This window comes from Stegodyphus dumicola, chromosome 9 (assembly GCF_044657685.1).
Source record: "Stegodyphus dumicola isolate Sdum_Otavi_A_Nest chromosome 9, ASM4465768v1".
NCBI classification, from domain to species: Eukaryota; Metazoa; Arthropoda; class Arachnida; order Araneae; family Eresidae; genus Stegodyphus; species Stegodyphus dumicola.
Window position 1 is genome coordinate 39,190,715 of NC_140776.1, and position 72,089 is coordinate 39,262,803.

Genomic DNA, 72,089 nt, shown 5'->3' on the forward strand with positions numbered 1-72,089 from the left:
TTATAAATTATTCTAAGAATATGTAGTTTAAATTATCATTAGATTTATATATTCTTTGCAATCAAGTCCCCTTTCAACCTTAAAGGGAAAGGTAATTAAAATATGGCAAAGCCCACAAGATATCTGACAAAGGGGAGAGACACCTTAAGAGAATACTTTCTGAGAAAAACTGGTTTTTCATTTTTTATTAGGATAAACTATAAAAAAACCAAGCCCGCAGCTAACTCATTTACCTGGGATCAAATTCTCCCCATTCAGTGATTTTAATCACTCAGCCATTGATGGAGTACCTTAAAGTGAACATTTATTTCAAAATGTTAAAAACAGAAAGAGGAGATAAATAGAATGTACAAGCATATTAGCAACATCCAAAAATGATTATATAGGAATAAATCTTTTCTAATTTACTTCTATACAGTATAACGAGGGATTCAATATGAAACATTCTTTATTTTAATCCTAAATAAAGGAATCTACAGACTTTAATCAGTTCTAATGAAATGATCAAGCAAGAGTTACAATGCTCTCAACCTTCATTGAAATAGCTTATATTGCCACAAATTCCCCATTATGTAAATAAAAATTTTGTTATTAAAATTACAGAAGTAATATTTTCTGTGTACTAAATCTCACATACAAAAACATTTCACAAACATTTAAAATGATAATGAAATTTTGATAAATATTTTGTAGGCACTAATAATTATTGCAAAATGGAGAAAAGACTATTTGTCTTAGATAACAGAAATTGACTTATATTTATGTTACACCCGATAAAAAATCACTATAATACTAATGCAATTGGCAAATTCTATGGCAGACATGGAACTTTAGATAAAACTAGGTTAGGTTATCTGAACACAGCAAAGCTGATGGCAAAGCCTGAGGAGAGAGATGCTTTCTTAGACTTTCTAAAGGAAACCAACTTATATTCACATTACATATGATGAACATCAATCATGCAACCAGATTATTTGCCTGAGATTGAATCCAAGTTGAATTCCCAGTCAGCATTCAGCAGTCTTAACCACTTACTGAATGGTGAAGCTTAGGTAGAACTAACAGCATTCTGTACTTTCAGCCATTCATATGCTCCTTTGAAGAAATAAATAAATAGACTAAAGGTGGTTAAATTACATACTTCAAATATTTACACTAAAAAGGAAAATTATTAAATAATCTGCAGTGTAACATAATAAATACAATGACAAAAAGCTCATTCTTCAGCAAACATAATCTCCAACATTTAATCACTCTGTTTTTAATGCATTAATACAAAAATGAATAAATAAGATATAGATTTCCCCGAGAGTATTTCCAAAAGTAATATACAGATATATAATAAGTTTATCATTTGATGAATAGTCACTTAGATTAACTTACCTGCTTGATAAAGGAATTATTGGACTTGTTACAATATGTGGAAAATCCCATAGTTTGTACAGCCTAAAAAAATTACTGCTCCTATTAATTGTTAGTGTTCAGACCTTACCATATATAAAATCCTCAAAGCATTACTATTATAACTATAATAGGAGTTGTTTTCTCCACTGAATGTTGAGATTAGAATCTGCTCAATCTAGATTTAAAATATGTCTTTTTTTGCAGACATTTTGCAGCTAAATGAAAGAAAGAAATCTATTTAATGATACTTTAAAATAAATTCAGGTATTTTATATTTATTTAGCAGCATACGTAAGCAAAAAATATGTGCATTAAATTTTGTGATGGTACGTCATCATACTGCTAAAATCAGTTTCAGGAGTATGCCAGAGAAAACTGCCTGAAGTTTGAAAGTATTAACTATTAATAAATAAACTTAGACGGAAGAAGCCCCATTAAATGATACAAATAACATTAAAATAAATTATTTAAAAGATTAAAAATGGAATTGCAATGATCAATGATATTTTGGCGAATATAATTATATTAAATGGTCAGCCTAGATGACTAATTACTATTTTTTTTATTTTACTGCAAAATGAAAAGAAAAGAAAAAAAAAAAAAAAGTTTAAAAGAATTTGTGGTAAAGTTCTAGTATTATGGTACAGCCTTGACACGATTTTGAAAATTGTCGCCAACACCAAAATGACCCGTTTATTGCTCATCGTAATATTGCCAAATCCCGTGTGTACCGTACACTAGGATTAAACTGATTTTGTTTTATACGAGAATGGGAAGATATTTTCTTTCGTTCAACATACACTGCACATGTATATGTGAATCTCTTGATTCTTGAGGTTACTGGAAGCCAAAGTTGATGGAAACTTGCTTTGTCATTCTAATTAATAATCTGATTGGAGTTGCGAAAATTGGCTCTATGCCTGCTGACAGAATGGCGCTTATGCAATATATAATTCACAAAGAAAGTAATCGCTTCCAATGCTGACATAATAATCGCTTTCTTTTTTCGGATTGTCATATGAAATTCCCTGACTTTTAAGATTTTGACTAAAATATTTAAATTCCCTGACCTTTTCCCAAATAGCGTGGCAACCCTGCTAATGTCGATGATTCTGCTATTTTTCCAGACCCTAGCTTATCAAATACATTGCCCCACACTGACAACTAATCTTTAAAGATTAATATATATAAATCTTTCACTGCTTTCAACTGTTCAGCTAGGCACAAAAAATTCGCATAACACATTATGATCACTTGGAAGCATCTTTTATATTATTTGAGTTATGAATGTGCAAAGCTTTAATTTCTTGTGGAAGATACTGTAAACTGTTAATTTTCAGATGGATAGTTCTCAGCTCAAATTATGAATGGATTTCCGTTTGGCTTTTGATGGATCAGGTAACACACATGATCAGCCATATCACTATTCATGAATGCAAGAGACTGCTGGTTTCTTTAAATTGTTTCATTCCCTGCTTAGCTAAATTCCTTAGTGGAGAATCAGAATTATATTCGATATGGAGACATCTTATGATTTTAATTCTGCAACGTAAGTCTTCTGCTATACAAACACTATGGCTATGGAATGCAATTTTCTCATATTGTTTTTATCATGCCATACATAATGCCAGTTTTAAATTTCTGGATAGAAGAAACAATACAATTTGGAATAAAATAGTTAGTGCTTATAATTCTTTTTTTTTTTTTTTTTCCATTACTTTGAAATGAGTCCACTATTTTTTTTACACTTATATTGTATACTCGAAAACACTTATGTTATTATTATTAATTTCTCACATTGTATTGGTACTCATATACTATCAGTAATGTAATTTAAATCTGAACGTTCTTATTACCGCTGAAAGATCAATAGTAAATCTTAATAAGATGTAAAGCAGAAAATAGGAGCCTACTTTCCAAATTCAAGGAGTAAATAACAAATTATGTGAACAAACTTAGAAGGGAATATGCACAGAGAAAGAATATGGAAAAAAATAACTCCCAATTTAAATTATACATAATATTCCAGTTCATTAACATTACAAAAAGAAAGAAAACATGGGAAGATATGCAGAAATTATAAAAAGTGTTAATGCATTCTATAAATTAAAGAGAACGGAAAATTACTAGACAGAAATTAACTAGAACATAATGAAATTGTGCATACAGTTTTACGTCATGTCTTCATTTAGATATAAAAAAAGAGCATGCCCAAGTTTATTTCCTCTTTTGTCATTCACAATTTTAGTAATAAATTGAAAATCAACTACAGAAATTAAAATTTATTACAATAATTTATAATTCTCTACTGTGTCAAACTCCAAATTGACATTCCAATTGTATGACAGCTACAGTTTGCAGCTCATATATGAAGAACAAGGTTGGATATTTCTCTTTCTGATGAACAATATGAGTCCATTTTACAAGATACCTACTCATGATTAATTTATTCTTGGTACATTCTTAATACAATAGCATAAAAGCAGCCAGTAGGTGCCATTGTTTCTGAAAGTACCAACTCTACCACTCACTAATTGTTAGGAATAAATTGGCAATTTTTTCAAATTATTAGCAAATGTTTACAACACTTAAACTATCAGTTATGTTCCCAATTATTTCTTCCCACTAACAAGTTTTTTATTACAAATATTTATAAAATTTTAAAGTCATGTTTTCTCATTAGTAAAAAATGTCTGTTTATGCACATACGATAAATTCACAGAATGTAAAAATAATATGTGACATTAATGTAACAGTATTTCTATTACTCTGAATTTATTTATTTTTTGTCACAGTTTACTTCCATGTATTTCTAACAAAGAACATACAATAAAATGACTATCAGTTAAAATGTACATCTTTATGCACTGAAGTTCCTCCCTTCCCACAAAGTTCTATAAATTACATACATAAATGCTGTATACAGCAAATGTAGCAATTAAATAATTCTGTAATTAACAACAGATTTCTGATAATCTACAAATATTTGTAAATCTAAGTTAATTTTTGGATGCAAACAAAATTTCTATTTAAAACCTTCAGAGTGGTAAATTTAATGGTATATTTTCCAGTATCTATAGAAACTTTTCACCAAAAATAATGCTTATAACATATTTTTATTGAAAAGAATTAATTTTAGTAATAAAATAAAGTAGTAAAATATAACTAGTAAAGTAATTTTAGTTATAAAATAACGTTTTCTGAGCAAGCTCTGGCACTCTTTTTTTTACAGTAAGCATGAAAAATCTATTCAAATTTTTCTTTTAGATAAATTCTTACTTTCCCTACTTTTACATTTTCCACTGCTTTCAAATTAATTTTAAGTATACATGGTTAACATAGGTAAAAAATTTATTTATCACACACTTTTTCAAAAGTTAACATGAAAAACCTACACAAACTTTTGTTTTAGATATATTATTACTTTCCCTACTTTTACATTTCAAATTGCTTACAAATTAATTTTAAGTATATATGGTAAACAAATGTAAAAAATTTATTTATCTCTGACTTTTTCAAAGCTGAGTTTTACTACACATGTATAGCATAGACAGCTTATGTAAATCAAGGAAAAATACAGAAAGCTTCTAGGAAATGGCTGCAGAACTTTTTTGGCTTCAAAAATAGGAAACATTACTATGTTACTATGTTTCCTAAGAGGGAATTTTTTTAATAAATCCAAAATTTCGATTACAACACTTTTCATTGTTACTCAATCTAAATGCATATGCATAGAATATAATAGTGAACATAAGAATTCAATTTAGAGAAAATTTTACTGTTTGGGACTTTATATGTAGATATACAGCTTGTTGTTTTAAATTTTTCATGCATTTTTATAAAAGAGTTTACTTTCTCAAAAAAGTAATTTTTCGTTTATTCCTTTATCTCTTCATATTTCTTCCCTAGTATCACCATTACTTCCCCTGCAGGTGATTTTATATAAAAATAAATTTTATTTGTACTCAGTACTACTTTAATAAATAACTCTTTATGGAATAAATGCATAGTAAACTTATTTACATGGAGCAAATCAAAATGTAATGTAAAAATCAAAATGGAAAATTTGAAAAAAAAAACTCTTTCATGACTTAAATCTTCAAAATTTTCTAATAATGCAACCCTTGGTCCAAGGTATGTGAATTGTTGTAACCCCATTGTAATACTTATATGACACTGTTAAAATTATTGTATACTAAATATGTATCCCTACACTCATTAAAAATGAAATTGTCATTTTTATGCAAAGATACAGTATTCTTTGCAACAGTTAATAAACAAATGTTACAGAAAGAGGAAGATGCAATGTTTATTATAGTAAAGATGAATTTCTACGCAATCAAGCAATCAAGTGTTGCAAATGATGTTGCCATTTTTACGTTTTCTTCAATCAACTCAAACACTTCTAAAAACAAACACACAACAATCGTTCAGTAAAGAATTTTTTTATTGAAACAGACAATCTTGCATAATTACAAGCCATTGACTCAAGACAACATGCAGCAAATAATCATTATCAATCACATCCAATACATACACATAGGTATTCATATACCAGTTATCCGTCAAAATACATTTTAAATCCAACTTGCATACATTTTATAATCTATACTCACACGCAAGCTATATACCACAGGAAATAGAAGTATTTGAAATATGAATAAAGTATTAACACTGCAGTACAAGATTAAAAAGTTACTCAGAAAAAAATGAACTAGTCATATCAATCTAATATTTAAGAAACAAGTTTTTAAAAAGAAATAGATAGCCATACAGAAGATAAAAATAAAAACAAGTAAAATTACAAAGTACATATATTTGCCAACAGAAGTTATACTACTGTCTTATTAAACTTTCAGACATTGTAAGTGGAAATAGAACATATTAAATATAAATGAAAATGAGCTATTGATAGGTTAGCACAAAGAGTAACAGAATATTGTTGAGATAAATTCATATTTAGAATTGATGATGACACAGTTCATTTAATTCACCTAATCACAGAGAAGGAAGTTACATATCCAAATTCATTCAATGCAAAGTTCAAATTTTTGTTAAGTTATTTTAATGAAATGGAACACATTCTTTCAAAACCAGTTAACCCATCAATACTCTCAACTTCTATGAATTATTTTACAATGCAGAATATACTCACATTAATTACTGCAGTATGTAAACTCCACCCTTACAAATAAAAATAATTCAGAACTATACTATACAACAGACTTCTACAGAAGGTCAAGTGTGGCAGGTCTCTAAGTCATCAAAATTTGAAACTACTATATAAGCACATATGTTCAATACCAACCTAATTTTTGTCTGTTTTTATGCAAGTACTGCAATAAACAGTCAATTTTCAAATTTTCTAGTACAACCCTCCTTTGGAAAAAGTGTTCATGTCACATTATATTTAAAACCACTTGGTGCACTGAAGAAGTGTCTAACAATGAGAGATTTTAATCACAAAGTGAAATTTACTCACACAATGGCTGATATATGGTGAGAAAATTTAAATATTTTCCGACACCAGCCAAAAATGCACACGTAACAGTAGAACTTTAATCAGTTATTTCTCTGAAAAAGCTTTTACTATACCTATGCTGGTACTGTTCTGTTATCAGAACCAGATCCAGAAAAGTATGTATGCTTGTATGCATAGATGTACTGGTTCTGCTTTGTCATACTGCAACAGAAATTCGGTTTGGATTTACAGGGGCGTTAACCTTTTCTTGAATGCATGTATATATGTAAGCACGAATGTATGTATACATATACACACAGATGCACATACATACATACACAACAAGCACATACATTCATATATTTCTGAATCCGGTCCTGATAACAGAACAGTAGCTTTAAGTTTAAAATACTTATTTAATTTCATTACAACGGTTATTGTTTCTAGTTTTATAGCTAACTTCAGTTAAAGGCACAAAATATGTTTTTGATACCTTATTGAAATTATTGGTTAATTGCTTTGATGGAAGTTTTTGTATAAAAACCAACAAGGTACATAGCCAAATCAAATTACTTTTATGATTACTATGTATTGAAAAGGGAACTCAGATCAATAAAACAAATTCAATAATTAACAATTTAAAATAAAGATGAATTAGATGAAATATGAAAATGAACATACAGAATTTATTATCAACATGCAAAATGAAGTTTCATATCCGAAATAAATATAATTCTAATTATGAAAAATGATATGATTAGATGAAACTTCCTATTTATTTGGATATGAAACAAATGACTCATTAGTCAAAGCAACTTCTAGATTAATATACAAAGAGATCTGTTTAAAAAAATTTCTTTGCCTTAAACATTGAAATTTTAATTACATACAATATCCACAATCTCAAGCAGAGATACAAAAAGAAATGGGAAGGAGGAGAGGGTCAGAATACGAGAATAAAACGAAGTATATATGCTTTAAAATATATAGTTCTTTTTCACGGTGCTATGATAGCTTTAAAACACTAAATTTAAAGTAAAAAAAAAAAAAAAAATACAACTTAGTAATATATCGTATGTCAAGTATTTATAAAGAAAATGCAATACATTTTTTTCTTTCTTTCCCTTTTTTTTAAACACTTAGAATTTAACAGACATAAGTAAAAAAAAAAAAGGTAAATTTCTACCAATTTATTTCATAACTTGTTAGATGATTAAATTATGGCATATTAAAAAATTTTATTATTATGAAATGTATCTCTGATTTTTAAACACTTGTTATGCTTCTTAAAAAATAACAATAAAGGTTCTACTGTACATATCATACTAACAAGCATCTGCTTCTAACAACTTTGAATATTTCTTCAGCAGAAATCAAGAATAATAATTCTTTTGCGATAGAATGCAAACAAGTATGATGTGAGTAAATACAGCATATAACATTTAAATAAATGCAACACACACTGAAGACAAACTTCAAAGATTATACATGTATTGACTTCATAATTACACATTCATACACCTAATTACAAATTACATAAACACCATAATTCACAACAAAGAAGGCCATAATACTTCAGCTGGTTAGTATTCAGTGGAGAACGGAGGAAAATACAATTACCTTTTTTTTTTTTTTTTCCTTTGCATAGCTTCAGAATACTGATCTATTAATGACAAATAATATATATTTTTATAGCTTATATGATTTGGCTTTAAAATCTTTTAACAGTCTAAAGTTTAGCTCAAAGAGCCAAATACACACTCTCTCAGCAAGGCACTTTTCAAAAATATACAATGCTATATCACTGAAGTGTAACACACTATGTCAATTTTAAATGGTGAATTTTATAAATCTGTCTAGAACAAATATGGAAATCATATTAAATACATATTTTAAAATATTTGCTAATTTTAAGTATTGGAAAAAACAACAAATGGCAGGTTTACGTTTTTTACAAATTTTGTTCAAATATGAATAAGTTAATGTGTGCTGGCATCTAAAGCAATTTATATGAAGATAAAATGCAACCTTCTAGAAAATCTAAAATAAACTTTTTTTAAGAAACCAATTAATCCATTCCATAAACAAATTAATATAATATAAACTAACAATATAATAAATGGCTATGTCAAATATACATATTTCAAATTCAACCAAAATGCAAGTGATGATAAGTATTTAACAATGAATGAGAACTGAAAATACAGAGTAATTTTTAATTCAAAACCGGCATACCATAACCTTTGGAATCTCTTGGACTCCATGGTACAGGCCCTTCATTACTGCCTGACGTCTGATTCATCCATGTAGGACAGCCACCCCCACCCATACTATTGGCATTAGGTCCAGCACCTGATGTATTTACATTAGGATTAGGACAATCATCTGAATTTCCTTGATTTGTAATACCTCCCAATATCCCAAGACCAGCTTGACCTAATGCTGCAGCTACTACTGCTGAACTCAAAGGTAAAGCCGCTCCCAAGTTCAGTGCCCCCATACTGAGAGTGGGAGGGGTTGTATTCATGCCCTTTCCAGCCCCTTGGTTAGGATTAGGATTTCCAAGGCCTAAAGTGGTGCTCAACTGAGCTAAATTAGGAATGTTGTCCCCACCCCTAGGCATGTTATATGGAGATTGATTCCAAATACTTGCATTCCCACCATGGTGACTAGGCCCAAATCCTGGATTGTGTGGAAAATTTGGATTTGGTGTGCGACCATCTCCTTTTCGATTGTGATAGTTCGCATTTGCACTTTTTGGTACAGCACTACTTACAAGCAGACTTGCACCTTTCACAATATGATCTTCACCACAGAGACTTTGTGCAACTTCTGGATGCAGAAACGTTACAAACGCAAATGCTCTGAAGGGTTTGGGGATAAAAACATCTGTTACCTCACCAAATTTAGAGAAGTATTCTTCCAAATCATCTGCAGTGATATCCTCTGTGCAACGGCCGATAAAAACCTTTCTGTTTAATTCAGCAACTTGACCATCCTTTTGAAAAAATAAAAATGACAAATTATAGCACACAGTTTTAAAATAAACACTCATATATATTACAAAAAATAGAAAAGAAATTTAATAAAAATTAATCATAGAATCAAATTTGACAGGAATGGCATTCTATTTAAATACAGAAAGTTAGGGAAAAAAACTATCTAGGGAGCAATTTAGCACTTACTTTCGCTAAAGTACAATTAAGTATCAATTATCTTTGATTTACAAGTTGATTTTGGCAATCATCTTTAAAAAAATTTAATTAGAAATTAATAAATTTTTGATAAAAAATGGCAATATATAACCATGATATATTACAAAAAAATAAAATAAAAAATAATTTTTATATTTTATTTTATTTTTTTGTAATATATCATGGTTATATATTGCCATTTTTTATTAAATTATTTTTTATCAACCATTTTCCTAATAATATCCTTATTATGAAATAAAAATAATCTAATCAATATTTTTAATGTTGCAAATGAAGTGAATTGCTTTTCTGTCTCATTTGGTGTTATGAAAAAAAAATTCAGCATAGAATAAATATTAACATTTTTTAAATAAAGGTTTTAAGACATATTTTTTTAATTTCCTTGTACATTTATTTTTGCCATCATTTGTCATAGTTACATATTAGAAGCAGTCAATAAATAACAAGTCAGAGGCAATTTCATAGTAATTATTTAATAAAACTCAAAAGTATTGTCCGTAGGCATTTATATCCCATTGTCCCACTAGAAATCATTTGTCTTCAAAGTTTAATGTTTTGTACTTTCAATGGGTAGACATACTGATGTTTTACACATTCATGCCACACACTGAGGAAGACAAACTAGAGCATATAAATTTGTCTGCACAGTGAGCATAACTGATGCAGCTCTCCAGAAACTAAAGACTGGTTTTTCTGAAATTCTAAAAAAAGAAAACTGCTAACAAATAATTCCCTCCCTACCCTAACCATTCATAAAGGGTTCTGAATGAATCCAAAACAGGTTAGGCCATGGAGCATTGTCTGTTATGCATTGATAAGAGGTGGACAGCAAGACAACAGCCAGTAATGTTTAGCGGAAATGCAATAGTATAGGAATAAAGGCATGTGCCTCTTTACACAGAAAAGAAATACAGATGATTTTGACACACACACAATAAATAAATAAATAAATAAATAAATAAAAATATTTTTCTCCCTTAAAGAAAAAGAAATTAATTTTGTCAAATTTTTGGTTTGAATTAACTGAAGTGATAAAAATTTAGTTTTGTAACAGAACTATTTAAGTGTAACTAAACTACTTTATTAAACGCCATGAACTGTAACCGAACTATTTTATTGAAACGCCATCTAGTGGCAAAGTGGAAAAACGTCAGTCGACCTCCAGCCGCCATGATGATAGTTTACTATGTCTCTGTTATTCTAATGTTTGATGTTCCATTAGGATATGTTTCATTTTTATGTATATTTCTTTTGTTTGTAACCGTTCCTGTGTGCTCTGTTAATAAATCCTTTTAAAGCTAGCTAGCCAGCATGAGTGTCTATATCACAGTTTGAATTAATGAGATATTTTTAACATTAATTCCAATATAAGTTTTTTTGGGGGGAGGGGCTTTGGATTAGTTCGAATTAACCGAAGGTTCAAAGTAACCAAATTTGAATTAACGAGCCTCTTTGACTCCTACATGACAATAATCGACTGAGATGCTTAACTTCAAAATTTGAATTTTTTACGTCATTTTCAACTTGCCTTGAGAAATAAGTTAATTAAGTTAGAACAATCCAAGGAAATATGTTTAAATGAAGTGCACAAAAAATTATTGCATTCTCATTAACAGGTGCATAAATTTGAAAGGCAGGACATCCAATTTAATAGGACAAGGAAGTCGTGTCCAGGTCAGATATTTTAAAAAAGGAATTAAATCTTTGCTCCTGTATAGATTATGTTACACAGGAAAATAAATTGAAGTAATAATTTGTGTTTTATTTTAAATTTTTACTTTTCTTCCACCTACCAAAACTCTAGAAGGTAACGGAATAACAAAAGAATGTATCAAATTTTGTCAGTAATACATATATTTCTTTAAGAGTAGTTAGTTATATTAGACTATCTATATAATGCTAAAAATGAAGCTAAAATTATGCAACTGATAATAATTTTCAGCATTCATATTTCTCAAACAGAAAAATTTCTATAAATATGATATAAATATATACATATTACCTTCGAATTTGGAATTCTTACATCACACCATCTTCCATCAATCAGATGACGTTTTGATAATGCTCGTGCTTGAGATTCATAATTACTAAACCTTATGAAACCGAAACCTTTAGACTGACCAGTCTTAGGATCCTTTTTAACCTGCAGAAGCACATTATTTCATAAAACATACTAAATCAATATCTTCTCATTAATATACATAAATTAAAATATTTAAAGAAAATATTACAAAAATTATTACACACACGCATTTAATATGGGTCTGTATATGAATGCTCATCATTGTCAAACATCTATATTTTGAATTTTAAAGATAAAATTTATATAAATAAAGGCCACCTTTCAACTTACTTATTAACAGTATTTATACTTGATGCTCATTTTTCCCCCCTTGTACAACTTAAAGTTACATCAAAAGCTTTTGTCTCATAAATGGGATGGTTTCTATAAAATGCATTATCAGAAATTCCGTACACTATATTTTTTACACATCTTCTTCAATAAATTTCACTGTTGATGTGATATTATCATCTAATAATCTATCAAGTAATTTAGCGCATGATAAGATGCATGTTAATGTTCAGTTAGCAAGTTAGTCGTTTACTGGTGAGTTTTCATATACCTACCCTGGCAACAACTGTGTCCATGTCCATAATATTAGTAAAAGATTTTAATAAATATAAATACAGTCAAAAGTCGTTAATTCGGACACCCATAATCCAGAATGATCTATAATCCGGACCTCAAAGCTATAAACTTTCTGCACATGCGCCGCGTTGACACATGCGCTGCGACATGCAATGAATTGGAAGTTGATCTGTCAGCACTGTCCTTATCTTCAGGGCAGATGTTTTTATTTTATTTGGCTTATAATTCCTTACTAAATGTAGTATTTCATCTCGATGTCCTCCGTCTTTGATATGATTTAAATCAAATTCCTCGTCTTTACAACTCGCTTCCGATAGTGAAGAAAGTAACACAGAGGTTATTGAAAACGAAAAAATTTCGACTGACAAATTAGTTGGTATTCTCGACACAGCAATTATAGGACTTGAACAGCGGAACTTTGTAACGAAACAAGATATTATGTCTGTTTAATAGAATTAAAGAAGAAGTATTATCACATGAAACGAAGTAACTTAAACAACTTACGTTGAAAGAAATGTTTAATAAAGTAAACAAATAAATATTAAGCTTTCCTTTTTGTAAATTTTGATACCCTTTAGATCATAATTGTTCTTTATTTCACAAATTACGATTCCATATTTTTAATTTTGTAATTTCTGCATGCCATCTTACCAGATTTAAACTGATGATCTATAATCCGAAATTGCCGAAGTCCCGACGAGTCCGAATTAATGACTTTTGACTGTATAATAATTTAATTAAATGTATTTAATACGCCTTATTTATTTTGCACTTTTAGTCCGAATATTATGCTTTATCTTTTCTGTCCTGAAATCCTAAAATTCGCACAAGCTCTGGTCCCAAGCATTGTGGATTTCTGGACTTCTATTCGCAACAACATTGAAAATTCTCACACTTTGCAGTACTATGAGGAACTACCAGAATGGGCATGGGACTTCTATTTGCAACAACATTGAAAATTCTCACACTTTGCAGTAGTATGAGGAACTACCAGAATGGGCATGATTGTTAGACAGTTCACTATACTTTAAAATTCTATCAGCACCTTTCAGTTTTCCAATGAAACAACACTGGATGTCAATCCTAGCAGGGTCAATCTGAGTGGGTTTCATTGGTCAAAAATAATAGATAAACACAAGCTCTGGTCCCAAGCATTGTGGATTTCTGGACTTCTATTCACAACAACATTGAAAATTCTCACACTTTGCAGTACTATGAGGAACTACCAGAAACGGCATGGGACTTCTATTTGCAAGAACATTGAAAATTCTCACACTTTGCAGTACTATGAGGAACTACCAGAATGGGCATGATTGATATAAGATTTAAATTGATGATCTATAATCCCGAATCGCCGAAGTCCCGACAAGTCCGGATTAAAGACGTTTGACTGTACTATAGCTCTATATTTTACTCATATTATAGGACTGTTAGATAACCAATTTAAATATTTTCATTTTTTATAATTAACCTCGTTAAGCTTTCAATAATGCCCCCCTTTTTAATGCAATGTTATTGCAAGCATTTTTGTTAACGATATGAATTGAAATTCAATTTTATGTTGACCTTAATTCTCAGATATTAAAGTAGATTTCACAGTAAATACACAGATGTATACAAACATTCCCCAATTTACAGCCATTTAGAGATATGACCAAATCTAGAGTAAAATTTGCTCATAGTCACAGAGAAAATAAACAAATGGAAACTTCATTTTCTTTCCAAAAACCAACACAAAAATTCTGAGAGATTTGCTGAATAAAGTCTTCTGCTCATATAGTGTTATTGTCTTATTTACAATAGGGACGGGGAATGTTTCAGACTATGTTTAGATAATTATTTTAAGGCACTTCAGAAATCAGCATTGCAGGTCCATCTAATATGGCAACTTCTCCAGTCTCCTCATCATAAATGTCCTTTTATTTATCAACGAATCATCGGACACAGACTCGGACATTAATGCACCAAAATCCATGTAAAGATCTTCCGCCTTAAAAATGACAATCCGACAAAAATATATTTACGGGTGCTCCTTGACAATAACAACCGATTTTTGACAGTACATGGACACCGAGTTTGTGCAATTCTTCGACTTATTATTTTGGCTTTGTGTAGAGGCGATTTTTGGCCAAAAATCGCAGCTACATAAATCAAAAATAAAAAGTCAAAGAATTGCACAAACTTGGTATCCATGTACACACTGACTTATTTTCATTTAAAAAAAAATCAGAGAATTGCACAAAATAGGCATTGCGCACTCCCTTGAATTTGTCCATGTACACATCGATCTATATTTACTTAAAAAGTCAAAGGAATAGCCCACAAAAATATAGAATCTCAATAAATTACATTTTTAATCAAACAATGAAATAACATAAAAAAGGAAATTCATTTTAGCACTACACAAATATCCACTTACCTTATTTACAAATTTCCCCATCTTCAGTCAAACAACATTCCTTAACAGCACCCAAAAACTACCTAAAATTATTTGAACCAGAATCTGTATACTGGCATCGTCACATAAATTCACAAAAGTAAGAGTAAAAAATATCCTCCGTAGCGCAAGTATCCTACGACGTTCGACCGTACACATTTCCTTCCTACAAACAGGACACTAATAACAGTAACTAGGTAAACCTTCATTTACACACCAGTCAATTAATGCTTTTTTTCCCTTTTGTTCTGTACAGAAACTTCAAATTAATCTTACAACATTCAGTCATTTTACCATGTAAACCACAAAACAACAATGTACTTCTTATCCAAAATTCATCCCATCATTCAAATTCACCGCAATCACACAACCAATTACATCATAATAGGGTTTTCATTACATTCAAATACTCAGGTTACCATAAATGAAACAACAAGATGGCGATAAATGAAACAAGAACTTAGCCAAGGGGCACCTTCAATCTACTCTAACCAACAATCCAAGACACGTACAGTAAAATAATTATTTAATTATACAGTATTTAAAATTTTAAATGCATTATTTGTTTTTTAACTGTTTATTTGATAATATTTATAGCTCTTATCTTATGAACACCATTGTGGAATATGCCAACCTAGTAAAATTTTATAAACAAAATTCACGATACAAACAATCTGTGGGTATATAAGTATGTAAGCTGGCAAGTGTCCATATAGAGAGAGACATACAAACCTATACAGTCAAAAGTCGTTAATTCGGACACCCATAATCCAGACCTCAAAGCTACAAACTTTTTACGTGTTGACGCATGCGCGTAAGACCTTTACGGCTGCGAATATGCATGTGCGCATGCGCAAAATACGTTTACGAATGCGCGTTTAATGTATAACGGACGGTATAAGCTAAGCTAAAATTATCTAATTCAGTTAAAGTTGCAGATTGCATTGTTTCTTAATCTTCGCATTGGATTCGGCTTATTATTTTTTGCAGACTGTTAGAACAATTTTGTAAAAGTAAGCTTGAACTTTCAATTATGTCAAATAGAATTTCTGATATATATTTACTAATATGTAAGGGATCTACAAAGCAAAAGTATGTTTCAAAGTCCATTAAACAAAAAGTGGAATTGCTGCAAAAAAAATGGATAAAGACATATTCTTTGTTTATCTAACCATTCCGAAATCTGTTTATCAATTTCACGCTGCTCTGCGGCGGGGGGGACGCCGCGGCACACTATGAATTGGAAGGTGATCTGTCAGCACTATCCTTATCTTCAGGGTAGATGTTTTTATTTTATTTGCATTACAATTCCTTACTAAATGTAGTATTTCATCTCGATGTACTAAGTCTTTGACATGATTTAAATCAAATTCCTCGTCATTATAATTCGCTTCCGATAGCCAAGAAAGTGACACAGAGGTTACTGAAAACGAAAAAATTTCGATTGACAAATTAGTCGGTATTCTCGACACAGCAATTATAGGACTTGAACAGCGGAACTTTGTAACTGAACAAGAAATTATGTCTGTTTATAGAATTAAAGAGAAAGTATTATCACATAAAAAACGAGCAACTTAAACAACTTACGTTGAAAGAAATGTTTAATAAAGTAAACAAATAAATATTAAGCTTTTTTTTTGTAAAATTTGATACTTTTTAGGTCATAATTGTTCTTTATTTCATAAATTACAATTTCATATTTTTAATTTTATAATTTCTGCATGCCATCTGACCAGATTTAAACTGATGATCTATAATCCGGAATCGCCGAAGTCCCGACGAGTCCGGATAAACGACTTTTGACTGTATATGCATGCATATACACAATAGAATAAATAGAACATGAAACTGAATTCAAAAAGAAAATAAAAAATTGAATCTACACTCATGTCCATAAATTAAGGATAATTCGGAGTCACGCGGAAATCAAACTCTAAAATAAATATATCACCTGTAAAATCACTACACACATCTTCAAGAATCATATGCAAATTTCAGGAAGTAACCAAATTACACCAATGACAAGAGTGTAAGAGACTGATATATAAGGAATACAGGCAAAGAAGTAAAATTGTTCGCAGGCGCTTTATAAGCATTTCAGTGCTATAACCAAATAGTTATGACACAAAGGATGCATTTGGATGATTTTTTACGTGGTATGGTAGAATTATCGGCCGTCTGGAATGTGGGCATACCCAACTGGAAGTATCGGACGAACTTGGAATTGCCCAGTGTCATTTCCAGGCTTTGGCAATGATTCCAAGATGATGGTAATGTGAGTAGACATTACAGCAAAGGTCGCCCCAGCATTACAACGGCGAATCAGGACCGGTATTTGGCAGTTACTGCCAAAAGAAACTGGTGGAGCGCAGCCTCACACCTGTCTCGTCAGCTCTCTTCAGCCACTGGTGCGACAATTTCAAGGCAGACCGTGTACAGACGCTTAGGGCAGATTGGTCTATATGCTCATAGACCTGTCAGATGCGTTCCACTTACAGCAACTCACTGTCGCCTGCGGTTATCCTGGAGTAGAGAGCATGCATTGTGGACACCGCAACAGTGGGCTTATGTGATGTTTTCCGACGAGTCCAGGTTTAGCTTGCAGTCCGATTCTTGCCGGACTTTCATATGGAGAGCTCCAGGTACCCGTTACTCCCAAGAAAACATCATTGAATGACATTGTTACGGTGATGCAGGAGTGCTCGTTTGGGGTGGAATTATTCTGCATTCTAGAACTGACTTGCATGTTCAAATTGGAACCATAACAAGCCAAATCTATCGGGACGTCATTCTGGAACAACATGTACATTTGTTTCGGGGCACCATGGGAGCACAATTTGTGTTTATGGATGACAACGCCCGTCCTCACAGTGCAAACGTCATCAGCGAATACCTTCAATCGGAGGATATCACCCGTATGGACTGGACAGCATTCTCACCGGGACATGCTTGGCCGACGAGTTGCAGCCCGTCTACCGGAACTTCGGAGAGCATTGCTTTTTGAGTGGTGTAATATCCCCCACGATCAGATCGACAATTTGATACTCAGCATGCCTAGGCGTTGTACGAACTGTATTGCATCGTCTGGGAGACATACAATGTATTAACAATGATACCAACAATGTAATATTGGTTTTTTGTAAATAGGTTTTTTTTTTTTTTTTTAGTCCAAAGAGATTTGAATCCCGAAGGACTATTAGTTTCGTTTTGGCATTTTGCGTCAGACTCATAAATGTCGGTTCACTTTTCAAACTGTTGCCACAAAATGTTAGAGTCCTGCATTATATTTGAAGAAATTAAATAATGAAAAATCTGCATAAATGTATGTATATTTCTCGTATTGTGATAAAACAACGGTACATAGAGTCATCGAATTTTGAATAACGTAATCCTCCAACGAACATGGGCATGTGGAAGACCAAATTTGAAATTTGAAATTTGTTTTATGATCGATTTCCTATTTTTTAAAACTTTGACGAATTTTTGATTAACAAACTCAAGGATTTCAAAGCGAGCAATGGCAACATTGTGCAGAAAAAACATTTTTATCTCCTGCGCGTGAGTCTCTGTATCGGAAATTCTAAAGATATGCTCGTTTTAAAACTATTTTGCGATATTGCTGTTGCACTGGATCTTATGGTTTAAGTGCGAGGAACATGATATTTAATAAAGAAAGGTAACACACAAAATGTTAAAAAACGCCCCTTTGGACGTAATTTAAAATCTGAAACATTTCAGATTTTTTTTATTATATATATATATATATATATATATTTTGTAATTTGCTCCAGGGAGAAAAATACGCTATTTTTTTTAATAATATCAAACATATAGCGTCTTTTTTTTGCTCTTTACCTTTTGTTTAATAAATAAGCTTTACAATTAAGTCAAATTTGTTTTGCTTCTAACTCTTTGTCTGCGTGATTTTGCATTATCCTTAATTTATGGACATGAGTGCATATTATTGTAATTTTTTTTTTTAACTGTTGCATATATTTTTTTCTATAAATAAATTTAAGAGATTTCTATAAATAAATTTAAGTATTTAATTTTTTCTATAAATAAATTTTCTATAAATAAATTTAAGAGATGAGAAAATCTGCTCTAATCCTGCTAAATTTTAATCCAAACTACATTACTCAATCCATTCGAAATTCCAAAATGATACATTCTTTTTACAACATCACAGTAAAGTAAAATTTTGAGAAGTGCATTCTCAGCATAATTAACAAGTTTCCTAAATTCAGACAGAAGAATTTTTTTCCTTATTTCGTATTTATATTTCATACATATATAAATATTAGTATACAAGGTGATTCTAAATTGCTTTTACAAATTAAGATGGGTGATAGTACTCATCCAGATGAGCAATAATTACCATAGAACAGAGGGTCGCATTCCACTCTGAAGACTCTGAGACAGAAAAGAGGACTATTTGAATTCCAACCTGAACTTACAACAGTGTTTGGAAAGCGAATGAACGAGACCAAAAGCTGCACAATCAATTTAATGAAAAACTCACAGAGAGTGCACAAAACGAATAAAACCGAAAAACTACCATTCGAGCGTTAATTCCAGCCCAGATTTTGATGGCAAACACTCAAACATCTTTGGTTCTCAAAGTCTCAACCTCGCAAACGATTGCAACCAGTTAAGTATCTAAACAAGGGCTGAATATTATCAACTCCAACTTTCGGTGTATGCCGAGATTAGAATGAAATGTTCTTACTGTGTTCTGGCTATCAGAACTTCTTGTCCCATAGAAGGGCGCTTCAAGTAGTATGAGAGCAGCAAAACTGCTACTTTGATAGTATCAAACCTGCCTTGAGTTGAAGTTAGTTGATAATATTCAGCCCTTGATTAGATAATTAATTTATTGCAATGGGTTGCGAGGTTGAGACCTTGCGATCATATAACGTCATTTGCATGCCTGCAATAATCTTTAATAATAAGGTGCCAACACTTAGATACATGTATGCTATCTCCCTTACTCCAGTCAACGAAACCAATAAATTAATTTCATTATACACTTACTGGATAACTGATTCAGAGTATTAATTCATCATATCAAAGATAAAAATATCCACATTCACATATTACCTCATATGAACCAACCGTAATGCAGATTTACAACATAAATAACATTTTAATCATAATTAAGTCAATTTTCCTACACCATTTCGCAATTTTTTCTTCTCTTTTCATTTTATATACTTAGAACTCTTATTCAAAACACATTACTCCAAACTAGGAACAATATTCATTATAATTTTATTATTATACTTTCAATATCTATATTAACACTCTATTTCCCCATTCACATACTAACATTACAAATTTTACTGACATTTTTGATATTTTACAGACTTTTTAAATGCTTATATCGGTTGATCTTTGGATTACGGTAACTTGGCAATTTTTTGGCGAAAATTTGGCGACCAACTCTGCTACAGCAACCCTCTACTTTTTTTTTTTTCGCCGCCATTTTGTCTTCACGAAGTAAAGACATGTTTCTTTTCTTTTTATTTACTCAACACTTTTTCCAACAATCTCCTAGCCGAATTACACTTATGGTAGAAATTTTACGTAACAAAACTGCTTAATCATGACAAACATTAACTGCAAAATTGGGAAAAAGTGCACAATCGCAAACTACTTGCGCGTTTTTCAGAATAGCACATACACATAAACCATTTACACGTCGTCTTATTTTTACTTAAAAAAACATCCCAGAATTGCACAAAAATGGCATTGCACACACTCTTAACTTTATCCATCTACACTGCTATTTTCTCATAAATTACAAAAATTTGCACGAAAATGCAGAAAAATTTTGTGAATCTTTAAACTTGGTAAAAAGCACATATATGAAATTACCTGATCACGAAAAAGTATATACCCTTTCCAAGGATGAACATTTCCAGGTATAAAATAAATATTTCCATACATGTTTACTTCAACTGAAACGTATACCAAATTCCTACAAACATAAAATTCACAAAATAACTATCATTTAATTAAAATATCACTAAACCATGTACACTTCGACTTATTTTTACTTAAAAAAACATCCCAGAATTGCACAAAAATGGCATTGCGCACACTCTTCACTATATCCATGTACACTGCTTTTTTCTCATATATTAGAAAAATTTCACGAAAATGCATGAAAATTTTGTGAATCTTTAAATCTGGTAAAAAGAACATATATGAAATTACCTGATGGCAAAAAAGTATATACCCTTTCCAAAGATGAACATTTCCACATATAAAATAAATAAAAGATCCAAAACCTTTTACCTCTAAATTATCTATTATATTATAAACGTCACCAACGAATTCATACCGCAAACATTAAAAATGGTTACAAATACTTAGTGTCAACTATTTAAATTATTTCCATGCACGTTTACTTCCACTGAAACGTATACCAAATACATATAATTCACAAAATAACTATCATTTAATTAAAATATAATTAAATTCAAAAACACTACTTAAAATATAAATAAGCACATACATTAAATTAATAAAAATTAGCTTACAATCCTAATTACTTTAAACTAAATCATTGCTAATAACAATTTTCCAATAATACCATATTACTTTATTTACTCCTTACATTTAGAACAATGCATAAAAATAATATCCTCAAATAATTAAAAATACTAAGTTACCTAATCTTCTTCAGAATCTTGATTACGTGGCGGATACACTTTTCTAATTGATTCAATAAAATTATTGAAAGATTTTTTTCAGCGAATTTTTCCTCCATACTTCCTCCGCTAAATAAAAAGCAAAATTCTCTTTATCACAATGCCTCGGAATGGCGCTTTTTATAGCACTCCACGTGCCCTCTATTGTATTCATATGTGCACCTGTTTCAGGATCTTTAAAATGATATTTATGGTTCACAGCAAGATGTTGAAAACCTTCATCCTCCAAACATGCATATGATTTCCAGCAATCAGATATGATTATTGTACCAGGTAGAATATACTGTTTAATAAAACTTAATAAGCAATCTTTACTTCTATCTCGCATACCCTTTCTATCACCAAGCATACCCATATCATTCTCGCAAAATTCCACGCACACTTCCCTACAGAAAGAATTCCAATCAGCTGCAGTACTACTGCTAATTTCTAAATCCGAAATCCAGTAGTCAACTGGCAGTCTATTCACCCAATAATAAGAAATTAATAAAATTTCACCCATACTCAAACGACTTTCAGCAAACCGCGTACCCTTCTTTACACTCTGTTTCACAAAATGTTCATTTACACCAGATTTCTTGCACCGCCATTCAAACTTATGTGTAATATCCTTCCTTTCACACAATCTCATTTCATTCCCACATTTTGGACATTCATACTTATCCGCAATTAAACCTACACTCATACACTATTCAACCAATTATTTGAATTATCAGATAAACGCATTAAAAATTTAGAATTCACTTTAGACAGCGCCATGCAATCCAAAAATTAATCAACACTAATAAAAATATAGGTTTGATCTTTACATTATGGTAACTTGGCGATTTTTTGGCGAAAATTTGGCAACCAACTCTCCTATAGCAACCCTCTATTTTTTTTTCCCCGCCGCCATTTTGTCTTCACGAAGTAAAGACATGTTTCTTTTCTATTTATCTACTGAACACTTCTTCCAACAATCTACTAGCCGAATTACACTTATGCTAGAAATTTTATCAAACAAAACTGCTTAATCATGACAAATATTCACTGCAAAATTGGGAAAAAGTGCACAATACCATACTCCTTACGCGTTTTTCAAAATAACACATATACATAAACCATGTACACGCCAACTTATTTTTACTTAAAAAAACATCCCAGAATTGCACAAAAATGGCATTGCGCACACTCTTCACTATATCCATGTACACTGCTTTTTTCTCATAAATTAGAAAAATTTCACGAAAATACATGACAATTTTCTCAATCTTTAAACCCGGTAAAAAGAACATATATGAAATTACCTGATCGCGAAAAAGTATTTACCCTTTACAAATATGAACATTTCCACATATAAAATAAATAAAATATCCAAAAACTTTTACCTCTAAATCATCTATTACATTATACACGTCACCAACGAATTCATACCGCAAGCATTACAAATACTTAGTATCAAATATTTAAATTATTTCCATGCACGTTTACTTCAACTTAAACGTACCAAATTCCTACAAACATAAAATTCACAAAATAACTATCATTTAATTAAAATATCACTAAACCATGTACATGTCGACTTATTGTTACTTAAAAAAAATCCCAGAATTGCACAAAAATGGAATTGCGCACACTCTTCACTATATCCATGTACACTGCTTTTTTCTCATAAATTAGAAAAATTTCACGAAAATACATGACAATTTTCTCAATCTTTAAACCCGGTAAAAAGAACATACATGAAATTACCTGATCGCGAAAAAGTACAGTAAGACCCTGCTTAACACGGGGGATACGTTCCATCGAAGTAGAGCGTAATGCGAAACAGCGTTAAGCGAGGCTATCTTAATATGTAAATAATGGGGTTAGGGAAAGACGGATAAAAAATGGTTAGGCATTAAATTTAATAATTTTTTTTTAATAAAAATAAAATCAAACATTTATTTCTTACAAAAATAAAAACAATATAAACGCATATACTTTTAAAAACAAATAAAATTCTCAGTCAGATCATTCAGTCTATTCTGGGTTTCCAATTTTCTGCCTTTTTGTCAAGAAGGCATTATGATAGATTGGCTTAATGGCACATTGCGTTCAATTTCGTCGTCAAATCATATAGACGGTCTTTTTCCCATTTCCTCTATAATGTTATTTCTAGAACGGGTAATTCTAGTTGCAGAGCTTGACGTAGTTGCAGTTGCCGATGACAGTATTTTTTCTTTATTCTTAAGAATTGTCCTTATTGTTGAAGTTGCCAAAATCAATGCAGCACTAATTTGAGATTGACGTTCACCGGAATCTAATCTTCTAATCACTTGCATTTGAGTTTCCAGTGAAATGCTTTTTCTGGTTGCTTTCTTTTCTTGTTTTTTATTATCACCCATGATAAAAACTAAAGATCATAATATTTGTCACTGTATTAATCGTTATAGTATTATACAAATTTAAACTTACAATAATGTCAACAAATGTTTCAAATGATAAAAATACGTCCACAAAGCAAGAAACACAACTACACTGTTTCGGATATGTTATTTGGAAACCTAGCGCTGCGCACAATTTCGGAGAATCCCTGGGTTGAAATAAAAGAGCGCTAAACCGAAACAGCGCTAAACGAAACAGCATTAAGCGCGGTCTTACTGTATTTACCCTTTCCAAATATGAACATTTCCACATATAAAATAAATAAAATGTTTGATCTTTACAATATGGTAACTGGTAGTTTGGCGACATTTTGGAGGCGATAAAGGTTACTACCTGGGACTTTGGTAATAATGTGAGCAGTACTCAGTTCCGATTACGCATTATTTTGCGTGAGGGAAATGAGAGATCATGGGATATGTCATGTGATATTAATGGACGAATTACGGTTCTTTAATCGGAAAAGGGGGGAAATCGGGGAAAAATCTGGAAATTTTGTATTTAGCTTTATTCTGTGTTATGTGAAACAGTGTTCGTTAATTTTTGGATCCCATGGCCCTAACTAAAGTGAATTCGAAATGGGTATTTAGGCATTGTGATAAAGAGAAGTTTGCTTTTTATTTAGCGGAGGAAGTATGGAGGAAAAATTCGCAGAAAAAATCTTTCAATAATTTTATTGAATGAATTAGAAAAGTGTATCCGCCACGTAATCAAGATTCTGAAGAAGATTAGGTAAGTTAGTATTTTTAATTATTTGAGGATATTATTTTTATGCATTGTTCTAAATGTAAGGTGGAAAGGAATTTGGTATTATTGGGAAAATTGTTATTAGCAATGATTTAGTTTAAAGTAATTAGGATTGTAAGGTAATTTTTATTAATTTAATGTATGTGCTCATTTATATTTTAAGTAGTGTTTTTGAATTTAATTATATTTTAATTAAATGATAGTTATTTTGTGAATTATATGTATTTGGTATACGTTTCAGTGGAAGTAAACGTGCATGGAAATAATTTAAATAGTTGACACTAAGTATTTGTAACCATTTTTAATGTTTGCGGTATGAATTCGTTGGTGACGTTTATAATATAATAGATAATTTAGAGGTAAAAGGTTTTGGATCTTTTATTGGCTGATCTTTGGAATATGGTAACAGGTAGTTTGGCGACATTTTGGAGGCAATAAAGGTTACTTCCTAGGACTTTGGTAATAATGTGAGAAGTACTCAGTTCCGATTACACATTATTTTGTGTGAGGGAAATGAGAGATCATGAGATATGTCATGTGACATTAATGGATGAATTACAGTTCTTTAATCGGAAAAGGGGGGAAAATTTGGAAAAATATCTGTAGTACTATATATCTTTTAATTAAATTCCATAAGTACTAATTTTATAAAATGCAAAGGAAAAATTTTGATAGAACAAATCAAAAAGAAAATATATACATTAATGACATAATTTACAACACATGAATTCCATTAACTCAATAATATTAATATTTTTAACATACTCATGATGGCTAATCCAAAAGTTACCAAAGTGAATTACAAGTGAAATATCTCCAATATATCAAACATCATATGAACCTCTTAAAATTGGTTGGCATTTCTATGAAAATTGACAATACAAATTTTACCAGCTGTATCAGTAAGACATTTGTCGTATATTATGACATTAAAGAACACTTTTTAAAATAAATTCTTACTTGTGCCATTAAAACTTCCCCAAATGATTCAAAGTATTGACGAAGCTCTTGTTCTGTTGTTTTCCATGGTAAACCCAAAACAATAAGATCGGAACACTTATGCTTTGTCTCCATTCTCTTAGTTTTTGCAGAGCTGTTTTCAAGCTGGTCACAAGATTTTCTCTTGTTCTCAGTGACTAAAATATTAAATACGGAGAAAAAAAATTAACATTTAAACAATACATCAATATGAGAATACTGCAACAATTTACATCAAGAAAATTTACCAAACATAAGCATCACAAGATAAAAACACAATATTAGTCGAATCTCTGTTTGCGAGTCTTCGCTTTCTTACAAAATATTTCTTGGGTACTTCCGTATTATCTCGTCAACCACTGGTGGAAATTTTGGCAACAGTCGCCAGTTGCTACAGAATTCTAAAGGAAGTGCATCATCCATAATTGGAGAGACATCCCATTACTTGGCTGGTTGACAGTGCCATTCCTTATAATGAGGATTGCAGTTCTATGTATTTGATTCTACATTACGAAAAGAGCTATGAGAGCTTACTTGCTTTTAATTTTTGAGCTCAAATATTATTAAATAATGAATTTAATTGCAACTTATAAAAAAGATCATGCCATGTCACAACATAGTATAATATCAAAATTTTGATTATATATACAGGATTCATTAGTGAAGTGGGAAGTGTCCAGCAGTTTATTTTTCTGTTCACACGGGGACATGATGATTTTCGATTATTGTTCAACATCAGTGATACAGTTTATAGGATACTTTCTACATAAAATTGTTTCTTAGAATGGTGATTGTGTGAGCTGACAGTGGAACGATGAAAACTCAAATCAGTTATATGAAAAGCCATTACATAGGCTGAAGGTTACGGTATGATGTGCATTTTCCTTATGTGGCATTACTGGGTCATATTATTTTAAAGACTATACAGGAAATGCCACAACTGTTAATGCAAACTACTATACACATATGGTCAGAATATTTTTGATGCAACAGCTCCCTAGATGGTTAGCCTGTATTTTAGAGTGCCCCTTTGATTATCACTAGTTGTTGTTTCATTTATTGTAATCTGAGTAGTTGAATATTACAGAGACCCTATTATAACGTGACTGGTTGCCCAATTGTGGTGAATTTGATGGATGGGAAAATATTTGTTGGATGTCAGTGAGGAAGTACACTGCGTTTTGTGTGCTGTGCATCGTAAAATGGTTGCCAGTAGTAAAGTGAGTGTTCGGTTGTACAGAATGAAAGAACAGAAGGGTTTTTCTTTTTATTCTTCTTTTCGAAATGACTGAGGACACAAGAAAAGAATCTTTGTTGGATGTAATTCAACGGAATTATAAGTGTCCTGCTTGTACGAAGGAAATGCATATGGTCAAACGTAAAGATTGTTCTAATGGGTTTGTCACAAGAAAAGTTCAAGTGCTCATTATAAAGCATTCCATCAGAAGGGAAACATGGTTTGAGGAAAGTTTTTGGATGCTGTTAAGGAATTTTGTGTGCCACAGACTGAAGAGACAAAAATTTCTAAATAAGGTAAACACATATTTCCTTTGTGTAGTGCGTAGATATGATAATATGTATTTCCTTTTTTATGTTATTTCATTGTTAGATTTAAAATCCAGTTTATTGAGATTATATATTTTTTGTTTGGTTCTAGTGTAGAATTGGGTGTTTCTTTGGCTTTTTAAGTGAAAATAAATCGACATGTACATAGACAAAATGAAGTCAGTAAGCAATGCCCAACACCCTCTTACACACAAGCCTCCTTACTAAAGGCTGGTAGTTTAGTGATGTCACAAACTGTTGGCTATCTTAATGGGGTGCGAAAGATAACCCCTTCGGTCAAAACCAAGGCCATCCAGTTGGCATGAGCAAGTTTGGGAAATTTCATCCTTGGTCATGAGAGGACGTGTTAATGAACCAAAGCATTATTTTAGTAGGTTGAATATCTGCTTAATTTAATCTTGATACTTTTTTCGGTTTTCCTTATGCCTTTAAAGTGTTGTGTGCCGTTATGCCAAGGATATTATAATGATGGCCCTAAAGTGTCAGTATATAGATTTCCTAAACAACAAGATGTATTAAATAGGTAGCTAAAATTGATATATCCCCCCCTAGCTTTCTGGAGATCAATATTTTCCAAAAGGCTGGACCATTGCTCATGTGTCTATGGCTGCTTCAAGAAAACTTTTCTTATACGGACTCGGATCCAAACATAGCAAAACTTCTATTAAAGGTCTCTAATTTTTTTTATTTAATTTTATTTTACTTTTTTATTTCTTTTTTTATTCTCTAAATTCTTTTTTTCGAAGACAAACTACTTTCCCACTCTTCTTCAACGTTTCACATTGATTTGGTTTAACTATTATCACAATCACATTAGAACAGCTGATGAGCAGCAGCCACAAAGACGACCATCAAATTTCAAAAGCTGACCTCAGTGCCAGCATAATGCATACGCAAACATTCTTGGGTTGCCAGATTTAAAACAGTTCTGGGTTGCTACTTTGGCGACAGTGCATTACTCAGCAGTTCTCTGAATCGGGCAGTCAATTACAGAATATTAACAATATGAAATATCTTCTCTTTAGACACAGTCTGACTAATCAGTAGTACTGCATCAAGACAAAGCAAGCAGCGACACATCAAAATCTATTGTTAATTTCCTGAAAAAAAGAAATGGGTATCAAGGCTATACCCTTCAATCAGATCCCTATTAAATCTCCTGATCTGTCACTAATGTATTTTTGCACTTTTAAAAAGCGGGTTATCAAAACGTCAAGCTAGCTGTTCGTGAGGAATCAGATAAAATATCTCTTTTGATACTACAAAAGGCTTGACTGTTTTCAAAATTATGGTGTAGAAAGATACTAAAGAATAAGGGTTATCAAATAGAACATTTAAAACATAAAAATGATAGGCAAAATATTTCTATAATTACAACGAAAATCATATAAAAATGTGCGAACAACCTCTGTATTAAGTCTATATGTCAAAATTGTGAATAATTTATTTTTAAATTCAGTTCTACTACTTTCTGGGCAAACCCTGTATTATGGCATTTAACATTGCTCCACAGCCAATCTGTGTACGACACCCACTTTTGGGATTCATGAAATATTTGTGGTTGACAGTAAAATGTTTAATACTGGCATCTCCAATTCATCTGACTTAAATGCTTTCCAGCAATCAGTATAAATAATGCTTCCTTCTGTGATATTTAATTTTATAAAATCTGATAAAGTTCTCACCACTCAATTTGAAAAAGTGACTAAAACATTCATTTGATTCTCCATGCAATCTGCTGAAAATATACAGCAGAAGAACATGCCCAACATTGTTCTTGCTTCAAGCTAAAAGGTTTTCGTTTACTTTCTTCAAGCTAAAAGGTTTGTTTATCTTGTCACATCCACTGATTTAACACAGGCATGAATCATTGACACAATTATCATGCATATAATGGTTAGTCTACCATTGTGCTGTATATAATAACCTTCAGTTAGAGTTCACAAAATTCAACAGATGTTGTGTCTTAATACCAAAAACAGATGAACCTCAAGCAGTAAAGAAGGGAATTTTAAACCTTTGAACCAATATTGTGTTAAGCCTTTCTTCTCAGTACAATTATTTCCCAAGTGCCATTCCATTATTGAGTTATGAAGTAATCACATTCTCATCTTGTGGCTCTTCAAACATAATTTTCTATCAGGAACGACACCTTTTCTTTAAAAAAATTTATTGTAGACTTTTCATCCTAAAGCAATTACCTAACTGTTATCTCTATAGCATTATCGATACATTAAACAAGTATTTCAATGGTGATTTAAAAATATGGAATGAAAAAGATCATCTGTTCTAAATTTATGCACAATTTGCAATTAATGTTAGTTAAATGGAAGCGTTTCTTAAATTTGGCACATTTATCCATATATTTTAGCTGTGGTTTCATACGATCTACTACACAGAATACAGTCAATAGTCATTAATCCAGACTCGTCGGGACTTCGGCGATTCCGGATTATAGATCATCAGTTTAAATCTCGTAAGATGGCATGCAGAAATTCTAAAATTAAAAATATGAAACCTTAATTTATGAAATAAAGAATAATTATAATCTAAACGGTATCAAAATTTACAAAAAAAAAAAAAAAAGCTTAATATTTATTTGTTTACTTTATTAAACATTTCTTTCAATGCAAGTTGGGTACAACTCTAATAAACGCCCTAATTTCACCAAATGTGGCGATATGCGTTTTACGCTGGTTTTTGGCACGATTGCATGTTGTATGGCAACCATGTCGACGTTGAAAAATCTTTTGGTGGAGTAGTTTAATAATTGCTAGTTGGTTCGTGTCGCGTGTGTTTTTGAAATGGCCTATGTTGCGATGAAAGACGTGGTGGGAAGGTTTCAGCCGCGTATTTTAGATTGTGTGCAGAGTAAATTTAGTATGAAAAGGTATGATGTTGGAGTTGTTAACGAGTCTTTTGTTCACGGATGTATTTATGGGGATCGTAGTGTATTTTTGGAATTTCTGTGGGAGTAGGGACTTTTAAAACGAAGTTTGACGTGTCCGAAATGCGGAGCTGATATGGGAACTTGGACGAAAAATGGTGTTTCTGATAGACTTGTGTGGGTTTGCAGTAAAATTGTTGCTAATAAAGTAAGTGGGTGTCAGCGGAGTTTAAGTTTTCGTGTAGCAAGTTAACGTTGGAGGAAGTTTTTATTGTTACTTTTGAAATTTTGAATCGTAGGAAGGCATGTGATATAGCAAAATCGTGGAAGTTTTCTTCACAGACGTTGTGTGACTGGCAAAATTTTATTAACGAATGTATTTTGGACTTTGTATGCTCTGTATCTGAAAAGATAAGGGGGGGAAAGATATTTCTGCTTTTAAAAGAAGCTTTCATTATGGTAAGTGCATTTTATTTTGTAGAATGTTATATTCATTGTTTTTTGTATGAATTTCCGTTTTATTGTTGTTTTTTGAATTGTCTGAAATTTATTTTAGTTTATTTTCTTGATTTGTTTTTAGTGTAGATTGTGCAATTCGTAGATGTTTTTTAAAGTTGAAACAGAACGCTGTGTACATGGTATTCTTTGAAATTTATTGTTGTTATGTTAATTTATTAAAGCGAGGTGTACGTAGTTCGTAGATTCGTTCCTACAGTGTGCCATTCGTAGATGTTTTTTTTTAAGTTAAAAAATGTCGCTGTGTACATGGATTCTTGTCAAATATTTTTGGTTAGAAACTTTACGTTTTTGCTATCTAAGTTTTTTGTTTTTGTTTCGGAATTTTAGCTTAAATCGTGTGTTCAAAACGTAGTTTTTGCATGTGCGAAAACCGTGTTTTTGGAGACATTTTAGGCTTAAAGTTCGAAATGTAGAAAAAAAATTTAGATAGTAATATGGCAGCGTGAAGTTTCTCTCCAAAAATATTTGGCGACTTGAGGGCGCATATCAGAGTAGTTTTGCGAGTTGTTTTAAGTTGCTTCGTTTTATGTGATAATACTTTCTCTTTAATTCTATAAACAGACACAATTTCTTGTTCAGTTACAAAGTTCCGCTGTTCAAGTCCTATAATTGTTGTGCCGAGAATACCGACTAACTTGTCAATCGAAATTTTTTCGTTTTCACTAACCTCTCTGTCACATTCTTCATATCTTTATCCATTTTTTGCAGTAATTCCACTTTTTGTTTGATGGACATTGAAACATACTTTCGTTTTGTACGATCCTTTGGGAGCTCCAGAATCAGAAATTCCATTTGACATAATCAAAAGTTCAAGTTTACTTTTATAAAATTCCTCTTACAGTCTGCAAAAAATAATAAGCCGGATCCAATTCGAAGATTTAAGAACAACGCAATCATCAACATTAACTGAAATAGATAATTAGATAATTTTAGATTATACCGTCCGTTATACATAAAACGCGCACATGGAAATGTATTCTGTGCTTGCGCACACGCATATGCACAGTGGTAAAAGGTCTTACGTGCACGCATAAACGCCTATGCGCATGTGTCAACGCAGCGCATGGGCAGAAAGTTTTTAGCTTTGAGGTCCGGATTATGGGAGTCCGAATTAACGACTTTTGACTGTACTACCAACATTTTGTTAGACACTATAATATTCATCCTTATTGAAATGTATGTTTCTTTTAAAGAAATACTATTGTGATAGTTAACTGTGCTTAATTGTTCTTGGTGGAACTATATCCTTTGGAAATTTAATTATTCGCATAATTTTCCCCTTCTTGATCTTCAAACAATAAAACCAACAAAAAAAAAGAAAAAATTATGCAAGGAAATTCAGTTTATACATTTTTTTTTTTTTTTTTTTGTTCACCCATAATCACAACTAATCCCTCACTAAGAAAAACGTGAACAATTTGAATCATTTCCTAATGTCACAAAATTTAGAAATTCTTTACTTAAAAAAAAAATTTTCTCTCTTAAAAGGGAAAAGGTGCAAACATTGATACAAATCAATTCTTAATTTGTGGTAACACTGCGAAGCATCTAAAAAAGTAAAAATTGTTACATGTTCCCTTTTCCTTGCACATAATCATTTGGAAAACATCCTCCATCCTTTCAAATCTCAAACAAGCTAGAGTGCAGAATCGCCCACTTATTTGATTGCCGTTTGTTTGGTGCTTTTTACAAAAGTAAGAAAAATTGGATTTTTGTCAATTTTCTTTGACTTTTTAAGTGAAAATTGGTCAACGTGTACATGTATAAAGTCAAGGGAGTGCACAATGCCATTTCTGTGAATAGGTCGATGTGTACATGGATACCGAGTATGTGCAATTCTTAAAATCTCGCCAAGCAGTGGGCGATTCTGCACTTCCCCACCAATTGTCTCTACTAAATAGGGATACACAATGTATATTTAATTCCTAATTTGTCGTAATCATAGTAGTAACATAAAAATTTTCTTATATCTATTTCTATAATAATTTTGCATACTGGAGGTAAACCTTGCACTTAATATCAGTTTTACAACTACGGATGTTCAACTTCTGTTCAGAAAATCATTATTAAACTTTTAATCTGCACTGAAAACGTACATGACTATAGAAATTCCGCATATTGTAGTTCTCCAGAAGTCTGAATGAATATCGAAATGTGATAATAAATATTAATATTAACTTTTCTTTATGTCAAACTTTATATGTCATCTCTTCAGTCTTCGATTAAAATAATTGGAAGTTCCAACTTCCATTTATTCTAATATTCATTCTGTCAATCACCCAATAATTAAAATTAAGGATTACATATACCTTCATCAACGTATCCATTTGCAGTTAAGTACAAAGAACTTTAACAAAATGAAATTGCACCAGTGTTGAATCATAATGAGGCCAAGGTAATATGATTAAGCCTACATACACTGTTAGAATCATACCAATTCAAAAAACGGAATTTCATACCTTTAGGAAAAACACAGATATATAAGGAATTTCCCCAACCAGATCCTGGAGGTGGAAGCAATTTCCCATCAGTAACTCGAACTCCTCTCATAGTTCCTGTTCCAGGATTTCTATATTTTAATCCACAAGTACCAGGGAATTGTGCAGCCAATGTTGTCAATAAAAGCGTTCCATCTTCTTCGCATGGTACTTCAATCGGTTCCTCGCCTTCATCCTCAGCCACTTGAACGTAACTTAAACTCATTTCGATAAATACTTGTAGTTAATATCTCTTTTATTAAACATAAAATTAACTTCACAAATTCTTATCAACACTCACAGCAGAATTTAAATCGATAGCGTCACCACTACACCAATGCTGTCTTCTTCGGAAGAGGCAATTTAATTGTGGTGACACGGCTGTGGCTTGATTCCTACACATTATTTATCATTGTTAAAAAAGAACTGATTTAAAATTTAGCTTTTGAATTTTGCTTGATAAAAGTTAAGTTGTTCATTTTCAATTATTAAATGAATTATGAATCCTTAACTAGATTAGAATTAAAGATAGCTTCTAAATACGACACTCACATTAAGCAAATATTAGTTCTAGTAACCAAATAAAGTGTATTAAACAATTAAATTAATCACCGTTTAATTTAATAAATAGTAGTTTCTGTTTAAAATCGTCAAAATGTTCTAAATTAATGTTTAATTTTTTTTAAAGTATGTTTGTATGTTTTTTAAGTATGTTTTTTTAAGTATGTTTATTTTGAAGTTACTTCTCCCCCAACCCGATGCTTATCATAAGTCGAGTAAAAAGATGTTTCTACATCTTGACACTCGATAATAAAATACGATCTGTGTGTGTGATTACAAACTATGAAGGTTAGAATAGACCACCTTGTTACAAATTCTAACCTCCTTCTTACAAACTGCACTTATAAAATTTTTATGTTATTACATTCTGATGACATCAGTGATCACGTGACATATGTACAGCTAATGTAAATTAAGGCTCCTGTCTCTTGTAGCTTTAAATAAACAATGTAGATGACTTCACAGAATACTATCACGTGATGTAAACAAACAAGATTGGTTTTTCTCCTTCTTATCTTGTGGAATGTACCTCAATACAAAGACCCAGTGGCGTGGCTAGCGTGGTGCAAAAGGGGACATCTATCCCCGGGCGCAGCATTCAAGGGGCGCCTAATTGATGCTACGAAATTTCTTAATGAAATGTTTTCTATTCTTGGCACACAGAAAGAGGCGCAAGTTCTTCAGTTGGGTCCGGGCGCTGGAAACTCTAGCTACGCCTTTGCAAAGACCCAGTTTTCATGAAATTTTTTAATTTCGAATTGTTGGCACCCTTAAATCTTACTATCTTTGGAAATGTAGAGGATATAAGAAATTATAGTATTTTGTATTAGCCGCCTATACGCTATTAAAGATAGCAAGAATCAAATGTAATAATTAGAGCATCAGAAACTGTTTTGCACAGGCACTACACTATAATTTAATAAACTCAGGAACAATGGACTGTATTATATCTCACCTTTATTCTCCTTAATTTACATCGTTCATGGCCACTCGAAGCCACGAATTCTCTCACACGCTCTTCGCTCACAATCTCATATCACAAACTCCAAAAGCTCAAGGCGCATGCGCCGACGCTAGTAATGAAATGCGCGCGCAGGTGCAACATACCGCCCGCCTTGACATGATGTAATCATTCAAAATTAGATCTTACAATAAAAAATTACACAGAGTGACAATATGAAATAAAGGTAAATAATTGTAAACATCAAATAATAACATCAACAAAATCAAACTACTATAATAAGAAAATACAACAATAATTAGATTAGTCAACTTATGATTCTTTGGAAAGATTATAGGAAATTTTCTATCAAAATTCAACTTACAATTAGCTAATCTGCCTCCAACTCGTAAAATTCCATACTGATCTAAAAATGGAAAAACGCTTCTTACCTTGCTATCTGGAGGTACCTTACCCTCCTTTTCAAGGCTTGAGATTTCTTTTTTAAATTCACTATCTTGAATTAGCTTAATCAGTTTAAATTCAGATAATTTTAATTCTGAGCTCTGAAGAGGACCTGAAACCTTGTCCTTCCCCTTGCAGTTGTTTACAAACCTAAAAATAAAACTTAAAACACGAATAATTTTAATGTAATTGTTACTTAAATTTAAGAAATTCTCAATGAAAGGGTTAGCTTTCACATTAAGAAAAATATTAGAGTCACTAAGGATTTTAAGTTCGTCTGGAAAGTCCTTCACAATGACTTCCACCGGAATCTCTCTATTTGGGTAGTCGTCGTATCTCAGGATCAGAGGGACTTTCCACCACATATCATTTTGTAGAAGTTTACTGGGATCCAAACCTCGGGATATAAGATCACTCGGATTCTCCTTTGATGACACATGACGCCCTTGATGACCATTAGTCAACTCTTGAATTGTTGCCACTTGATTTGCAACAAACGTCTTCAATTGGTAAGGCTCCTTTTGTATCCACGAAAGCACGATCATAGAGTCACTCCACAGATACACTTTTTCACAGGAATCGCTAGTGCAGATATTACTCTAACCATCAACCTTGCAAGCAGGACTGCTGCACAAAGCTCCAGTCTCGGAATAGTAACTCGTTTAATAGTCGAGACTCTGGATTTACTCGTCACTAGTCTTGTCTTCACTTCTCCATCTCTCGAACGGCACTTGCAACATATGGTTGCTCCGTAAGCTACCTCAGAGGCATCTGCAAATCCATGAAGTTCCACATAGTCTACTTCTGCAATAAGAATAAACCTTTCAATTTCTATTTTACTTAAAACTTCCAGTTCAGTAGAGAACTTCTTCCATTCATCAGCTTCCTTTTTTGGTAGTGGTTCATCCCAATTCAGCTTTAACAACCACAACCGTTGGAGGAATATTTTGGCTTTACTTATGATTGGCCCTAGTAAACCAATCGGGTCAAACAATCTTGCAATTGTGGACAATATTTGTCGTTTGGTAACAACTATGTCATTATCGAGTTTCACTCTAAAACAGAAACAGTCTCTTCTAGACTTCCAAGACACTCCAAGTGTTGTAGATTCTGCTTCATTAGGAAAGGAATAGGAGTGATCTTCTTCCGCAAGTTCAACATGATTATTGCACCACTTGTGCAGTGTCATTCCTGCACTCTTCAGTATTGCAGTTAACTGAGATTTAAGCTCCTTAGCTGTATTCCGCTCCACTAAGCACATCATCCATATAAAAGTTTTTAAGTAAGACTGGCGCAGCTAATGGAAATTTTGGACCTTCATCAATCGACAATTGTTTAAGAGTTCTCATAACTAAGTATGGAGCACTAACTGTACCGTAAGTCACAGTATTAAGCTCGTAGATTTTCACAGGTGCATCATTTTCTTTTTTCCACAGGATTCGCTGCAAGCATCTCTGTTCAGGGTTAATTTCAATCATTCTATACATTCTTCTAATATCCGCCGTAAATGCGAATGGGTACTTTCTAAATCTAAGCATGATTGAAAAGAGATCATCTTGAATAACCCCTCCATTACGTTGTAAAGAATTTAGCGAAATTACATTTGATGTTAAACATGATGCATTAAACACTGTTCTCAATTTAGTTGTTGTTTTTTTGAGGTCGGTATATTCCATGATGTGGCATATAGGACACTACCCTAGGCTCATTTTTCTCTTTAACCTCAGTCATATGCCCTAGCTCTTCATACTCCTTTAAAAAATCCTGATACAGACTCAAATATTCAGGGTCTTTAACTAATCTTTTCCATAGGGAATTTAATCTCTCAAAGGCAAAATCTTTTGAATTTCCTAAAAAAATAGGATCTTCCTTTAGTGGCATTGTTACAATGTATCTCCCTTCTTCATTCCGCTTATGAGTTTGCACATAATGTTCTTCACATATCGCTGTTTCTTTATTTTTTTGGAATGGCTATTTCAACATTCTCTATTTCCCAAAATTTTCTCATTGTTTGTTCTAAGTCATTATATGTTTTCATTAACCCACAATGTAGGCGGCTCTGTTCTCCTGATGTAACGCTTCCCGACACTATAAATCCGAACACGCTGTTTTGTAAAATAAGACTCGAGTTTTCATAGCGAATTTGTTCAGATTTTAATATCTCAAAGAAAACCTCAGCTCCTAAAAGCATCTCTATACGTTCTGGAACATTAAAATTCTCATCAGCTAATTTTATGTTACAAAAATCCTGCATTTTAATATCAATTTTCCTTGAAGGAATCAAGTCTTGCGTGATTTTTGGTACTACTAATAAGTCTAAATGTCTCCTGTAACTTTTATCTTTATTGCTAATGCATGCCGAAACTCTTTTTCGAATTGTAAACAAGGAATCATTTAATCCGGAAATCGCAATGTTTACCTTCTTAGAATCAAAGTTGAATTTATTCGCACAATCTCTGCTTATAAACGATGAAGCACTGCCGCCATCAAGTAATGTTTTGACTGGATGTAGCTTACCCATACCATCACTAATAAAGCAAATAGCCGTGCACAGAAGAACACTTTTTTCGGATCTGTTTACACTAGTCGCTGTAAGTAGAGTATTACCGCTGTTAGGCAGAAAGTCTGGCGCTAGAGGGGAAAGCACATTGGAACTACTCGCTGTTTCGTTTTTATTTTTTTCCTTCTCTTTCGATGATTTATTTTCTACCGGAAAATGCAGTGTCACGTGGTGTCTTTTCCCACAAACGGAACACGAAAACTTTGATTTGCAGATTTTGACAGAATGATTTAAGGCTAGACAATTAAAGCATAATTTATGACTTTTGATGATTTCAACCCGATCATTCACTGGTTGTTTCAAGATATGTGGGCATTTTGCCAAAAAATGATTTTCCTCACAAAGAACACACTTTAAACCTTTTACATCGGCAAGGAATACCTTTGAAACATTTTTCGACGTTTTGTAATGGTTGCGAGATTTTTGAAAACTGTCCACACTTGCGGTAAGGGACTTTCCGCGAGATGTAAAAAATAAATCTGCTTCCTTCGCCATTTGTTGAGGCGGAAACCAACTTTCAGCTTGCCTTACAGAAATATGGGCTGACGTTTCTCGATCTAATGTCTCAAACAATTTGTCTGATATTATTAACTGCTTCAGAGTTTCAAAATCAGACACTTTCCTCAATTTTAAGTAATATTCGAAATTTGTGGTTAATCGTGACACGAACTGCACATGGGACTTATTTAGGCGTTGAGCCTTTTTAAAATTTTCTAAAACAATTTGTGGTGTAGGTTCGAATTCTTTTAGAATAATAGCTTTTACTTTTTCATAGTCACTTAGCTCCTCATCTCTAATATACACGATAATGTTCGAAGCCCGTTTCCCTAACAAGTTTAACAATATTTCCGCTTTGATTTCTCAGGCACATTTTTTGTCGCGAAAGCTCTTTCTAAAGACGAGAAAAAATAACTCCAGTTTTCAGGTTTACTCGGAACCTTCAATGTTAGTGTTCTTATACTTTTAATAAGGGAATCTAAGGAATCGGAACTTTCTCCTTTAGTTTCGTTTTGATCATTATTAACACTTTTGGTTTCAGCTCGCAATCGAGCAATTTCCAGTTCTGTTTTACATCTCTAATTTAATTTGTTCTAACTGTAATACTTTAGCTTCTTCAGATTTACGATGCTCTACTATGGAATTACCCAACTCTATTACCGAATTTGGATCGGATTTAAAAGCTTCACTACTTTTAATCGCTAAATTTAAATCTGTAACAGTTATATTTTCACTTAATTCTATATTCAGTTCTAAAGCCAATAGCTTTAAATCCTCTTTAAGTGCACCTTTTATCAACATTGTACTCTTAATGAAATAACACAAGATAATAAGTAATTCTTCTCAATTACTTAAACACAGTAACACAGTATATAAATTTTCTCAAAACTCTTACACAGTATCTCAAAATAATAAAATGGCACTTTGTTCTTAAATCGAAACTGCTGACTTACTTGCTACTTGTAAATAACTCATAATCCATAGATCTCTGTCCCATGACGGACCACGATGTTTTGCACAGGCACTACACTATAATTTAATAAACTCAGGAACAATGGACTGTATTATATCTCACCTTTATTCTCATTAATTTACATCGTTCATGGCCACTCGAAGCCACGAATTCTCTCACACGCTCTTCGCTCACAATCTCATGTCACAAACTCCAAGAGCTCAAGGCGCATGCGCCGACGCTAGTAATGAAATGCGCGCGCAGGTGCAACAGAAACATTGAAATTTTAATTTGTATAAAGGCAAGAAAGTGTCACCTTAAAACGATGCTGTTGTTACAAAAGCAGAATAATAACAGCGATAGTAGTGACGGGCAAATTACTCTTCAAATTCGTCTGCAACATCAAATAGACCTGAGGTCGAAACTATTTAACCTACCTTAACTGTTACCTTATTTAGGTAAACTATAATGGAAAAAAAGAGTGCAGATTTCAACTATTTTAGAATTTATGTAAGATAGCCGTGATAGTAATTGTATTAAAGGGAATGAAACAATTTTGGCTTCAAAACTATTGGTAATGTTCGACATTAAAGAAGAGGGAGAGGAACATTTTTGGATGAAACATTTTTTGTGTTAAACATTATTTTATAAGGGTTACTCACCTGTATCGTCCAGAAGGGTGAAGAATAATGAGATTCTGAATTGCCATATTCAGATTCAGAGACCACTACAAGCTGCAAACTCAGGGACAGGCTCGGGTGGATAAGGCTCCAGATAAGCCACTGTCTGTTATTCTGTCATCAGTAAGTAAGGTTTAATAATTTTGAATTAGTGAAACGTGTTATGTTTTTTAATGCCCTATTGTATTTACGTTCATTAAACAAGCAAGTATCCATTCAGGTATGAAATTCATGTTATGTAGTATGAATATTTATAAGCATTAGATATTTTTTAGTTAATTAAACATTTCTGAATTTTGCTCATATCCGATTTTATATAGCATTATTTTTCGGGAATGTTTCAATTGATCAAACTGACAAATAAAGACTTGATACTGCCAAGATTTCAATCATGCTCTGCACATATCGTATTGCAAACTGAAAAAATATAGTCTAAATTTTATAACACTGTGTTATGTAAATTCTTATGTATTTTTTTTTTTGTTGTATATAATTATTGCATGTTATTTTACTGTGCATAATGTATTCTTAGTTATTATATTATTTTACTGTGTTTATTGAATTTGTATTGAGCTTATTTAAAATTTAATGTATAATATTTAATATTGTTAAACTTTACGGCAAAGCTCCCTTTAAGTTTGGCAAAATTGTGTTACAATTAAAAGGGCGCGGCTGTATTTCCGTTTCTCACGCCTAGGCTTCTTTGGAGGTTAGAGGTCACTGTCCAGCTGCATTTTCCCCTTTTTCGCGGGGGTTGAAAACACGTGTTTTTCTCGATCAGAGTCGAATAGTTCTAAGGGGCGGCGATTTTTTGACAGAGTTTTAGGTTGGAAACTTTCTTCTTTGCGTGGGAAACGGAAATCGCTTTGTTTAAAGTTTGCTGTTTTCTTACTTCAAGACAGTGGGGGTGGCTGGTAATGGGATACTCGTAAAAGCTAGTTTCGCTTGTTAGTTGGGGGGTCTATTTCTTTTCTCACGTTATATGTGCAGATGTTTTTCGGATTTCATTGTCAGATTTTCTGGGGTTTGATTCGTCATGGGTGTGTCATTTTCTCAATTTAGATAACTTAAAATTCCGGGATTGGTAAGATTTAATTTTATGATTTTTTTTGAAAGCCTATGAACTCACAGAGGCGGAGAAACCGAGTTTTCCAGGGTGCTTGCACCAGGCTAGAGATCATTCGGATTCAGATTTCTGAGCGAAAAGGAAAGGAGAAGCAGAAAGTTTTGCGGGGCTCCCCCCTTGCGGGGCGAGCGACTTGTACGAGCGGGCTGCGCTGATGTAGCGGAGTTTGATTTGAGTGAATTTTGAGCAGCCGCGATGTGAAAGAGAAAGAAAGATCGTGGGGCGCTTTGCTCTGCTGCGGGCTTCCTGTGCAAGAGGGACTGGGTACCGTTTTCTTTTCTGCGGGATATTTAAAAGTTTTGTGCGAGATGCAAGGAACATTTTCCTGCGTGATGTATGGAGAACTGTGTGCGAGCTGCAAAGAGCATTTTTACTGAGAGCTGATTGAGACGTATAGAGAAAAATCTACCATGAAAATTTAGCACAGGTTTTCTCTCTTCTCACCTGAATCGCCGGTTAATCTCCAAGAGCCTTTTTCCGAAACATTCAGCATAAATGTTGCCTCGACGCTTCGATGATGCACGTGATTGTTCTAAAAAAACTGGTGTATATTCAGCTACCTGTTATTGAATTGAAAATATATCCTTCTGAATTGGACTATTGGTTCCCACCTAATGGACAGTTAAAGCGATGCCTGGCTGTTTGAAGAATTATTAGACTGTAATTTCCAAGAAAAATTGGCTTGGCTTATTTCCATGTGGATTGGACACTAAGGATCCTGCTAATCAGGAAAAACTGTTTTCCATCTGTGAGTAAAATTTTAAGTATATTTTCTCTGTCTCTCTCTCTTAGTTTTCCCGAATGCAGAACAGTTAATAATGATTTATCTACCCGTATATTGTTATTGCTTATATAAATTAAATATTACAGTTAAAAATTGAGAAGTTATTTATAATTTCAAGTGAAGGGCAGTTTTGGGAGGATTAAAATTTGTTTCACCTACTGAATTTTGTGAGCTAGAAAAACGTTACTTTCTAATTAATAAGAACCTGTTATTTGGAAGATAAAATTTTGTTACACCTACTTAATTTGAAAAAAAAAATAATGTTAATCTTAATTAATGTAAGCTGTAATTTGGTGTAGTATTATGTGTTATTTTGCTTAGAAAAATATGTATTACTGATCAGTTATCCATTATTTAATTATATAATATATTCAAGAATTTAATAAATGTGTGCTTAAAATTTAATTGCAATTGTGTATTTATGTTGTGTATTTTTACTGTGGTCTGTCATATCCCTCCATTTGTTTGAGCCGGAAGGCTTTTAAGAAACATGGAGTTTAATTGAATTTGGAGTTATTGATTTTCCCTTTACATAGGTTACTCACAACGCAAACCTAAAAGTAAATTGTACTATACCACTATACGATTGATTGATAGATATGATATACGATTGATTGATAGATATGATATACGATTGATTGATTGATAGATATGATATACGATTGATTGATAGATATGATATACGATTGATTGATAGATATGATATACGATTGATTGATTGATAGATATGATATACGATTGATTGATTAATAGATATGATATACGATTGATTGATAGATTTACTATACGAATATTTATAAGAATGTCGATATGATATTTGATTATTATGAAATAGATTTTGAATGTGAATTATTTGATATTTGATATTTTTTTTGGTAATTTTATCCGGCTAAACCATCAGTTTAAGTTAAAGTTTAAAATAGTTATAAAAACATAGTTATTTTCTATATAACAACTGTATTTCTTGTATAGTATTTGATGTACTGATATTTCTACGTAGATCTTCCGTATAATATTTCAGACAATAAGGCAGTATCTGATAGCCTAAAAAATCTGAAAAATCTCAGTGTTATATTTTAATGATGAGGATTATATGCATGTATATTATTCCAACTTGGAATATGATCTCAGTTCTAAATCAGCTTCACAAAATGTTTTGACTGCTAATGTCAACAAAATAACTACTACACGTCCTTCACACATTTTTAAAGCTAGAGTGAAACTATTAACAAGATAAAATAATAACTCATTACGATCCTTAAAACTAATATTGATATCTAAAATACTTTCCGCAGATGAAATTAATAACCTTTAGAATGTATGGTGGTACAATTTTTATTATGGCAGTACAATTTTTTAGACAGATCGTTAATAATACTAACAATAGAATAAATATTATTTTGTTTTTGGTTGCAATGGGTTACCAGACTGGCAGCGTTGAGTTGTAGTAGGCAAGTTGCCATAGAATGCAAACGTTTATTGGGAACGTGAAACTAAGCTAACTATTGCAGAAACTGAGATGAGTTGCTACTACGTATGTGTCTTAAAATTTGATCAAAACATTATGACTTAAGAAGCTACGTGACTCAATAAAAAATATTGTTAGTTAGATTGTTATATAATTAGTTAGAAGATGTAACCAAGTTAGCGTCGATTCCACGTAAATATATTTTTGTGATATGAATCAGAAACCAGACGCATTTAGTACTAATGCATCTTCTGTTTCCGTAAATGATTTGTTGCAAAAAATTTCCTCTCTTGAACAAAAAACCGATCAAATACCATTCGATCAAGACACAAGGATTCGTATTCACATAATTCTCGTTCACGATCTCGAAGCTGATCTCCTAAACGATATGATCCAAACAGCAAATTTTGTTTCTATCACTTTTGATTAGAAGCAAAATGCATTGCAGAGAGATGCCGGCCCTCCGTGTGCTTGGGTAAACATACATTCTCCAAATCAGGAAAACTTGAATATGCGGTAGGTTCAGCTGCAAACTCTTTTGCTAAAAATATAAAGGATTGTCGCAAATTTCGTTTATTCCTTCGTGATCGAAGATCAAATTTCACATTCTTGTCAATCGTGGAACTGAAGGAAGCATAATTCCAGCTACTCCTCAGAAAAAATGTAAAACTCAAAAACTAACTGGAACAGACATCTTCACATATGCATAAAGTAGCTAACTCTTGATTTTTTTTAAAGTTTTATTTCATAATTGCTGATGCCACAAAAGGTGTTTTAGGAGCAGATTTTCTTCACAACTATAACTTACTTATTGATATAAATAAGAAACATTAATTGAAGGCTTAACACAACTTAATGCCCGAGATGACGTCGCTAGTATTTCAAGTGATAACTACCTAACCGCATTAAATAAATCCATAAAATTTTCGATTTATTGTCGAAATACCCCGAAATTTCTCAACTTAGCTGTTTTCCTACACAAATTAAACACGGTTTTACACATTTTGGTATGACTGTTGGGCCACCCATTCATTCAAATGCACGACAGTGGGATCCAAACTGCTTAGCGATAGCTAAGGAATTTAAATTTATGCCTAAGGGTGGAATAATTCTTCCATAAGCCTGAAAGTGGTGAAGACCCTTGCATCTTGTTACGAAATAAGATAAGGGTCATTTTGTTACGATATAGCTCTTGAGGGAACTACCGTCGACTTAATGTGCAAACAATAGCTGATCAGTAGCCAATTCCTCGGATTAAAAATTTTAATCATATTTTAAAAAGCACAAATATTTTTTCTAAAATTTATTTAAAGCTTAATTTCAAATTCTGAGTGCAGAAGAAGAGAAATGTAAAACAACTATCTTCACTCCTTTCGGTTTACAGGAATTTAATGAGTTTCGGTTTTAAAATGTTCCTGCAACCTTTAAATGATTTATTCACGAAGTCTTAAGAGGAGTAGAATTCGTTTTCTCTATTTGGACATATACGTGTTGCACCCAGTACTCATGAAGATCACGAAAAACACCTTAAATTAATTTTCGAAAGAATAAATACCTTTGGTTTAAGAATAAATATTTCAAAAACCTGTGTTCGCTGTTAAAAAGTCGAGTTTTTAGGATTCCTAATTACATCTCAGGGTTCTTATCCTTTGCCAGAAAGAGTTAAAAGCTGACATAGATTGTGATATAATAGCTGATGAACAGACTCCAAGATGAAGACATCAAGAGTTTGCAAACCAGTACTTCCTTGAATTTAAAGCAATGTTTTCTATCCTCGGAAAAACTTTTGTGGTGTGATACATCAAATAAAATATTCGGCCGCATTTTCCTCAATTTTTCAGGAAACAAGTCTTTCAGTGAATTCATGGTTTATCACATTCAGGAATAAAGTCGGCTATAAAACTAATGACATCAAAATTCATTTCGCGCAGTATTATCAAAGATATACAACTGTGGATGCAAACCTGCATTCCTTGAAAACAGTTAAAATCATCCGGCATCGGAAATGGAAGTTAGGTGAGTTTGAAACACTGCCAAGAAGATTTTCTGTGATCCAGTTCGATCTCATAGGACCACTTCACACGTCCAAAGGGAATATTTACTTTCTTGCATTGACACATTTCTCGAATTGGATGGAAACAATTTCTTTAGATAATATTTCATCTGATCCTTTAGCAAAAGCCTTTTATACAAACTGAATTACGAGTTTCGTAATGTCAAACAAACTCATTAGAGATCGTGGACTCCAATTCAAATGTGACGCATTACGAGCTTTATGCAAAATCTGTGGTATCAGTTTGCAACGTATTACTGCCTATCACCTAAGGTTATTACCTCTCCCGGAATTGAGCCCTAAAAATTAAAATCTCCAGGCTCAAGGAACGAATTTATAATAAATATTACTCTCCCGGAATATCAAGTTTCTCGAAAACAACGATACAATGCGCAGAGACGAAATGATTGAGAGAATCGAAAATCACACGACCGCGCAGAGCAGCCAAAGAACGTCTGTATATATACAAATACATACCTATTCCATGAACAAGGAACAATACATATTCTTTACAGTAGCGATCTACGGTGAGCGTTGAGTAAGCGCCTTACGAATGAGTCGTAGTTTCATGCCCCCTCACCCTCTCATTTTCAATCCATTTTTTTAGTCTGCAATTAGCTATCCACGAACAAGTGTGTATTTTGAAATTATTTAAATGCTTTCGTAATAATGCCTACAGAAAAAAAATGATTCTGATTCAAGTGAACAAGTGCCACAAAAAGACAAAATATTCGACGTCATTTCAAGACAAGTGGGTTAACTTAATTTGATTGGCTTATGAAGCGAGACAACTTTAACGAAGAATGTAAATTATGTCAGAAAAAGGTTAATATTAAGTACGAGGGTGTTAGAGCTGTAACTATGCATTCCCAAAGCAAGAAACCTCACTCGTTAATATTGAATAGGAATTCTTCCCAATCAGTTTCGAACTATTTCGAGAAGAAATCTTCAAAAGAAGAGGACAATATATCAGCAACTGAAATTAGTTCAGTCTATTACGAGATTAAACAGTATCATAGTTTCAATAGCCAGGATTGCACAAACAAATTGTATAGCACTCTATTTCCAGATTTTTCTTTGACAAAAAAGAATTCTTGTGGTAGAACAAAATGTGCAAGTATTTGCGAAAGTGTGCTTGCTCCTGTAGCTAAAGAAATACTTTTAAATGAGATTAAGAAGGCGGAGATTTTTTTTCAGTCGCAACAGATATGCTAAAATGTTTACAGTAGTCGTGCAGTATTTTTATAAGGAAAGTGGGATAAAACATAGATTGCTTGATTTTCACAGTGATCCCCAAGAAAAAAGTGGTGAGATTAAAAACCAGCTTTGTACTTTTCTCGTCGAAAATAATTTAGATACAAAGAATGTAACTTCGTTTGCTACTGGTAACGCTTCTGTCAATTATGGCAAACATTTTAAAAGCAAACTGCAAATGACACATATTACATAACTGTACAAAATTTACATTAAAAGCAGAAAATTTGACGTTGAGGCCTTAGATTTGAAAGTTTATAGTGAATTTTCAGCATATACTAAATGAACAAAGATTTTGAAATATTTCCACCGCATTTTTAAATATTGTGTATCGCGAAATTTTGCGCCACGTGCCAACTAGATGGCTATCTTTATTCCCAGCGATAGAGCGTTTGCTTTCTAATTGGCCAGCTTTACGGGCATATTTAATTGAAAAAGGAAAAGAAGAATGCAGTACAATTATTTGGCTAGCATTTAAAGATGAAAATTCACTGCCTTTTTGCTACTGTTATTTTTACACAAAGTTACGCAAAATTTCAATAATGACATTAAAGTCCTCGAAAGTGATTTTGTTACTTGCACAGAACTGCACGATGCTATGCTTGAAATACGCCGAAAAATAACAGATAGAAAAAATGACAAATTTTTTGTAGTTCAGTCAAAGATCTTTTAAGCAAATTAAATGAAACGGACAAGGCTACTTTTCATAAAGACGCAGACATTTTCTTTGAAAGATGTTTAGATTATCTGAAAAAATGGTATGATTTCGAAAACTCATAGTAAATTGAGTATACTTTCAATAAAAAATAAATAAATAAATAAATAAAAAATTTTAAAAAAATTAAAAAAAAAACGATTACCTCGGATGCTTTGAGAGACTTGGTCATTTATTTAAAGATCATTTCTGATGAAGATAAACTTTATGAAGATTTCTGCATTTTGTGGGAGGTTCAAGACAGCATTGTTAAATCAAACGTAAGAGTTGATCTGAGGTGGGTAAAAATTTTCTTAACAGTCGAAAATAGAGTTAGAGATATGTTGAAGAAAGTAGTTTCATTCGTTTTGTCTATACCTACACCAAGTACTGATTGCGAATGTGTTTTTAGTGTTCGATATATATACTAAGAAAAGAAACCGTTTAAATGAAGAACATATCAAGGCAGAAATCTTAATGTCCTTCAATTTTAAAATGGACTGCAAAAAGTTTTTTTTTTTAATTTGTTAGTTCCAGACCAGATATTTTGAAATCTGTACGATCAAATGTAAAATAGTATACGTTCAAAATGAAATAAAAAGTTATGAAAATTGCTCCCGGATTTTGACAGCCAAGAGGTGGCAGCGCTATTTACCAACCCTCGACTAATGGCAAAGTTGAGGAGCGTATTAATTAAATCTTGAAAACAGCATTAAATGCTCACAGTAACCTATCTTGAAACTGACACAATACCAACAGTACTTTTGAGTTTCCATATTGCGCTATCCAAGAACATGTAAATCATTCTACTACACAACTAGTTTATGGCCAGAGTCTCGGACTTCTTTTTGGAGAGTTTTTTGGTGAACCAAGTATCCAGGCAGCATCAGAGACTTTTGCTAATAATCTCCAGAAACAGCTGGAAGTCTTCGAATCCAGACAGATTAGAGAAAATTCATCTGAATAGATATTTGTACAAAAAGATTTAAAAAACTGTTCTCATGTGTTTCAGCGAATAGATCGGAGGAAAAACCCTTTGGAGCCTCCTTATAAACGACCATTCCTTGTCATTGATCGGAAAGATAAATATTTTAATATTAGCATAAAAGGAAAACATGTTAATGTATGCCTCGATTGCTTGAAACGAACTTATATTTTAGTTCAGGAGAATTCTCAGGTAGCAAAACCTGACCGCAGCAAATTGCAGAGACCGGACTTATGTATGGATCTAAGACATTCTCGCACAGGCAGAAACATACGTTTACCTTTTACTTGTTAGATTGAAGGGTTATATCTATATTATTCTGACAGTGGTTAACACTGTCATGCTAATCACTATCTATTTCTTCACCTTCGTAACGTAACTTAGTTACTGGTGGGGGAGTAGTGTAGTGGCTTAGTTATTGAATGGTTAATAATTAGTTTTAATCACAAGTAGTTTATATTTTTGCTTGTATTTAATTATATTGTGAAATTAACGTTTTGTTAATAGTCATGTCTATTTTTCTTTTATGCTGGATGGCAAAAAGTTATTCGTGATTATTTTGTTTTAAAATTTTGATTCTACTGTTATTGTTATTCAAAGTAACAGCTCACTTTGATAGCTAAAAAATTAAAGCAGTAAGCTATTCGTTAGTGATTCTTACTGTTTCTAAATTATAATTCAGTTTGGATACCGGTAATCAAGACTATAGTGACTGTTGCTCTGTCGTTCTAATGGTTACGAGGCAAGTAGGGCAGCAAAAATATAACCTTTTAAGTTAGTATTTCAGTAACAGTTTGTAGTCGGGTACGCGTACTTTTCTTGTGGTTATGATTTTGAATTGAAATTATGGTGCTTATTGATGTTTAATACTGCAGTAAAAACAGTGAGCAGTTTTAGAAATGTAGCTTTTGATGCTTTCAATTTTTGAATCTGTATGTAATTTGCTGTTCCATATAAACCCAGATCAGTAATATTTCCTTGAGGACTTTATTATTTAGAATTTGGATTTGATAGATTTATTTTTTTTTCTTTCTTTTTCTTTCTTTCTTTCTTTCTTTTTTTTTTAAGTTTCCCAAGAAGAGGTCTACTGAAATGTTAAATTTATTTTTACCTAAGTATGTGATTTTTTGTTATCAGCGTATTTCTTCTTCAAATAACGTGGAAATAGATGGTAAATTGAATGAATGACCTTCGCTCAAATCGCCGCATTTGATATTGTTACGGATTTGGTATTTAAACAGCTTATGTTAGTTGAATTGTAAATTAAATGGTTTTATTTCCCGCGCAGAGCAGCGCGTGACGAATATTAAAAGAAAGCTAAGCTGGAAAATTGAAAATACAAGAGCGCGTGCACGTAACATTTAATAAATATTGCTTTTTGATTTCGAGAAAGTAATAGAAAATTCTCGCGCGCTATTTTAAAATCTTATGAAAGGAGGAAAACCTCTCAGTTCGTAAGTGAGAATTCATCATGGAATTCAGGTCAAGTAATTGGGATAATCTTTTAGAGCATTTCAGCACTGATACAAGCTCTATGTGGAAAATTGTGAATGCGATGAAAAAAGATAGGACGTATCACATTGCTCCTATTAGTCACATGGGATCCACCCACTATTCTGAAGAAGACATAGCCAATGTGTTCGCAAAGAAACTTGAGGAGACGTTTAGGCCCAACCCCTCGATTAACCCCCAGCACGAAGAGGAGGTTCAAAATGTTGTTAACATGCTCAAAAACAGGGATAATACGGATTATATAAAATTCATCTCCCCGAAAGAAGTCCATACTATCATTAAGAATATAATTAATCTATAATGGCCATCCCGTCTTCAAAAGACGGGATGGCCATTATAGAGGCCAAAGAGTCCTCTCTTTGAAAAGACGGGGTTGTCCACTTTAGTGGCCATGTCTTTTTCCCCCATTTCCAGGCTGAAAAGTGGGGTGAAATGTCAAATTTGTCGTCCGTGGGGTTTTAACCACTTATCTCTTTCAAAGATCTTCCTTTTGTGACATAGATGCATCCCTCTGAGGATCCATTAAACTACACATAAGAATCTTTGTTACAAATAGGAGGTAATTTCTTAAAGGGGGAAAGCATTCGGTTTCAGATTCCCCCGTCCTTTGGTAGCTTTTACTGCTACCAAAGCCCCGGCCTCAAAAGGTTAAACATATCAATACCAAGAAAGCTCACGGGTTTGACGGGATCAGCAATCGTGCTCTGAAGGCTCTCCCTCCAAGGTGTATAGAGCTACTTACAAACATCTTTAATGCTTGCATCAGGACGAGTTATTACCCTTCGCAGTGGAAACACTCGATTATTATCACTATACTGAAGCCGGAGAAAAACGCTTCACTTGCAGACAGTTACCGTCCTATTAGCCTTCTTCCGGTTATCGGAAAAATATTTGAGAAAGCTTTAAACAACAGAATTACAGACCACCTAGAAGGATTGGATCTGATAGACCCGGGCCAATTTGGTTTCCGGAAACACCACAGTACAACCCATCAAGTACTATATATACCTTGAGTTTATCACGAGAGCTTTTTTCCACAAGACTGGTGTGGCAGCATGCTTCATAGCAGTAAGCTATTCTTCATAGACCTTGAGAAGGCCTTCGACAAGATCTGGCACGAAGGACTGATTTACAAGCTAAATAACTTTCTTTTTCCTGTCAGCCTTGTGAAGTTAATCATCTCATACCTAAAAAGAAGAACTTTCCAGGTGAGAGTTGGAGACTCCCTTTCCGGAAGGAAAATCATTGCCAGCGGCGTCCCGCAAGGGTCTGTTATTGGCCCAAAATTATTCAACACTTTCGTTAATGATTTATCCAACCCACTGAATGCTAAAACCCTGAAATATGCAGACGACACGGTGATTTTATCGGAATCTAAAGCCCCCAACTTGCTCTTACTAACCTACAGTTTCACATCAACATAGTAGCTGCTTGGTGTCAACTTTGGAGAATTAAAATTAATACCGCGAAATGTAAAATCGTCCAATTCCGTAGCTACAGAAGAAATGTCACTACAAACACGGATATCAAGATAAAGAATGATGTGATTCCAGTTTGCTCGTCCGCAAAGTACGTGGGAGTTACCCTAGATGATAGGCTCACCTTCAAAGAGCACGTAACTAACCAAGTAAATAAAGCAAACGGAGTTTTCATGTCGCTTTATACTGTTATAGGTAGGAAATCGAAATTGAGCTTAAAAGCTAAACGCATGATCTATCTCACTATGATTAGGCCAGTTATGCTCTACGCCGCCCCAGCGTGGGCAATTGCCAATAAGACGGAGAGGAGAAAACAAGAAGTCCTTCAAAACAAAATTTTAAGAGCCATCACTAACACGCCCTGGTTTGTACGAAATAGCATCATTCATGCAGACTTGAAAATAAAGCCCATTCCTGAACAAATCCTCATGGAGGCGCACAACTTCTTCGAAAAAATGGATAATTCTCCAGTGCACACGCTAAGAGAACTCAGTAATTATGACCCTATGGTTGACAGCGTGGTGAAGAGACCTCGGTCAATTCACCATAATGCGCGGTGGTGATGTAAATATGTAAATAGTATACATATGAAGTTGTGTTTTGTGCTCTATCTAACCTTATTTAACCAAGTACTGTGTTACTGCCAAAATTGGCTATTTGCCTGGAAGCAGGCTAGAGACTCTGAATTAATTAATATGTGTTAAGGACTGTGTATTGTGTGATCTCACCACGCCCACTGCTGTGGTTCTACTCCTGATTCGCTGCTGGACTGCGCACCCTATCTCAGTAACCTTACGCTACTATTCTGACCGAATGCATCATGCATGGACTTGAATGCTGGATGATTTTGTTTTTCAAGCACAAATTTCCCAATTTTCGTATATTCAGCTTGACTTCGCCACGGAATGATTGCACCTTGTTCTAAAGTCACGCCCCCGGGCGAGGTGCAGCAGCACCTTAATGTACTAAAAATCGTGAATGCCCTTCATAGGCTGCACAGATTGAGCATGTCAAAACTCAAAGTAGTTGTATACCTGAGGTGAATCAGACCTAAATAATAAATAAATAAGTTCGTAAGTAGTTAGTTAGTTCTTGTTTTTTAAGAGTTTGTTTAGAAAACTGCTCTTGTTGACTGTAGCAAATTCGCGGATTAGCTTTCTCTAACTGTTTTGAGTTAAGTTCTCTTGAACGTTTGAGTAGTTAAAAGATAACTTCTGTGAGATATTGTAATACTGCACGAATATTTTAGGAAATTTAAGCATATTTGTTGTGATAATAATAAATTTTTGTTCATTTTTCATCGGACTTGTGCATTCATTTCGTAACGACCCGTACGCACGCAACAATATGTTAGCAATAATTGAAATTCTCCAACCTGTAAACTATGCCTTTAGCAAACCAAGCTAATGCTGAAGTTGACCGTAAATATTTTCAAGCGTTTCGGCTTTTGTCAGAATAGCGGTATCATTAAAAAAGAGTGATATTTGAATTTTAGGGTGTCGTGGGATGTTATTAAATGTATATGTTTTATTAAAAGGGTGACCATTGTGCGGCTTATGAGTTGTGTGAGGCTCTTATGCAAATAAAATAAATGCGTGAAATATAGTAATCTAAACTACTCAATGGCCGATAAAAAGAAACTAATTTATTTCATGTCTGTTCACAAAGTTATTAGTAAACTTATGCTGGTTAATATTGAAACGTAATTATTTTATTTAATTACTTGTTAGTTAGGAAACTTAAACTTATTAGTTAAAAACATATTTTTAATGTGTTTCAGTGTGATTATTAATAAAATTAAAATTACAAAGAAAAACTGATTCTGTTAAACAAAATTGAGTTTAGTCTCGGAGCACACTCTTTGGTTTCAGCATATTTTTGTTCCGGAACCTAATTTCAAAACTCAGTAATCGAACCGTCGTTTTATTTTGCCTATTTCATTTTCTCATCTAGCTAAAGCTCCAACTCTACAACAGCAATATTCCTATAGCAATTGACAGTGAGACGGGAAAGCCATTCTTCGAAACGTCAGAAAGAAAAGAGTTTTCTAAAATATAAATGATGTTTTCGCTATTCTTAAATCACTAAATCTATCAGTAATATATTCTGCCAGTCTGTGCAACTTGCCCTTATAATCTGTAGCTACAATTTAATACCCGGGTAAAGTTTCCAATATTTTAGTAAGACATGGAAAGTGAGTGAAGGTTTTATAAATAAAGTCTTTCTCGAAGAGTTTAATTTTGTTATAGAAGTTGAAGACATTCTGCGCTAAATCAGAAGTGAGTTAGCAATGTTCTTGCAATGATAAATTTAATGATTTTAAGTGTTCCACTACATCTTTGGAAAACGTCAATCTGGAATCTATAAACCAGTTGGCATCGTCATTTTCTGCGAAAGACGTTCCTTTAATATAATTCCTTTAATGGTAAATTGCTTGATTGATTCTACCTAGTTAAAGGTTTTTTTTTTATCAAATTAATTACTGACAGCCAACTTAGTAAACAAAATCCACAATACATCATCTGGAAGCTTTTCTTCTATTTCTTGTATGAAGGCTTTGAACTGTCGATGAGTTTTGGAGCTTCAGCGTATGTAGCTAGAAGTTTTAAAACTGTCACCATAACGCGGCCATATCTAAAATATTTAGCTGCTAGGCGTTTCTTATGAACAATGCAATGAACAGGGATAAAGTCCAACAGTTCTCTCATTTCTAGATTATTTGTTACATAACTAGGAAATTCAACTTATTGTGGTTTATGCTCAATGTCTGTAGATTCGTCTAAGGCAAGGATCAGTGCTCAGCAGTTCGTCAAATCCTTTTGCAATTCACTTATGACGTCATCCGAAATAATAGAAATTTGCCTTTCCATAGCATGGATAGGGGCAAGTATTTGTTAAATCAATTTGAGCAATTTGTTGGCTCAAGACGCCTCCTTAATGCACCAAATACAGCCAAATTATATGTTGTGCGAAAGGAGAAACGTCAAGTGGGTATATGTAAGAGACTACGTGATGAGTTGCCCAACTGCGCGCCAATAATGATGCCTTTTCCGAGTATCATGAAAGCTACGTGTGACTTTCGTAGGGGAATTATTAATTTGATTATTTCTGTTAATAGATTATTAATAAATTTATATTGTTTACAGTTCTTTAAGCATTTATATACTGCGGCTTTTTTGTGTTACCTAACAGTGGTTTATGTTCAATGTCTATACTAGATTCGTCTAAAGCTAGACTCAGTGCTGAGCACTTCGTCAAATCCTTTTCCAAGTTATTTATGACGTCATCGAAAACAACACAGATTGACCTGTCAATAATATGCCTAGATGAAGGTATCAATCAATATGAGCAATTTTTTATATTCTGGATCTAAAATAGAAATTATTTCCGCACTGTTTCTTTTTATGAACTTTCCTTCTCTGCAAGGGCATTTTGACTGAGCAATATTGAAGGTCACAATAAATCCAGCCTTCCTTGTTACATCTTCCTCTTTAATAAGCGTTGACATAATCTTGGTTATTTGATTCTGTTTTTGACGACAACATTTTATTCGGTCTTAAGTCGCAACCAGCAAGAATTTTGGCTGAAAGAACAAATAAATGTTACGTGACATAAAAAACACACTGGTTTCTCGTTTTTATACACAAAAACAAATTCTTCTTCTCATTTTGCTTGAATTTCGTGTTTTCCTCTCCATATTTGCGCTTTCCAGATAACAAAACTTACTTTAGATGGGAATCTTTTAAAAGAAAACTTAGAATTTTCTTTTTCACATGGAATTTTAAAAATTGCTACTAAATCTTATGCTTGGTAACATCTGCTGCGTACAAATCGGAACGATCTGCAAAATTTCTCAGCACAGTTCTGAAAGTGATAATGAACGTGGGGAGAAAGTCGAAAATTTAAAATGTAATGAAAGATGTTTTTTGTACCTGCAGAGTAATCATATTGTTCGGTGAATGTAAGTCAAAAGAGTGATGCTTAACATACAGACGGGTAATACATTTCAGCCTGATTTGTGACGTCTAAAACCTCCCGCTTCAGATTGAGAGTCGAGTAAAATTGAAAGATGTGAAACATATTGTTATTAATTCTATTACTGAGATAAATAGTAAAGATAACAATAAACAATCCATTTCCAGAATACGCGTATTACTCGACTTTGAACCGCAGAAAGCGTTTCAAGAGATCAAGCGAAAGCGTTTCAGAAAGAATGAATTTGTCTATTATCGGCAATGAATTTGCGGCAATATATGCATTCGGTCAGGAGAAACCACAAACAGAAAAAAGAATAAAGTCAGTTTCTGACGGGCAAGGTACTGTCCCCAACACACTGGTTTGGCCTCTGTTTCAGCTAAACGAAAGGCAACTTAGTCGTCCTCACGGGTGTCAATCGGCTGGTCACTAGTCCTTGTGTAAGTGGCTTGGGGATAAGCTCTCGGGAGTACCTGCTTTCGAGAAAGCCGATTGTGGGACTTTGCATATAAGAAGTAGTGATGGCCCAATTAAAAATAATTGCAAATCTATGTATAAATAAAGAGTTACAATTAATAGGAATACTTCATTTTTGTAATAGAGATGAAAAGTTTTCATTACTTCTTGGACCAAATATGTAAAGAAAGACTGTTGCAAGAAGGGTCAGACGAATTTGTGAATCATTAGTAGCAGAATAAACTAACCTGAAAGGGTTTCCGAGCAGAAAAGAAAACGCCTGTAATGCATCAGAAACGTTTAATTTCATACAGAATTTGCTATAAGTTAAAAATAATTTAGAATTTGATTCGGGGTTCGAATTGATGTGAAATTAATGCAACTGGAAGTTTCGGAAATTTCTAATAAATTTGATGACAGTAACAACTTAGACAATAATACTTTTAGAAAATTTCGAGGGCCCGTAAAATTTGAAGACAACTTTCTTGCCTCGGAATGAGCACGCAAAGGGACGATAATTTTGAGGTACCAGAAAGAAGATTTGAGTCGCCGTAGCACACATTTGAAAAGAATCCGAAGTTTCATCAGCATTACAAAGCTGTGCCAGATCATCATTTACAGAAAGGCATCGCGGAAAAATATGAGCATTTGAAAACTGAAAAAGAATACTTCAGCTCATTCAGCTATACTTATGGTAAACAAAACTACATATTGTCTTCGACGAATATGCTGAAGGCAAATTAACATTGAATGATTGTTTAGATCCAGACGCTTCTTTCTATTTGAAAACTGTTTCACCATTTTTAAAATGATATAATATGGACTTGTGGCTTTTGGGAAATCTAGTTATGGCTATCGAAATTCCCTAAATTCCAGCAAGCGGCTGTTACTGACATAAAATTTGGCCACCCTTGTTCTATAATATAATAAAGGACTTAGAACTGAGCCTTAGGTGAGGTTTAATTGGATTTTGTAACGAATATGCTTTTTTCAGTTCAGACGCTGAATATTCTCTCATGGAGAAAAGAATATTCGAATTACACCTTTTAGAAAATTAAATTTGATTAATTTATTAATAAGGCAAGAGTGCCAGATGCAGTCAAATGCTTTTGGCAGAAAGACCGCGGAAGTGGGCAATTTGCTATTGAAGCTTTGAGCAATAGTACGCGAAGTAGCTGCTGCATAGTGAAGTAGGTGCTGCGTAGTGTTATGTTTTACCTTAAATCAGAGAAGTAGTTGCTAGATATTGTTCGTTTAGAAGGAAGAAGGAAGGTAGAATAATGTTTGAATGTAGTGGAATATGACTTTTTTCTAAAATGTTAGGAAGAGAGCTAAGTAAGCTAACTGGTGGATAATTTTTGGGAAAAGAGCTATTCCAAATTGCTTTCAGGAAAGTTATCATAAATGCATGTTTCGAAAAACTAGGTAAGTTTGAGAGTAACATTTTCAATGCAGGAGATATTTTTAGTTGTATATTTTTCAAAGCTAGATTTTTTTTTACATTATCCTGCCCATTAGCTTTACAAGCTTTGAGATTCCTTGTAAAGTTCTCTATCAAAGTAGGTGAGACAACAAAGGGAAAATTTGTCGGTGAAGAACTGTTTATTTCCTGAGTAGAATGGTGCATCATCGCTGTACGTAATGACTTTACCTCCATCTAAAAATAAATTATTTCGAATTTATCAACATAAATTCAAAATTAGCAGTTCTAAGATTTATGATAAAGTCCATAAAAGTAGAGAAAATTTCATAAAAGTCTCAAGTCTATAAGGTAATCATGCATATTGAGCAACAGGCAAAAATATCGAGCTGGCGATACTTGATTAGCATGAGAAAAATACGAGCACAGGCAGTTACGAAAATATATATATATATAGTAATCAAAGTTCCAGCACAAAATTTAAATTATATAGTACATATCGAAAGATAATTAAAAGGTGTATCGAAAATGCAAAAAGACTAGTTTTCATTAATCTCTACATAGTATAATAAAAGAAAGAGTCTGTGTGTCTTTTTCGTTTGTGCTGTACGTAAACTAATAAACCCAGGGCTACGAAATTTGGTACATAGGAGCATCTAGACAAGAACCAGTGCACCTCGAAGCGATTTTTTTCAAAATTCGAATCATATTTTTTTATTTCATCTTTTTTGATGAAATAGCATTATTTTGAATAGTTTCATTTTTTTTTAGAAATATGGTTTTGGCAAAAGTTCTTTATTCAATGCTTTGTATACTGGACTGCTGACTGTTGAAAATCAGCACTGTTGTCACTTCGAAAAATGAGGGGGATAATTCTGTGCAGTTTTTAAATTTAATGTTTCTCTTGGATACTGGACGTTTGTTGAGAGAAGGAAACGGGGAGTTATTTAATTTATTTATTAGGATATTTAATATTTGTATTAAGGAATATTGCTTATTTCATTGTAGTTTTTTATATGTATTATTGAAATTTGGGCATCTTTCTTTTTTTGATAAAGTTGTTCTGTAGGGTAAAACTTTGTGCAGTTTTTAAATTAATGTTTGGTGTTCCCTTTAAGCATTTTCCGGTACATTTAAAAGCCAGACGAAGGCTGGCTGCGTAGCTGCTAGTACTAGATAAATTTCCACTAAAAATCTCTTTTAATACGTTTATAAGGTATTTCTCCTGCTTTCCTAGCATGCCTTTGCGGTGTAGTGGTCTGCACGAGGGGCCGTTATTCCAGAGGTCCGAGGCTCGATTCTCCGTGAAGGCGTTGCTAATTTTTCATCTCTCTGGCTTCAAAAAAAAAAAAAAAAAAAAAAAAAAAAAAAAGCTCAGTCCCCTTTGTATTTCTCCCGAGCTCTTAGTGTGCCTTCGTGGTGTGGTGGTCTGCACGCTCAGTGCGTAATTTGGAGGTCCGCGTTTCGATTCCCGGCGAAGGTGTTGCTAATTTTTCATATTTCCTGCTTCCTAAAAATAACGTAATGTTTCTACACGCTAAAGAAGACAAAATTTTGTCTATGGGAGAAGATGCAGCACGAATTTCATTCAATCAATTCGTGATTATTTTAATTACATCAAAAGTAGAAAATTCACTAAAGATTTTGTTTACTTCACTAATGACCTGCAAAAAGTCTTTAAACGTATATTATTTGTAGAGTTTCCATTCTGATTTCTGGTGTTGGGTTTAGCTGCTCTTGGGAGCGGTGGAAATTAGGTATGATCGTTTGTATTGACATTAGTTCGAATTTTCCTGTCATTACGAAGTGATATAATAGGATATTTTTGACTAAGAGTGTCATTTTAAGTCCGGAGGGGGAATATTTCTACCACGTAGCTTTGAATGAGTGTTAACATTCTGTTTCTTAACATTTGGGTTCTTCGAACTACTTGGGTTTTTGGGACGAAAACAAAAGTTGGCTGCGTAGTCACCACCACAGTTACAATACGTCGGTTTTTTCAATGAATTTTTTTCATAGTGCGCAGTTTCATGCGGCAATTAACATTTAACACATCTAGGAGCAAGTTTTCCGATGAATGATAGAAATGGGGGCAATTATAGCATTGAGCATAGGTGGTAACCTCTGCATTTGTATGGTTCTATTTTAACATCAAAACATAGCAAATTACTGATGTTATGGATTTTATCAGTGCCCGCAACATTAGCTAATTGCATTTGAAATAGAAGTTGTGGAACTCGAGCTTTCAATTTGAACGTTTGGTTCATTTTAATAACTTTAAGGCCTTCTGCATTTAACTCATCTTGATTTTCCTCTCTAGGGCAGTCATAGGGTAACTCTCGAATAACAACCTTCACAGGTTTAACACGTTTACCATGTAGTATGTAATACTGAATACAATTGGTGCCTAAGTATCTCTTAATCTCATGGTGATGATCCACAGCGAGTGGAAATAATTTTAAGAAATCACCAGAAATGTAAAGACAACATTTAGTTCATTATCAAGTTTCTTAACAAAATCATTAAATTTAATTGGGGGGAATGACCCTAATCAGAATTATACGTAGTTGTGGTAGTTTATTCTTATCTGCAGCATTAGCACTATTTACATTTGTATCCGAATTATCAACATTTCATTAGCCTTTTCGGTATTATTTTCACTAAATTAAGGCTCGCAAATTTATTCGAGATTGCAATATCAACATTGTTTTTTAACATTTTACGTGCCCTGGCGATCTTCCTAAGGAAAGTAAATCCATCCAAGCACGTGGTTTTATCTTGTGCATGTTTATAGAATTACTTTTAAGCTTACTAGATTTTTCTAATTCTTTACCATTTTTAACAACATCAGAGAACAGTAGAATTACCGTGTTTACTGGCACATTTCGATACATTATTAGTATTCTTATCACTATCATTAGGCATTTTACCTAAAACACAACTTTCCTCAACATCAGAATTTACAACAACAGAATCAGCTATAGAAATATTACGGGCCCTAAAATTTTCGCACTTACCTTGCGAAAAGGTGAGTGCGAAAGTTCTTGCGTTTGGCTTCCATATCCTTAATTTGAGTTTCAGCGAAGAGTCTTTGAGATATAGCACCCACACCATGATTTTCCTTAAAAGTTAATTCACAAATATTACGAAGGTTTTCACCGAAATCCAAAGCGCTTTTCAGAAATCCAGTAGCATTAATAAAATCCACAGCGTTGAATTCCTTTTTAGCGAGCAAGTCCTAAAGTATTTCATCTATGACCGAAGGTTACATTTCTAGATCACTTCAATGATCGTCACTGTCAGCGTCGAAAGCAAATCCAAAGGCCTTCAGCACGAAACACCGTAAGCACAGAATATAAAAACACGTACTTACAACGGAGCTCCTGGACGTGTAAAACACGTCCTACTCACACGGTGTCCAACAGTCGAATCCAAACTGTTTTCTTAACATGCATAATCAAGTTATCATGCTAAGGAATTGGATTATTTTGAAATATTGTCTCTAGCGTGTCTGCAGCTTTGTCTTCATCATTTTAAGCTGGTGATGTCACGAAATGGGAGGATAGGTGTTTTTTCCCCGTAATGTAAGCGAAATGTCATGCAGGGAAATATCTTCCATTAGAAGACTCTTTGAAAAGGCAGGTCTATTTCTTCTGCTTAAATTCATAAATATGACATTTGATTTAATTGTTTAAGTTATTGTTTCGTCTTTAATATTTCGTTGGTTACAAGATGGTGGGTATGAGTTGGTATATTAAGTGGTAGGTATGGTATGGGTGTACGCATTTAGTTTATCATTATTATAGTATATCATTATTGGCTTTCGTCGTAATTTCAGTTTCATTATTAAGTTCCCCAACATTGTTAATTTTGGAATTTCCTTTCATAAGGGACTCCATAGTATTTACGAAATTTTTTCCAGTTTGGGAATGTTATTGCTGTCGTATATTAGTGGTAAGAAGGAATGAAATTCTGTATGATGGCAAACTAAATTGAAATCACATGAAAGTGTTGAAAGTATTTCATTCCAATAGTTGTATGAGATATTTTTAAGAGGAAAAAGCCAATTATAGTAGATGTATTAGAATGATAACGAGTAGGTTAATTTGATGTTGTTGAAGTGCAACATTTAAATTGTAAAGTCAAAAATTTCTCTGCCTCTGCGATTAGGACGACCTGGATTCCCATAGGATATTTGGCAAATTTTCGCCTTAATTTTCCAAGTTTCAAAGGTAATTCGGTTCTCTGTTCTGAATCTAATAACATTACTGGGCGAAACATAAATGTTTGATAGAGTACCTGTTGTCCATGCTGTGTTTGAGGAAATTGAACGTATTCGGATAATTTTCTAGATCTTCAATGACGCCTCTTTTTATCAAAACTGCACTGTTCAGTTTTCAGTTCAAAGACCGATGTCTTAATAATATTCCACACCTTTTTCAAGAAAGAAAATTCAAATCAATTTGATGTTGAGCAGTAGGAATCGGTCATATCTGATCTGCATAGAATTCGATGTTCTGGGAAGGACTGGAAACTGTTCGTCGTAATTACGAAACTTTATTGGTATTTGCATATTCTTTATAGTCTAAGGACTGGTAGTCAGATTGCAGTAGGGATAAAATTGTTTGATGTGGTCGTTGTTGGGCTGATTTATTCTGACGGGAACAACGAGGACATCCTATATAATTAATTGAATGAAGTCTAGCATAATGAATATATTTCGCTGCTTGATCTATCTGATAATGATTTGAAAAGTGGCCTTTTCTGTCTCTGACACACACTTACTAATATGCAGTAGAAAAAACTATCATAACATTACTGACAGCGAAAACATTGCGCTTTTCCTTAGGGTTTCAGTTTTGATTTTCAGGTAACCAAGTTTAGTGAGATTAAAGATTTGTTCTTCTCGATGCATGGGAGATATATTAAAAATAACGGAAGTTATCCTCTTTTCTTTATGATTCATTAATTTTGCCATATGCTTAGACTATACTGCAATACCGACATAATGAATAATTTCTTTGGCGCTGTGACTGGGAGATCTCTTATGATGATTTTAACCTTCTCGTGGGTGCGAGGTTTCGTTAAGAAAGCCCAAATTTCCGGAAGCCTGGCATCAGAAAATGTTCATTTTAATAATGAAATGCATCTAGTAATTTACTACAGAGCTTACGCGCTTTTTATATATTGCCTTAATTTCTTGGAAAAATTTCAAAATGCACGTAAATATACTTTCTTAACACAAAAAATATTTTTTAAGCCATATATGTACGGCTTTGTCAATTCGAACGTTTTAAACATCTTACCTTTCGGCAATTCATAGTATGAGCCTGAAGACCACAGGAATCTACGAGGTTCCTGATTCGAACATGAACATCGGAGTCAGGCGAATTGATTACTAGTTTTTGGTCATTGAGTTTATTAGTAATTCCTGATCCAGTTGTTTGTCGAATTAATTGTAAAAATTCATTTGGATTTATTATCAACAATTAAGGGAAGAATTCTTTCGCTTCTAGGGAGTAGAAACTGATGTCACAGAGAAGGAAGTACTTGGTTCAGACAGTTTCATGTCACAGACGAAGTACTTCGTACAGTTTCTTCCATCTGAATTCTAGTTCGTTCAAATTGTAGGTTATGAAATTGGTTTGAAATAGGAATACTAGATGTCAGTGTAGTTGATTTTCATTTCTTTGCATACTTTACAGGAAAAGGATATGCCAGACACTGCATTGACAAAAGTTACTGCATTGACAAAGTTACCACCAAAACATTTTGACAAGAAAACCCCGATTTCTCAGACTTTTTAAGCTTAAAGCACGAAATGTAAGCAAAAAACTTAAATAATTAATCCAATATAAACACAAGTGCACATAACATTCGGGAAAGAGGAAACAACCTTTAAATTTTAGTAAAAATGTAAAAAAATATTTTTTGACAAAAAGCAAAGGAGAAATAAGAAAATAGCCAAACAAAAGTCTAAACTATTATTCAATGCTATTTTAAAGGAAAAAACTGGTTAAATGGGCTGCTATACAAAACACAATCTCGACGAAATCGCAAGGTTACCGTGTATGATAGAAAAAAATCACCAAACTTGGCGAGCAGTGCGTCTAGCACATCTGTACCTTTTGCAGGAGTTTGGAAGCTTTCTGGATTCAGTTACCAATCAATTAGTATTTTTACAAGAGGAGCTTTTTTTTTATTTTAAGAAACATGATAAGGCGAGCTAGGAAGGAACCTTTTGATTCTGAGTAACAGATTTTTTTACACGATAATGCTAGGTTCTCTAACAGCATTGCCCGTACAATAGTATCTTTCTAAGCGTTCAACTGCAGTGATAAATCATCCACCATATTCTTCTGACTCTTCGCCTGCTGATATTTTCCTTTTTCCGAAGCTTAGCACGTAACGAACTGGACACGTAAATTTAAGTTTTCATATTGTGACTTCCTGGGACGGGCCACTTAGAGTTGCATTTATTTTCTGATACCATTAGTACTGTCTATTGTTTGAACCTACTGCGCAGTTTTGCTTTTTAGGTAAAAATTTTTAGCACTTTTTAACAGATAAAATGAAAAGCAAGAAAGAGTTTTCTGTGAAACAATGAGGAAATCTGTGAGAAAATTTATGCAGCTAAGTTATACTATGAAGGAAGTGACAATGAATCAGAAAACTGTAAGTGAAACAAGATATATGTGTCATTTTTGTCAGGTTCTACTTCGCAAGAATGACTGTTTTACAAGATTTCACACCTGTAAGAAATGCTAGACATGTAAATAAATAAATTTATACAATTTTATCAAAAACAGTTTTGTTTTAATAAAACTGTATATGCATGTTTGTTTAATTCTATTAAAAAATGTTCAGAAACCGAGAAAGACAGAAAAAAAACAGCCCTTCTATTACGTGTTTGGATGATCATGAAGAAACAGAGATTTGAAAACGTCTTGGATATTAAATCAAACGTTACGTAAGTTTTGAGAAGTGTTACTTCCAATGGCTATAAACACTCTTTCGATTACCCGAAAAAAAAAAGTTCGCAAAACTATGTAGACACCTCTGTCGCTTATTTTAAAAGCGATGGAAGCTTAGTTAACCTTTTCTTACTTGTAAAAACTCGTCTGGTTACTTTATGGGCGCACTTTGTATTTAAAGGGTTATCAAAATGCGTTTTAAAACAGAAACTAAAAAAAAAATCTGCGTCTAGAAAAATGGGCAGGGTGATTGCTCATCACCTAATCAGCCATATCCAAATTTTACAAGATTTAGAAAATTAGGGCAACAAACGTTATTTACATCATAGGTGCAAGAGGTAAAGTATAGTTTTTGGAAGCTATTTTGTGACTGATGATTCAGTTACAGAATTTATTAAACGACCCTAAGAAGGCTCATTTAATAACTTTTAAACATATTTTCTGACTCCTTTTCGCATGCCTTCGTGGTGTAACTGGAAGCCTACTCGACGCTTATTCGAAAAGTGCAGAGTTCAAGTCCTGGGGATAGTCCTGGAGATTCAAGTCCTGGGGATGTTTCAGCCCCCCTGCTTCAAAATAGCATAATAACTAAAAGGTAGTAGACAATAATTCGTCACGACCAGGATTTGGCGACTGGATTCCTCCATCCCCAGTCGCCTTTTAAAATGGGAAGTATGTAATGTATTTTCTCCTCTTTTCGGCATGCCTTCGTGGTGTAACTGGAAGCATACTGGACGTGTATTTGTGAGGTCCAGGGTTTGAGTTTCGTCGAGAATACTGCGCATTTTCCACTTCTCCTGCTTAAAGGAAAAAAAAAAAAAAGGAACCTAATGATCTTACAACTTTATTATTTACAGGCAGAAAGACATATATTTTTAGATTTATAGTTTCAGAAAAAGAAAAGCATACTGAACTACCTATAGTATGCAATACAAGAAATAAAATAAAGATCTAACGTTTAGATAAAAAAAAAGAGCAAGTATTCTCCATCTCCCCATTATAAATATTAAATATGGCTATTAAAGTTTTGTTAATAGCTTCCAATAATAATATAAGCAACAAATTGTGGACTTTCATGTATATCTTTTATAAATCTATTAATTCCAGGTATCATTTGTCTTTTACGTGTGTCATTGGAATTCTATCATTGTAATTTTTGTTTTATTTAATAGCACGTATTTTTTAGCTGCTTTTCTGTCTAATTATAAATTTGATTTTATTTTCTGTATCAAAGGAAGCGAAATTAAAATTTTAAATACTTACAAAACTTAAAATTCCCGGACATGTAATAGTATTTTTGCATTTTAAATACATATCAGCCATGAAGGTAAAGCTATAAATTTCTAGAAAGTTTATTACTATGTTGTGTGTCTTCATAACACTACTTCTTTTCAGTTAATATCAAGATAAACAAAAAGTTATACACATTTATGTCTTCCATATAACCCTAGTTTTGATATTTATTTCTAGGTTTTATCCCCCCCCGTTTACTTCTTCTCATTATGTCCTTCTCCTACACTCTTTGTTCGATTTCATTAATTTTCGATTTACTTTTTAGAAATGATTCTTAAATATAGTTTCCTTTTACGCACGAAAGGAAAAGAACAAAAACACCTGCAAGTGCTATTATAAACAACAAGCCTTTATAAGTTTGCGCTAACTCCTGCAATTAAATATTCGCTACAACTGGTGCTTGAGGGACGGAGCGATATCCGTAAAGTGGGTCGGTTATTTCGGGGAGATTAAGCGTATCAAATAACCGCGAAGGATAGAAGCCACACTCTGTCAAAATCAGTTCCGAACTAAAGTGAACACGGTAAGCGCAGTATGCTACTCAGAATATCGATTATCTGCCTTACAGCGTCTTCCCCGCGAAGCCCACACAGTTTTTAGCCGGAGATCGAGTCGGCCGGGTGGTACTGCTCGTCCCCTCTCGAGTTCGGGCTTGCTTCCCCAACAACCGAGCGAGGCACAGAAATTCACGAGGGAAAAATCAATCATTCGTAACTTCACAAAAAATGCTTCTAATTATTTAGAGCCTTAAAAAATTTCAATGTTGAGCGTTATGACCGTAGTTCTACCACAGCATTCTAAAATCGCGGCAAGTTCAACTCAAGCTCCGGCGTCCAGCACTTCGACCCTGCCTACATCGACAACTGTAAACACAAAGCCAGCAATTCGATCGTCTGCTGCGACGTCTTATTGCCAGGTGAGAAAAACTAATTTATTTATGGCATGGAATTCTTTATAAATATTCTTTCATTTCGTTTAAAGGAAAACCTCTTACTTTCATTTTAGAAGTGGTTGAATTTGTAGAATAAACAATCATATGTTGCTATAGAATATATAACTTTTTAACAGACTATGTTATGATTTATGGACCATTTTATAGCACTGTATTATTATCATTAGAAGGTAAAGGCAAGGATAAGGATTCTGGGTTTAACATACAATGTTCATTGTAAAATATACCAAAACATATAGTTACATTTTACGGAGGAAATCAAAGAGGTATTTTAATATGTCAAACAAGAAGATTTTCAACCTCATGAATCACGATGAGATTTTTCATATTCAATAGGGTTATGAAAGAATTATATAGACTGGAAAACATCTAAGCAAAATTTTACTATAACGTAGCATAAATTCTTGATAAATATGTAATAGTTTAAATTTAAGCTCATTACAGGAAGTCGAAAAAAAAATTTTTTTCGTTCCAATCAATACTGTTTTGATCATTTCCTTTTATCATAATTTAGTAGCTTATGTAAAGTAAGTTACGAATGGAATTAAGAAAATTACTTTAACTGAGACAATAAAGCTTAATAAATTGTCTGCTTAACCTAAATTTCTATATTATCTTATCTGAATTTTGATAACAGAAAGTTTAAAAATTAATTGGTTTTAAAAAAATACTTAAAAAAATCTGAACGGTTTCAGATTTTAAATTACGTCTAAAGGGGCGTTTTTTTAATATTTTGCGTGTTCCTTTTATTTATTAAATATCTTCGCACTTAAACTATTAAATTCAGTTCAAGAGCAATATCACAAAATAATTTTAAAATGAGCATATCTTTACAATTTCCGATACACAGTCTCGCGCGCTGGAGATAAAAGTGTTTTTTCTGTACAACGTTGCCATGGCTCGCTTTGAAATACTTGAGTTTGTTCGTCAAAAATTCTTTACAAAATATGAAAAAGTTTTACAAAATATGAAATCGATAATAAAATAAATTCCAAATTTCAAATTTGAGCTTCCAGATGCCCATATTCGCAGGAGGATTACGTTATTCAAAGCTTGATAGCTCTAGGTACCGTTGTTTTATCAGAATGCGAGAAACATACATACATTTATGCAGATTCTTCATTATTTAGCTTTTTTTTTTTTTAAATATAACACAGGGCGATAATATTTGGGGAAATAGCTTGAAAAGTGGACCGACATTTAAAGTTTTCAATTCAAAATGCCAAAACGAAATTAATAGTACTTCTGGGCAAATTTCTCCTTTGGACTAAAAAACGAAAAGGGAAATTAATTTTGATATTGCTATCTGGTATGTGTTTTATCCACTTGGAAACTTCAGGAATGGAATCAATAGAAAATATTTCCAGGCTGTAAATGATAGAACCAGGGTATAGAAGCTATCCTATAACAATAGAAATACCCTGTAGTAGAACTACAGCCTTTGTTCACACATTAGCATTAACAATGATATTTAATTTTAATGATGTACTTAAGGTTTAATTTTAAAATGTTTATTTGTTTGATTATGGGAAAGTATACGAGGTTTATCAGTTTAGAATGACAGACATAAAAGCCTATATTTTAAAAAGATCAAAAAGATATCAAAAAGATAGGTTTGATACTAAAGTCCTACCACCTTCAGAGTGGCTAAGATAGCTGAATATTGGTAATTCTACTCAGGTTGAACTTCGGCGAATAGGTTGGCTGCATGGTTGGTTTTCGTGACGTTTCCCATGTGTAACAGGAAAATGAAACAAGTTCTCTTAAAAAGACTTTCACGAAGTTATCCCTCCTCTTAGGCAGATAGTCCTTGTGCGCTTTATTAATATATGGACTTGCATTTAAAATATTCTAACTTTACTAATCGTTAACGTAATAAATATGGCAGGATTTTACTATGCTGGTATGTTGTGTTTGGGAAAAATAAATTACTGCACAAGTCGACATTTTATTTAAAAATAATTTTCGTGTCTCTAATGCAATTTCTCTTCAGAATGTGCTGTTCTTTCATGTTTGTTTTATTCTCGACAGAGAAATAAATGTATAGGCTAAAAATGAATGAAAGTTGTTGATCCCCTTCTTTAAATTACTGGATTATTTTTCACTTGAATTAAATAGTTTTAAAATTGAATTTTTACTTGAGTCAAACGTCTCTTTAAATTATTTTCCCCTTGAATTAAAAAACTTTGCTTTCATATTTTTTCAGAAGCCATTATGTCTTTCATCGATTTCAGTTTACTTCTGTTAATATCAGTTGACAATTATAATGAGGGAGGGGAGAGGAATTGTAAGGAAATCGAAGAAAATGCTTGCTCTTCTACCGGAAAGAGGAATGTTCCTACCAGCATAATAAAATTAAAAATGTTTTCTTGAACACGGATTAATAAAAAGAATGTTTTATCTGCGTTTATAAATAACCGTATTAATTAAAAATTTTGAAAGATTTGTTAGTTAACTTGAAACAGTTCTTTCGATTCAAAAATTCTTTTAAAAATAATAAAGATATTTAGTTGCGACGCTTAGAAAATCTGTGGCACTTGAACGCTTCCGATTTCTATAACATGCTGACTCACGCTGGCCTAAAGTTTTGTCAGTTTAGAGTATGGACTTTGCTTGAAAAAAACAGGGAGACGTTTAGTGCCTTTCCTCTCAAGAAATTTTCTACCATACTTATAAAGATGCTTTATCTTTATACACTCTTTTGCGAAAAAAAAAAAAAAAAAACACCGGAACACCAAGAATGACTTTTGCGATCGTGACGAAATTTGGCATGCAAAAACATCTTGACCGAACATGCAAATGATCAGTTTCAAGGCAAATGAACAGGAATTGCGATTATAGCGCGCATTTCTAGTCCGCAATTCGCAAAGTATAAAATCAGTAACAGAGGCGGAAAATTTATCTTTTTTTGTTGCCACCGTTGTAATTCCGTAGAAAAGCAACTAAACATGCCATTACGACGATATCGAAGACCTTACAGACGTCGACTTCGAACGTCTAACAGACTAAACGACTTCGAACGTGGTCGCATTGTAGGGTTGCGTGAAGCTGATTGGTCGTACCGAGCAATAGGCCGCCACCTGCAGCGTACAGACACTGCTGTGCAAAGATGTTGGCAGCAATGTTTGCTAGAAGGAAACTGCAGATGTTTCCTTCTAGCAACCATTGCTCTGGATTGAAATCTCTGGAAGGCCAAGGAGCACAAATGCGAGGCAAGATAGAATGATAGTTCTCCAGGTCCGAACCGCCCCAACACTATCATTTTCGACTAGTCAACGTACTACAGCCACATCTATACCTTCCGTGGTACCGTCCACCGTCTCACGGCGTTACGCTCACAGAGGCCTTTAAAACTTTTGTCTCACAGAGGCCTTTAAAACTTTTGACACAACATCGGCGGAGTCGTCTGGAGTGGTGTTGCAGCCGATCATCATGGCTGCCATCAGACTGGCATCGTAGAGTATTCAGATATGAATCCCGCTTAACTTTTTGAAGCAGGTGACCACCGTGCACGTGTCTGGATAGGACGGGGCCAGCGGTCCCAGGCCCACCAGCGGCCGAGCGGTAAAGACGCTGAACACTGGTAGTTCGGTCCGAGGTTCGAATCCCGCGAACGGGCTGGCTGCATGGGCGTTTTCGTGGTTTTCCCCATGTGTAACGTGTATACGAGCCAGTTTCCCTTAGAAAGTCCTCCACGAAAGGCATCCCTCCCTCAGGCAGATAGCCCTAGTGTGCTTTGCCATAATTAAATACACACACACACACACACGCCAGCGGTCCCAATCAGCCTTTGTTTTACAAAGGCTGATTGGGTCTGATTGGGTTTTTACAAAGGCTGATTTGTATGTCTTACAAAGGCATACAGTCATAACCCCTGGTGGGATGGTGTGGGGCGCTATTTCTTATGACAGCAGGTCATCTTTAGTCATCCTCCATACATTTTTAAGAGCTCAACGATATGTAGATACCATCCTGCGTCCGGTTGCATTACCCTTCATGGCACATTTTCCAACAAGATAATGTCAGGCCACATACCGCTGGTATATCTCTGGACTATCACCGTGCGGCTGTTACTCTTCCTTGGCCAGCAAGGTCACCAGACCTTTCACCAATCAAACATATCTGGGACATAGTAGGCCGCCAGATTCGCGCAGCACAAAATATCGCAGATCTGGAGCGACAACTGATGAATGCCTGGTAGAATGTGTCGCAGGATGACATTAGGAACCTTTACCACTCCCCGCCTTGACGAATTCAAACATGCTTTGCCGTCAGGTGGCGGTTCGACCAACTACTAATTTGAACACTCAATGGGTGATTGTGAGCTATGACCTTGATTTTTTAATCATTTTATTATCTGCGTATGAGCTATACACATATTCAGTTTCATCAAAAACAACCACTTCCTTCGTGGTGCTTTGATTTTTTTTGCAAAAGAGTGTGCAAAAGAGATTTTTAAATTTCGTTTTTAGGGCTTAGAAATTGAAATATTTCGTGACTGAATTAGAAAATTTTACATATAAAAAAAATCTATTTCTTTAATATTTCATCGGACGCATTAAGCCACCAGGAATATGAGTTTAATGGTAATGCATCTTAAATTTTATAAATTTCAAGTAACGGTTTAAAATTTCACGGATTTTAGAATGTGTGGTTAATTATTTAAATTCTTGTTGAAGCGCTCTGAAAAAATTCTGTTTTGAGACAGGATTAATTTTCCTTCATGCAAATTGTGTTATTTACACATTCTGCTCGTCAGATAAATTGAAGATTCAATAAGACCAGTTTAAAGACTTGTTTTATTTGAAATTTCATCAAACTGTTCATTAAAAGTTATAATTTGAAACCTAGCAGAATTAACAGCTGCTTTTCGTGTTTTAGTTTTGCAGTTAAGAGCAGTTTTTCCTGTTTTGAAATTATAAAAAATTTCGCTGATTTTTATTCTGGTTGAGATAAAAGTGTCCGTGAGATCAGCTAGAGATAAAAATTAAGCTATGATATTTTGGTACTTTGTGAAACGTTTGTAACGTTTTCAAAAAAAGTAAATATAAATTAAATTTTCCGTTGTTGATATTAACGCTAAATTTGAGTTCGACACGCATTTAAAATTCAAAAAATTCCACATGTATTTAAAACTCAACAACTTTTAGATAAGAATCAAACCAACATAACCAATTAAATATAAATGTAACAGTATTAATCCTTTAAGAAATTCTAAAATTTTTTACATTTGATGCAAAACACAAGTTTTACGCAGTAAGAAAACATCATGAAAATTACTTACATAAAATGATTCTATATTTTATTTAAACTGCCAATTGAATTTCACAAATCACCTTTTTATCTTACGCATTTTAAAGTTTGTGTAGTGGGCTAATGTTATAACTCCGATTTTATAATAAAAGTTGGTATTTTCTTTCGGTCGAAAAAAATTGAATTTTTTTGGTGATTCACAATAAACCTTAAATAAGTTTTAGCAAACTAAAAATTACTGGAAGGACAAATGGTGGGATGGTGTATTTAATTATGGCAAAGCACACTAGGGTTAT

At 33.2% G+C, this 72,089-nt stretch overlaps 2 protein-coding genes across 3 annotated transcripts in view; one reads left to right on the forward strand and one right to left on the reverse strand.

Moving 5' to 3' along the window:
- Positions 1–5,833: 5,833 nt before the first annotated feature.
- Positions 5,834–33,808, reverse strand: TBPH (TAR DNA-binding protein-43 homolog). Its single transcript, XM_035353389.2, has 4 exons — positions 33,443–33,808; positions 25,994–26,169; positions 12,083–12,223; positions 5,834–9,863 (listed from the first exon to the last, which is right to left on the reverse strand). The coding sequence occupies exons 1-4, from the start codon at positions 33,684–33,686 to the stop codon at positions 9,081–9,083; spliced, it is 1,344 nt and encodes a 447-aa protein (XP_035209280.1). The 5' UTR covers positions 33,687–33,808; the 3' UTR covers positions 5,834–9,080.
- Positions 33,809–66,178: 32,370 nt separating this feature from the next.
- LOC118183789 (uncharacterized) overlaps positions 66,179–72,089 on the forward strand; it is a 193,401-nt gene continuing 187,490 nt past the window's right edge. Inside the window, exon 1 of one of the 2 annotated variants that reach the window (XM_085823341.1) lies at positions 66,179–66,504. In XM_085823341.1, coding sequence (XP_085679467.1) covers positions 66,349–66,504 — 156 coding nt within the window. In that variant the 5' untranslated portion in view covers positions 66,179–66,348. The remainder of the gene's footprint in view (positions 66,505–72,089) is intronic. The other variant, XM_035353391.2, reaches the window with a different exon arrangement.

Excerpts from the sequence above, each read along its gene's own strand:
- TBPH (XM_035353389.2), bottom strand. The coding sequence starts at position 33,686 with ATGAGTTTAAGTTACGTTCAAGTGGCTGAGGATGAAGGCGAGGAACCG. Across the intron at positions 26,170-33,442 it reads TATCTGTGTTTTTCCTAAAG|TCACTGAGAACAAGAGAAAA; the intron begins GTATGAAATTCC and ends TTAATATTTTAG. Across the intron at positions 12,224-25,993 it reads GGGAAGTTTTAATGGCACAA|GTTAAAAAGGATCCTAAGAC; the intron begins GTAAGAATTTAT and ends GTGCTTCTGCAG.